At 32.1% G+C, this 72,089-nt stretch overlaps 4 protein-coding genes across 8 annotated transcripts; 2 read left to right on the forward strand and 2 right to left on the reverse strand.

Moving 5' to 3' along the window:
• The first annotated feature begins 13,652 nt into the window (after nt 1–13,652).
• On the forward strand, nt 13,653–17,843 carry LOC111621550 (elongator complex protein 1-like). The gene has a single exon (XM_023363717.1). The coding sequence runs from the start codon at nt 13,808–13,810 to the stop codon at nt 17,600–17,602; it is 3,795 nt and encodes a 1,264-aa protein (XP_023219485.1). The 5' UTR covers nt 13,653–13,807; the 3' UTR covers nt 17,603–17,843.
• A 4,409-nt stretch (nt 17,844–22,252) lies between these two features.
• Nucleotides 22,253–38,141, reverse strand: LOC111621551 (urease accessory protein D-like). 3 transcript variants are annotated; one of them, XM_023363719.1, is made up of 7 exons: nt 37,859–38,141; nt 31,975–32,110; nt 31,744–31,902; nt 31,436–31,656; nt 31,165–31,364; nt 26,787–26,896; nt 22,253–22,403 (listed from the first exon to the last, which is right to left on the reverse strand). In XM_023363719.1, the coding sequence occupies exons 2-7, from the start codon at nt 32,086–32,088 to the stop codon at nt 22,329–22,331; spliced, it is 879 nt and encodes a 292-aa protein (XP_023219487.1). In that variant the 5' UTR covers nt 32,089–32,110; nt 37,859–38,141; the 3' UTR covers nt 22,253–22,328. The 3 variants fall into 3 exon arrangements, with proteins under 3 accessions (XP_023219487.1, XP_023219486.1, XP_023219488.1); XM_023363718.1 differs by lacking the exon at nt 37,859–38,141 and adding an exon at nt 32,183–32,458; XM_023363720.1 differs by lacking the exons at nt 22,253–22,403; nt 26,787–26,896; nt 37,859–38,141 and adding exons at nt 30,751–31,031; nt 32,183–32,460.
• Nucleotides 32,002–56,277, forward strand: LOC111621553 (ankyrin repeat domain-containing protein 49-like). 3 transcript variants are annotated; one of them, XM_023363725.1, is made up of 7 exons: nt 32,002–32,095; nt 32,185–32,218; nt 39,012–39,295; nt 39,378–39,464; nt 40,423–40,524; nt 47,718–47,878; nt 55,620–56,277. In XM_023363725.1, the coding sequence occupies exons 5-7, from the start codon at nt 40,431–40,433 to the stop codon at nt 55,953–55,955; spliced, it is 591 nt and encodes a 196-aa protein (XP_023219493.1). In that variant the 5' UTR covers nt 32,002–32,095; nt 32,185–32,218; nt 39,012–39,295; nt 39,378–39,464; nt 40,423–40,430; the 3' UTR covers nt 55,956–56,277. The 3 variants fall into 3 exon arrangements, with proteins under 3 accessions (XP_023219493.1, XP_023219489.1, XP_023219490.1); XM_023363722.1 differs by lacking the exons at nt 32,002–32,095; nt 32,185–32,218; nt 39,012–39,295; nt 39,378–39,464 and adding an exon at nt 40,086–40,285; XM_023363721.1 differs by lacking the exons at nt 32,002–32,095; nt 32,185–32,218; nt 39,012–39,295; nt 39,378–39,464 and having other exon boundaries at nt 39,875–40,524.
• Nucleotides 56,278–63,735: 7,458 nt separating this feature from the next.
• LOC111621554 (chromatin assembly factor 1 subunit A-like) lies at nt 63,736–66,375 on the reverse strand. The gene has a single exon (XM_023363726.1). The coding sequence runs from the start codon at nt 66,298–66,300 to the stop codon at nt 63,853–63,855; it is 2,448 nt and encodes an 815-aa protein (XP_023219494.1). The 5' UTR covers nt 66,301–66,375; the 3' UTR covers nt 63,736–63,852.
• Between the last annotated feature and the right edge of the window lie 5,714 nt (nt 66,376–72,089).

Genomic DNA, 72,089 nt, shown 5'->3' on the forward strand with positions numbered 1-72,089 from the left:
CGTATGGCAATCATCAAACTATCAACCAAATTAATTGTGCAGAAAATGATTAATTTGGCTGATTGTTAATACATTGGGTTCTTGGAATGTTTAAATGCTTCATATGGAATGGTCACTGAGTTCATCCAACTTGAATCCCTTGTATATGGAACATGCTCAGGTGACATTTATCTTCTCTCTGTGACCCTCCCCAGGATCTTTACAAGCTAAGTACATGTTTGCTCCATGAATGAGCACAAATACCCCAAACTGCCATAAATGATCTTATTCATGGCATGAATTAACTCTAGGGCATGTTTCCAGCAAAGATGATCACATTCCATATCAAAATACTATGTTTTTGTTTACCTCTATTATTTAATTATTGGGCTGCAATTTGAAAAAATTATAGACCTATAAATTCCCACTGTTGTCAGTATATCCATCTTTCCTTGGTCTCTGAGAATAGAGTTAGATAGATGAAAGACAGGACCAGATATTGAAACCTTAGGGGCAGGAGACCCTGATTAACTATGTGCAAACTTCTGATGCAAACTGGAAGTCATGTTATTTTAATTCAAAAATTTTTTCCCTGAAAGGTGTTAGATGGCCAGCACAACTGTATTGTTAAAGGAAAAGTATGATGCACAAGGTCAAAACACTACAGGATAAGTAGTTAAATTAAAAATTGCAGCCCAGCATTGTGATGTCACAATAAATAATTGCTTAATTATTGATCATTTTCTATGCATTTCTCTATGCTAGTGTCTTTCATTACACTCTATTTTCTGTAAAATTTTCATTGTTTTGAATAAATATTTTTCTTTTTATCTGCTTTTTTACTTGTTCTTAACTTTTGGACACAAGTGTACTACATCAAGTGTAAGGTTGTATTTTTCATAATGCATAAAATAAGACTGCAAATTGCATCAATATATCCAATTCCATGTATTGATTTAATTTTTTGTTTTTTTTTCCCTTAGGTCTCATGTGTTGCAAAAAGTCTGTCAGTATTTCACCTATAAAGTTCGCTATACCAACAGTTCTACAGAAATTCCAGAGTTTCCAATTGCTTCTGAGATTGCCTTAGAGTTATTGATAGCAGCCAATTTTCTTGACTGCTGATGATTGCTATTTTAAGTATACGGATGACAGATTGCTCTGTCTTATTTCTGCTAAATTTAGAATGCTTTATCAACACCAGATCTGCAGGGATTCCTGTCTTGCACTGCTACAAAATTTAAAAATAAAAAAATAATGTGCCATTGTTCGATTTGCATATGAAAAAACTTTGTTCTAAATTTTCAGTTTTAATCCCATGTAACTAAATGTATAAAGTGATATTGTTTATAAGATTGTTCTAACATTAGAAAAAAAAAAAAAAGATAAATTTTCAACTGTTTGCAAATGAGAGTGAGTGTATTGTGCCTCTAATGTGTATCTGCTTAAAAATTGAATGTCTAAATATTTATGATATTAAAAACAAATTGCGATAAGTTTATTCATATAAAGTTTTCTTATACGTCAAATTTCTTTATTTGATTTAACTATGCAATTTAGACACTTCCGCCTGTTTGTTTTTACAATGTTGTCGACCATTGTCTGCTCACCCGCAATCTGACTGCAAGAGTTCCAGGCAAAATTATTTGCAATTGCAGATGTAGAATCTGACAGACGAATTTATGTAGATTGGTGTTTGACTTACTGTTATAAAATATAACTTTAATGTCTACCAATTTTGATTTAAATTTTTAATTTCAACAACTGAAATTGGTGGTGTAAAGTTTCAAGTAGAACATTTTTGTTTGTAGGACAGATTGTTTTGAAAAAATTAGTTCATTTGTTGGATATTAGTTGCTTGCCAGACAAACGTTGCTTTATATATTGATGATTAATAATAGTTGACGGGGGTTTTTTAATTTGTACGAGTTGGAACCTTCTCCATCAAACATTCTACCTGTGATAGCACAAAACTAAATTCATCAAATCTTTTAGTGATAATTGTTTTGTTGATGTATAAAAAAAGAAAAAAATATATATTGATGAACATGAAGCTGGTTTTAATTTCCATGTACAAAATCCTTTTGGGTAGATAACTACCATTGTTGTAAAGTATTTTCTCATCTAGCCCTTAAGTTGAAATAAAAAATAAAATAAAAAAAATTGAAGAATGTGGCAATATTTGTACAGCAAAGATTAAATCATTTTTTTGTTGTCCAATATGATTGACTGATATCTTTACATCTGATTGATATATGTAATAGATGAAAGTGGTGTAGTGACTATGAAAAATAAATTATTCTATCACAGTAATTTTTTTCTCATCATTTAGAATTTGTCTAAACATAAAAATTATTGTGTTATGGAAATATAATCTATGAATTGGTACATAAGTTAAATAAATTAATATTCAAATAGTTTGAAGATATTTCAAGAAGAAAAACTTTTATGTAATAAAAGAATCTTTATATTTCTCTTGTTTATATTCTTTTACATCTTGTTGACTTTCTATAATGAAAATGGTGGCCCAATAATGCCCATAACCACATATCTTCTATTCTGAATACCAGTATTTTGAACAATCTCTTACTCACTCATTTAACCTTTACTCTCTGATACTTTTTCAGCCTCACTCGAGGTCTGCTTCAGGTTACAAAAAAAAACCGGTTTCCAATCTTGGGCATTCTCACCTTCAAGAATTGTTCTATGACCTTTTGTGTTCAAAGGTGCATGGTCAACAAATAAAAGTCTTGTATTGTCTTGTAAATAAATTTGATAAATATGAGGGAAACAAGTCAGATCAATGTGCTGCCTACAAGGGACACTATGCTCTAATCATCACATTTTGATATTCTAAAACAGTTTAACTTTTCTCATTCAACTCTTCTTCACAGACCAGTATAATTACAGATAATTTTATGTGGACCATTGATTATATGCCACTATGAATTATGCGTATCTAGTTACTGTACAAAACAAATTACATACGATAACTCCAGATTACTATTTAAATGTCACCCATAATCAGCTACACCAACATCAATGATCAAATATTTTTTTGCAGACCAGCAGTTGAAAAACACTGATATAACAAAGCAATAAAATTTTATGGTTTTATTAATGTAATAGATAAAAAAATTTTTTTAAAAATTTAGAAAGGATAAATATTGAGTATTTTAAAAAACTTTAAATAACAATAAAACATGAAAATAATACACTTAGTGCCAGGGTGGACTGGCAATCAAAAGTGGCCTACAAATCCTTTTTCAAAATGATAACCAAATGTTTTATTTTCTTACTAGTTTTGTCTAAAATTGAAAACCAAAAGAAAATGCATTTGTGAATGCCCTTCCTAGTTTAATTTTGCAAATACTGATCTGCAAGGGATTGGAATCAACAAACACTAGTCTATGAGCATAGTGTTTGAGAAGCAGTGTTCTAAAAAAAATAACTTATTTCTGCTCCTGAACAGAAATTGCTTTCTAGTCTTGTTCATGTTACATTCCTAACTCCAGACTATAAAATCTGAGCAGAATGTCAGAACCTCTGGATTCAGTCCACCATTTCCCAAGTCTGTTAGACTGGGGTCCTAAAACAGAGGGTCAACAGTAATAGGTGAATATAATTTGACATCGTATAATTTCACAAACCAGTGTTTGGTATCATCTTTTGGTGGTGAACCTTAGGATATGTTGATTCTATTGTATTTCACATTAAATAGGGTGACTAAATGAGAAAAGTAGTTTTATGGACTCTGACATTAAAAATAAATAACTTGACCAGTTGAGCATTAAAAATATTAATAACACTGAAATTATTGTTTTGGGACATTATCTAATTACAAATGGATTCTACTGTTTAAAAGTTTAAATTTAAAAATATTTCTTGAATAAGAATTACATACAAGGTATCACAAAAAATGTATATACAAGGTCTGTTCAAAAAGTATCGGACCTTTGGTCGGCAAAAATAAATTTATTGACTTTGAGGTACAAAACCCTAATCCCCTTCAAAGTAGTCTCCTTGGTAATGTATACACTTCACCCAGCGTTCCTGCCATTGCTGGAAACACTGCTGGAACGCATCTTTTGGAATGGCCATCAGCCGGTCTGTCGGATTTTGCACGATGTCTTCTCTCGACTAAATTCAGGTTCCTTTTAGCAGCATTTTCAGCTTGGGAAATAGCCAAAAGTCACACGGAGCCATGTCGGGAGAGTACGGAGCGTGACGAACCACGGGAGTTTTATGTTTGGCGACGAAAGCCCGAATCAGATGCGCAGAATGGGCGGATGCGTTATCACGATGGAGCTGCCAAGTTTTGATCGACCACAGATCCGGTCGTTTGCGTCGCACTGTATCGGAANTCTTAATAAAAATGTGTAATATGTATAAATCAATTTTCTCATTATATAAAAAAAAATGTTTTATTAAAAATTTAAACATTTTCATTTGATAGATCATCTTCAGGTTGCAGAACATGGAAACGTTAACCTTCAAAATAAACGTAGTACAAACATTTGAAAATAATCAAATACTTAGATTGACAAAACAATATACCACAATAACAATTGCATCAACATTCATGTCAGGAACACTGAGCTCAATGGTATTACAGGAATACAGTACTTGGATATAAGAAAGAATTAATCTGTAATCTGGTCCAAGCCTTTCATCCCCACAATCAACACCAATTTTCTAACAACAAAACATACATTCTCCAATACATTGGTAACAATACATATAGTAATGAATTAGCCAGGAAACAAAATGCTATGTTTAAGGAATTATAAACAGGATTCTTCAAAGCACAATAAAACAGGTGTTTAGGATACCTGCTAATATAAGCAACATTAGTGTGAACACAACTACATTGGCAACTACTAAATGGAATTTCACTCAGTGAAAATATGAGCACAAATACAATACCGTAATAAAAGAAACAATACAGCTCTATCAGTTTTGCAAGCATTGAGAATATTGAAATAATATGGAAGAATGCAAAGATAATCAGGAACATCTCTAATATTTCCATTCTTTACACTATGCACCCATCAGGATACACTGGAAAGAATGGAAATATTTAAACATAAGTTAGTAGGTGAATGCTTAAATGGAAGATACTGAATCTGTTTGCCAATGTGTGGAAATATGCATTAATTAACAAGTCCAGAACAGGCATATCAATACAATTTTAATGCAAATATAATCCATTTGGTTATATACTTTTTTTTTATTGTAAAACTGCAAGCAATGGTTTATGCAAAGTGTTGTGGTTGATGTATTTTAGTATTTGATTTTCAAATCTTTGTATTTATTTCAAAGGTTATCGTTTCCATGTTTTACTTAGAACTGTTTTTTTTTATCCTAAAGATAGTCTTTCAGACTGAAAATGTTTGATTTTTGAATAAATTATCTTTGTTTATTCTGTGATTGTTTGCTTAATGGTTAAAGCAGTGTTCATACTGAATTTTAATTACACAAACAACTTTAATAAATGTACACTTATATTATTCATCTAATGATGTGTCAAGGAAAAATTTTTAATTTGGATTACAGCAGATTAAGAAAATATTATTTTTACTGTATAAACTAAACTTGATACAAATATATTAATGCAGGCTTAATTCAGATAGAATATCCTATAAGGAAGTTTAACTTTATGAATAGATAGGTTTTGCATGTTGTCTTTCCATATGAAGTACAGTACACTAAACTCACCATTATGCAATTTTTATAACTTCCATACTTGTCAACCTTTCATTGTGCATAAGGCTACACAATGAAAGGTAGTGAAAATCTTAATACAAATTGTATTCTCTCTCAGTCTTTACATTGAAAAATGAGAAATAACAATTTGTATAAAGATTGTCAATCAAACTTGATGTATTTTTAACCATTTATTCAATCTTCATTCTTTTCTCAGTAACAGATTTATAAAATTGTCTTTTTCTACTAGACAAAGTAAAAAGTAGAATACAAAGTAATAGTACATTATACCATATACACTGCCAGTGCCAGGTTATTTTGCACCCTAGGCAAAGTTTACAAGTGTGCCTCTTATTTCACAAGTTGGATATTTTTTAAAATGAAATTTAAACACAGTATAAAAAATAAATATTATTTTGGCACACTTTATTAATACAGTAATGTACAAAGTAATACAATATGTAATCCTTCTAACAACAGAGCCTTTTTTAATTTTGAAAATTATACAAGGTCTGTTCAAAAAGTATCGGACCTTTGGTCGGTAAAAATAAATTTATTGACTTTTAGGTACAAAACCCTAATCCCCTTGAAAGTAGTCTCCTTGGTAATGTATACACTTCTCCCAGCGTTCCTGCCATTCCTGAAAACACTGCTGGAACGCATCTTTTGGAATGGCCATCAGCCGGTCTGTCGGATTTTGCACGATGTCTTCTCTCGACTAAATTCGGGTTCCTTTTAGCGGCATTTTCAGCTTGGGAAATAGCCAAAGGTCACACGGAGCCATGTGGGGAGAGTACGGAGTGTGACGAACCACAGGAGTGTAATGTTTGGCGACGAAAGCCCGAATCAGATGCGCAGAATGGGCGGATGCATTATCACGATGAAGCTGCCAAGTTTTGATCGACCACAGATCCGATCGTTTGCGTCGCACAGCATCGGAAAGACGACGAAGGACCTCCTGGAAGTACTCTTTTGCGATGATTTGGCCTTGTGGTGCATACTCACCACACACCACCCAACGAGAGTCGAAAGAACTGTCAACATGACTTTTGATATTGCTGCGGACCTGCCGTGCTTTTTTTGGCCTCGAGGATCATCCCCGAAAGCCTGCTGAATCTTGCGAATGGTTTACGCTTGGGTATCGCCAAGGTTTTTGGCAAAATTTGATGTAATATCGCTGCTCACGTTGTTCAGTCATTTTCCAGCTTAGTGAAATCCGACGAGAGCGCACTACATGACCTTACTCATAGGCCGATTGACTGACGCTTCCTGCAGGCGGGAAAAAATTTAGGGCTGTGCATGACTGTCCCCTCTACAACTCCACCGAAAGAGGCCTGTCGCGCATCATTGGTTTACGCGGAAAAAAAAAGGTCCGATACTTTTTGAACAGACCTTGTATATCACTATTTAATTTAATATTTTAGTGAAGTATGAATAAAGCATAGTTTGAATTTTGCGCCCTAAGCGGTTGCCTCGTTTGCAATAAGCGTTTCTCAACCTCTAACGAATCGTCACCCCCTTCAACGTAGTATCGCCCCTTTCAATAAAACCGTTACGTAGTATCGTCCCCTTCACTTCAAAATTCCGATGCCGGGGGCCAAGGCTAACGCCAAATTCGTACTGCATTGAATAGACTAGTGACTAGTATACTGTAATGTTATTTGTTTAATTATTGTACGATATAACGAATAAAATATCTAATTATTCTTAATACAATGTTTTACTATATCGCCAGAAAATTGTTTTTCGCCCCCGAAATGATAAATTGTTACAAATCGCCCCTCAACATGGAAAAACGCCCACATGGGGGCGATATCGCCCCCGTTTAGAAACACTGGCCTAAATGGTAGGACCAGTGCTGCATATACAGAGTGGTTCGTTTTAATAAAACCACTGAAATAACTTGAAAAATATGCATAAAAAATTATAAGTATAATCTCAGGTCAAGATGGCTATGGAGTACTGAGCCTGAAAATGTTGATGTGACGTCCGATGTTTTATTTTCACTTGCATCTAACTCCGTACTCTGTATTTTGTCGCTATTGCTGGAATTGATTCCATTTTCTTGAGATTCCTATAAACGTTTCTTTTTTGTAGCATGCAGAACTAGCTTACTTGGTTTAGGGTTTTTCATGTTCAGATTTAAGTTTAAGTGTAAAATGACTTAATCATTCACTGAGATGAACGTGAATGATTCTTTGCTGTCTTTGCTTGTACAAAAACTGTACAAGCAAAGACGGCTTTAGCCAAAATTTCGCCCGAGGCGGTTTTAAAATGAGGTGGCCTGAGGTTAACCTGAACCACTTTTCAGAATATTCTACGTATTTAAAATATTATGCATTTTATTTTCCAATCCTACGTACAGTGACTTCTTATTTTCAACGATTATTTTTATTATACAAATTTAGCTTTTCCCGCTTTAAAGTAGAATTATAATTAATGAAAAACCAAATTTTTTTTCAAAAGAAATCTATAGCAAAATGTAATCTATGTACTATAGTTTTAAAAGTTATGTATAGTAAACGTACAGTACATTAATTAAAATAATAATAATAATAAGTTATAGGACAAATGTGTCCCAATATAAACCAACAGTCCAAAAGCATATATGTCCCGATATTACAAAAAATATCAATATTAAAAGTATCATGAATACTTTTAAAGTACAGTAAGACCCCACAACGCTGCCTCGATATAACGCGGTCTCCTCGAAGCTAAAAAAAGCTCAAAGTATACGGCGATTCAAATTATCGCGGCATTTTATTGATTCGTATATAATATGATTATTCCTAAACACAAATCAATCAGCAAAAGGTGGCAATTCGTCGTAGCGCTGTACTGCACTTTCCTTAAATCTATGTTTGTTTAGTGCAATTTTGGAAAAAAATATAACATCACGAATGCCATAGGCAATATCGACTTCGCTTGGCATGAATTAACTGATAAATGCATGAACAAAGTGTGGAAGAAGTTATGGCTGAAGGTATCCAAGAATTCTCAGTGAGAAGATCCTATCGCTATATCGTTAGGTTGACAATTTGGTCAACCTAATCGATAAAGCAGGATTAGAAGATATAGACGAGCAGAATATTGAGGAGTTACTGCAGGTTTCTGGTGAGAGCCTTACTAATGACCTTCAAGAACTGGCAGAACAAGGAATTCATGTAGAACTGGAAAATAGCGATTCTGAAAACGAAGAACCCAAAGAATTTCTCTACAGATTTCCTTAGTAAAAGTTTGGTAACGAAAACCGAAATCGTTGATCAAATTGTAGTGAATTATTCAGATTTTGAAAAGAGTGCAAAAGCAAGACGAGGCGTTTCAAATGTGATCTCCTACTGACATTTGCTTAAGGAAAGAAAAAAGAGATAAATGGAAGTACACGACTTTATCACAAAAAATCAAGAATTTCGGAAGAGCCAGGACACTCACAAAAAATAAACTTTACATTTTTGTGTGCATATGTTTATGTATTATTTAAGATACATTATTATGCAAATTAATATAAAAATATCGGTAACTTAAAATTAAAGTAAAATCTGTTTATTTTTGGTCGCGTGTTTCCCTTTCCCTATTTACTCTGTGTTAAAGTGACCTCGTTTAATTAACGCTATTTCGTTTAGCGCTTTGTCGTCTAGGAACGTATCCCCGCGATAAGCGGGGTCTTACTGTATCAGCATCGAGTATCTAAACTGGAAATCTTGACGGCTGTCGCGTCGCCTTCCAGTTGTTTTTACTGCTAAGAACTTTTTGCGAGGTGGATACGTTCCAAAGAACGTCGTGTGAAAAAGAAACCAGCAACGAGTTGCTCAACTTTCCCGGCAGCATTAAAATTTTGGTGGTGCCATTTGTTATCATATTGTAGGAAATCCGATCTGAATTAGCGGATTCCACCCCGTCGGTTCGTCACACAAAACTGAACCAGTCAAATATTTTCACAAAAAAAACTCTAATCTTTTATTCCACTTTTATTCCACCACTTCACCCTTCCTCTCTCCACCGCGTCCCGAGCTAATTCTCCCAGTCCCTCCTCCCGCCTTTTTCTCTCTCCGTTTTATGACCCTTTGTTTAAATTTCTTATTACCCTGTGCAAATGGATTGCACAGGGACCGACAAAACCGCAGTTGAGGGAAGACGAGGAGGTCCGATATCACTACACCCCCGCCACAAGATAAGTGTTTGGGTGTTAACCTGAACACAGATCTGAACTAAACTTCCGAAAAATAAGGTTACGTTAAAACTTAGCTTCTCGAGAATACAAAAGGTTCGTATATACGATATACAACACATCACAATTTTCTTTTTACACAAATTATGTTCATAGTTCTTATCACTACACGTCGAAACAAACGTCACTTTTAATTCAATATGGTTCATATAATAAAATGATTTGGATGATTGCATTATCATATCAAACACTTCCTTTGTACCAAAATTCATCAAAATAAGTGGGGAACAGATTTAATACTTCTTGTAAGTGAATACTCAGCTTTAGATTTTTAAATATCTTTTCTAAGATTTTTAAATATCTTTCTAAGAGGACTTTTATCCTCTTAGAGAGAAAAGATAAGGTTTAGCCAGGCCTACAATGGAGAGATGCAATGGATGGCGAGAGACAAAACATATTCAGATTAAATCATCTATTATAGTGTTCCTCTGTGAACCTCTAACGAATCGTCGCCCCCTTCAGTAAAACAGTTACGTATATTGCCCCCTTCACTACAAAATTCCGATGCCGAGGGCCTAGACTGACGCATTGAATAGAATAGTATAATTTTATTTGTTTAATTATTATACGATATAACGAATAAAATATCTAATTATTCTTAATACAATGTTTTACTATATCGCCAGAAAATTGTTTTTCGCCCCCGAAATGATAAATTGTTACAAATCGCCCCTCAACATGGAAAAACGCCGACATGGGGGCGATATCGCCCCCGTTTAGAAACACTGGTCTAAACGTACGAATTAACAATAGACAATAGACAAAATAGAGAACAATAGACAAAGAGCAGCTCTAATCTGGTTAATATGACTCTGCTTTTACATTAACATATTTTTGGGTTCACCTTGTGTATGGACTACCTATTTCTTCTCTTCATAAAATACGTCTGGGTTTTGGGATTGCACGATTAGGCTACGAGTAGCAAATTGAGATATTTGTAAGGCTCTACGATTCTACTTTTTGGGTCACTAATAATAATTTTGGCAACATTTCGACGAATTGTCTTCTACATTTTGTATAACCTATCTGGCAACCCGCGAGGTTATCACCGGACACGTACTGTAAAGGAAAAGCGACCAATCGGATTCGGGGATCGAGGACAGAAATTACAGTAATAAACCTGGGAATTCAAGGACGCCATCTCTTATTTCAATTAATAATTATTAATTTAGATAAGAGATGGTGCCTAACGTTTACCTCTATTACCGAATTACACAGTTTCTAATTATTAATTATAGCATAATAATAGCCCGATTATTAATGGACATCCTTTGACTTACGAAATATTAATTGAAAGAAAGGTTTCTTTGTAGTGAAAATAACACACGAGAACATTTTTACTAAACTTTTTATTGTTATATCCTACAATTAATTAGACTAAAATAACTTAGACGAGTGAACAACTAACATAAGCAATTACAAATTAGTAATGGCATAATTTCTGAAATCTAATACAAAAGTTTATACTCTGTAATCATTTAAATAACTAATCTATCGAATGAGGAAAATGCATAAAATAATTAATCTAAAGACGAAGAATTATCATTATAAAGAGAAGTATTCTCTTGATGTGTAAAAATCTGGCAAATGGCATAATTACAATCATCAAAGTAGAACGGCAGCAGCAGGTCGTCATCTCCATAAACATCCTGCACGGAAATTAAACGTAACACTGAGAAACGTTGAATTATGTAATAGTGATACAGTATAAATTTTTGTGTGTAGGTGTATTTATTATTTTCTACAATATTAAAAACGCAATACAATGGATAAGACTTTGGTTTACGTGTGGCTCATCATTAAACGAGTGGATAAAATCACTGAACAATGGTAGTTGGTGGTAAGTTCGCACCTGGCCAACACGCTGGTTACGTAGAGATTTCCGGGTATTCTTTACGTTTGTAATATCTAAATAAGGACCACTAAGACTGGCTGGGAGGCATTCTTCCCTTGGCCGATTGCGTTGTTTAAGAACAAACCTACCCACTGGTTCCAACTTATTTGGCTAAAATTTAAGATTCGCTTTCGGAATTATCTACAATTATTATTTGATAATGGCCCTGATAGAAAATAAATTTAGTCCAATGTGGGCAGAATTGGCTCTCAATGAATAATGCCATTGTGAATAACAAATGCCCTTTTTAATCGATTGATATTAATCTTTTTAATCTATCCAATAATCTATCACAAAATCTATCACAGAAGGAATAATAAGAATGTATTTTTATCTGGATCATTTTCATTTATGATTAAATCAAAATCGTGGGTGAACATGTTTGATTAAGTTATATTCAATGTTTTCGTTTACAAAACATTGAATGTAAAGTTATTGNGCGCGGGGTACTATAGTACCCCACTGATTTCCATTGTAAGTCTATGCAAAAAATTTTTTTCGTGCAAATTTGAAATTTTTTCGGTGTGATCTTCACACCATGGAAGGAAGGTAATGAGGGCATCATTTTTCAGCACTAAAAATATTAAAAAATACACGCGTTTAAACACGCCGGGGGTTCAATATCACCCCGCGCGCCTAACCGTATATTTGATATATACTGAGATTTCAAATATAATTACTGTAGTTACTGTATTTTGAATTTCATTTTTCTAATTAAAAAAACAAAATTCGAAGCACCTAATCTTCAACTAATATCCTAAGCCAGGGGTTCCCAACCTGTTCCCAATAAAAATCTGAGATTCCACAATAAAACCCATTGAGTCTAGTAATGTATGAATGTGCCAATGCAGATTTAGGTGGTAAGGTGTAATTGTTCTAGTCTCAGATCGAGTCCTTGTATGACGATACGAGGACTCGATCCGAGACTATACACGTGCTAAAGTTATTTATAGAGCGGCCGGATGGCCGAGCGGTCAAGGTGGCAGCCCACCGCTCTGGGAGACCCGGATTCGAATCCGAACGGGTCGAAAAATCCCCAGGAATTTTTCGGGGATGTTTTACTATATCGCCAGAAAATTGTTTTTCGCCCCCGAAATGATAAATTGTTACAAATCGCCCCTCAACATGGAAAAACGCCGACATGGGGGCGATATCGCCGACATGTCGGCGTTTGGTCTAATACTGTATCTTAGTACTGATTAATTCTTGTAAGTTAGTATTCCTTAGGTAAAATATAGTTCCTAGATTTTTTAGAGCAGCGGTCCCAACCTATTTTATCGTCGCGGACCGGTCAACGTTTGATATTTTACCGCGGCCCACTGAGGGGGGACGTTGATTGTTTATATTTTAGATTGATTTAATTTAATAATTTTAATTTAATTGTAGTTAAACATGCTTTCAAAATAAAATACAGTTATGTCAAAAAATGAATATAATGTGANGACCCGGATTCGAATCCGAACGGGTCGAAAAATCCCCAGGAATTTTTCGGGGGGTGGTCCGTTCGGATATGTTGGGCCCCGTCCCTCACCACCCGGCAGCCCCATTGTGGGCCTGGCCGAACCCATAATGGGCTTGCAATAAGAGGCCCTCTTAGTGCCCACAGGGCGGAAAGAGTTAAAAAAAATACGCAAAACTTATTGGAAAAATTTTGAATATACCTCTGATATCTATGATGTATTTAATATAATTATTTATTTTTATAATCTATTAATAATCTTTTATTACAAATAAAAATAAATTTAAATGAAATGTATTCAAATTTTAAATAACAGCATAAAAATTTATCGAAAAATATACCGTAATTATAAGAAAAAAAATTAAGATTGGCAACCTGCATGTCGTTTCATCTGTGTGAGCACGTGTAGAAGGTTAGAAGGTAAATTGTTTAGACAAGAAATATAACAATTTTTGAATTTGTGGATAAATTAGAATTTAAAAATTTAATATTTAGGTATTAAGTAATGTTAGTGATATAATTTATATTATCAGTAAAAAAAATGCGCAATTTAAAGTTGATGAACGTTCGTCGGATTAACAATCCATGCTTAGAAAAAGCAAAATTTATTTGCCTCGACGATTGTGAAGAATTTGTATACTTTATAGCTGATAGTTCTATATATAAATTAGATTTGCGCAATTCAGAAATTGATTTTTGTACAGAATTAGATGGATTACCTGAGATTATAAAGTGCACATATATTATTGAGAAGCAATCTATCTGCTTAGCTTGTGCCAATGGTGATATATTTATGTATGATATATCTTTCAGTCAAGTAGAATCTGTTGGCTCAATAGCTGATGGGATACAAGATATGGTATGGAGTCCAGATCAAGAATTGATTGTTTTTGTGACAAGAACAGATCTTTTTATCTTGATGTCAAAAGACTTTGATCCAGTTATAGAAGATAATATACATTCAGATGTATTTGGTGAAAATGAACCGATATCTGTTGGATGGGGATCCAAAGAAACTCAGTTTGATATTAAAAAACCATCTAATAAAAACTGCAAAGAAGTTATGTCAACAGAATTTCTTGATAAGTGTCCTTGCATTTGCTGGAGAGGTGATGGTGAATATTTTGTGATATCTGCAACTGATTCATCAAATAATCGAAAGCTTCGAATTTGGAATAGAGAAGGAATTTTACAATTTACCAGTGAGAAAATTGTAGGTTTAGAAAGTACTTTGGATTGGAAACCATCAGGAAATTTGATAGCTTCATCGCAGCACTTTCCTCAAAAGCATGCTGTTGTATTTTTTGAAAAGAATGGATTACAACATGGAGAATTTGAATTACCATATGAACCAAAAACATTTTATGTTAATGGAATTTCTTGGAATATGGATTCTTCAATTCTTGCAATTTGGGGTTATGAAATTGGTTATTCAAACAGTTCTGACAAAACTTACTTTGAACTTTCTTTGTGGACTACAGGCAATTATCATTGGTATTCAAAGTATAATTTCAGAATTAATGATAAAATTAATATTGTACAATGGGATCAACAGAATCCTTATAAATTACATGTTGTATTTGGTAATGGTGATTACATTCAATATTTATGGAGTTGGTCAATAAACAGTAGCTTTGGGCAATCAGAATTGGATTCTGCTTCTGTTGCTGTCATTGATGGTAAAAAATTACTTTTGACACCTTTTAGGCATTTGGTTGTACCACCACCAATGTCTGCATTTTCTATGACTATGCCATATAATATAGAAAATGTTATTTTTGCACCATCACCATACAGTAACAATTTTATTATTTGTCTTAATAATAAAAATATAGCTATTGTAAAATTTGATTCTAATGCGTCATGTTTTGATGATAGATGCAAATTAGAAATCCAAATACCAAATTCACGAGTCCAGATCCCAAGTGTGTGCACTTTACATAAAATAGTTGATCCAGATGATAATGCATTACTTCACTGGACATGGACAATGGAAGATAGATTATTTGTAATTTCTAAATCACAGAAAAATAACTACTTATGTTACATAAAACTAAAAGATGATGAAGATTTAGTAATTGAACACTATCATAAGATTGAAGATGATGTTATTAATATATGCACTAATGATATTGGTGACATATTGGCTATTCAGACACACAGTGGAAGTATATACAAATATGATTGTAAGTCCAATAACTTGGATCTCTGGATTTTTGAAGATAAACATATAAAATTTCCTTATTACTGTCCTAAAATGTCAATTTTTAATAATAATATTATATTTGGGTTAAGTGAAAGATTTCAACTTTATTGTAATGATAAAGAAGTTTCATCTAATTGCATTTCATTTCAAGTTAACAAAGATTTTCTTATATATACAACTTATCAACATTCTTTGCAATGTACATCAATGGAAGGAAACTTTTTGGATATTGTGAAGAACATTTGCAATTCAAAAAACCCTAGAATGATAGAAAAAGGATCAAAATTGATAACTAGAGTTGCTTGTGATACTAAAGTGGTATTACAATTGCCAAGAGGAAATTTAGAAGTTATCCATCCTCGTACTCTAATATATTACATTTTGAGAAAGTTATTGGACAAATTAGAGTTTAAAACTGCTTTTGATTTAATGTGGAAACATAGAATAAACATGAATTTCATTTATGATCATAATCCAACAGCATTTTTAGACAATACTGAGCTGTTTGTTCAACAAATAAATTCTGTATCAAAAATAAACATATTCATTGCTGATATTAGAAATTCAAGTTCTGATCCAAATTCTAAATTAGAAGCTAAAGATGAAAATGACAGAGCTTTAAAATTGAATGCAGTCTACAATGCTTTATTGAATTCAATGAAAAGATTAGATGAAGAAAAATATTTATTACCTATATTAGCTGCACATGCAAGAAAAATTGAACCAGAATTAGATATTGTATTAAAAAAAGTAAAATCGCTTGATAACTCTGGAGCAGCTGATGAAGCCCTCAAATTTATTTTCACAATTATAGATGTTAACAGTTTATATGATGTGGCTTTAGGAACATATGATTTTGATATCATATTAATGATTGCTGAAAAATCAAATAAGGATCCTAAAGAATATTTACCATTTTTAAATTACTTAAATTCTTTAGATTCTAATTATCAAAAGTTTAAAATAGATATGCATCTTAAAAATTATGAAAAAGCATTATATCATATAAGCAAATGTAAAGATCATTTTAATGAGTGTGTATCCTTAATATGTTCTGAGAGACTCTATAAAGAAGCATTACATATATATCCACCTCATTCAGAAGAAAATAAGAAAATATGGGCATTATATGGAGATTATTTAATGTCAAAAAGGCTTTATGAAGAAGCAGGTCTTGTTTATAAGAGATGTGAAAAATTTGATGATGCATTAAATGCATTTCAGCTGTGTGGAAATTGGTGTTTAATGTTTTCAATTGCACTACAGCTTGATTTTGGAAAGGATAAATTAGCTGAATTAGCAACAAATAGTGTTATTTTTCTAAAGAATAATAGAAGATATGCCGAAGCAGCAACACTTTTGGAACAGTTTGCAAATAAATATGAAGAAAGTATTTTAGTTCTTATTGAAGGTCAAGAGTGGGAAGATGCTATTAGATTGATATATAAACATAATTATCTAAATTTACTAGAAACACATTTAAAACCTGCTTTGCTAGATACTTTTACCTGTAATTTTGAAACAATAAAAAGTATACAGTATGATTTTCAAAAGAAAGTGGATAGGTTAAAAGTGGTAAGAGCTATAAAATTAGAAAGGGCAACTTATGATGCAGATGACCAGGAAGACAATTATTCAGATATTAGTTCTGTCAGTGGCAGTTCTCATTCTGTAAAAGGTTCAAAACATAAAGCCAGGTCTATTTCAACAGTAATATCTAAAAGTAAAAAGAGTATGAAAAATTTATATAATTTGAAAGAAGGAAGCCCTTATGAAGATCTTGCTTTAATTGCAAGCCTGAGAGAGCTGATAAGTAACATGGAAATTATAAAAACTGATATGAGAAAACTAATAAAGACATTAATATTTTTTGAGTATGATGATGAAAGTCAAAAACTTCAGGAAGAAGTACATAGCTTAATAGAGTTAATTGAAAAAAACCTTACAAATATTTGGCCTCCAGAAAATTCAAATGAGGACTTGTTGACTTTAGGACCATTATCAACAGCAAATACATTAGCAGCATTACACAGTAGAGTCCATTCAAGGAGTGATGTTGTTCTTGATCCAGAATTAAAATATCCTCCAAAAATGAAAACAGTTGATTGGAAATTACAAATGTTAAAATAACTAACACATTTCAATGTTATCAATGTAAACTTTGTTGTAAAATAGAATTGAATCTTAAATTTTATTAATTGTTTTAATAAATATTTATTTAAATTTTTTTGTTAATTTACTAGTTGAGATACCCAGTTTTGCTCATGAAAATGGTATATTTAAGTAAAGATAATAAATTCAAATAAAAATTCACACACAAATATTATACAGTGGAATTTCTATATTTGTAATACAGTCGACCCCCCTATAAGATATAGATACGTTCCAATTTATTAGGAATCCGATTTCTTACAAGTCGTTCCAATCACAGCCCGACACGTGTCAAGTTTACGGACTACGGCTGATTGAAAGGTTTTCTTCCATAAAATTAATCGATTCTACACTAATCCGACTCAACATTTCCAAAATACGTATATTTTTTCGTAGTTTTATAGGAATCGTAATTATAGGGGGGTCGACTGTATTCGATATTCATGATGTTTTGATGACTTTTTTATTTTTCCATATTCATCAGTAATTATCTGTATTCGTCGTCATTTTCAAACACACAACACTGCACAAGTTCTTTATTAAATCAAGTGCTACTGAATCATTGGCAAAACAGATCCCATGATCATAATTGGAATTGCCAAATGTTTTAATTGATAGGTCTTTTTCTAAACAATAATACTGTTATTCCCCTTCTACCACTATATCTTTATTGTACTAAATAAATACAGTAAAGTTTTACAAACAACATAATTTTTATTCTTGTACCTTTCTTTCAGGATGGGAATAGATTGATTGCATAGTTATTTATTATGAGAAAAACTCTATATTTCATTCTCCATATTTGTTAGGTCCTAGGGAGCAGATTAATGACAAATGTAGAGGTTCCACTGTATATGGAAAAAAAATATGTACTTATCAGATATAATAAACTTTTGGTATAATAGGCCCACTTAAAATAGTTTTACACCAAAAGAAATTTTAAGGACAAGCCTGGTTTTCATGTTATACTACAGGAAGAGAAGCAGTTAAAACTGTTGCAGATAATCTCATTGGAAAATCTGTCCAGTGATTCTCATTGACAATGTTTTGATTTTGTAAATTTTTTCCAGAAATCTTTAGTGCATCATGGTGATTGTCAACAATGGATTCTAATGTTCAGAAAGCACTTTCTGTTTATCATGTTATGTTAACAGTTGCATTAATATATGAATATTGTCAATCCAAAGTGATGTGATTGGTCAAATATTCATTTGCAAATTTTTACTGTGATGAAAAAAACAAAGATGAATTAAAGCAACAGTGTTCTTCTCAATGTGATTCTGCACTAGTGGAAACTGGCCTTCACTAACAGATAAAAATGGTAATACTAATACATTTAATATTGCATACATTTTGCTGAAATCAAAGTTGAACAAATTTTACTGAGGTCCATTTTCAACCATTGATGACCATAACATTGGCCTTTAAATTTCACAGTTCACTTTACATCCATTGGCCTCTGTGCAAAACTTCCTATTCATGCAAAAGACCTATTAAGAACTAGTGTACACTTGTTCCTATCAGGTCTTTCACATATACAGTGGTACCTCAGGATATGAAATTAATCTGTTCCGAAACTGAGATCGTATCATGAAAATGTCATAAGGTGAATCATTTTTCCCCATACGATTACACGTAAAACCAAATAATACGTTCCAACAAGAAAAACACACTCAAATTAAAGCTAAGTAGTACATTGAAAAAAAAAACTATAGTAAGGAAAACACTGAAAAATGCATTTTGTAGTTATAAATGTATAAATAGCCATAATAGAATAATAATTGATAATAAAAAAATGTAGTTTTATTTGCACTTTACCTTTGAGGATAGACGATGGTGGAGGTGTAAACTGGTGGCGGAAGAGAGGGAGAAGGGAAATGATACTAAAACTTAACTTACATAACATAATGTAACAATAACTTAGAAAAGATTTTAAAAAAATTAGTGTTGTTTTATATTTTTTAATTTTTATTCACTGGTTTTTGCTTTCTTTCCTTCACTTCCATCAGCACTTTCACTGGATAGAGGTCGCTTGGTAAAATATCTATCCAAAGAGGCTTTGCCTACTTTTTAAAATGTTTCTAAAATGACTTAGGCAAATATCATTACTCTGAGCAGCAATACGGCCACTGTAAACCTTTACGGGATGTTTCTTTTCAATAAAATCAGTCACTTTCTGATAATACCTCAAGATTTCTTTTATCAGGTGAGATCCTTCCACGACAAAGCAAACACACGGACTGAGACTGATGAACAGAAGTGAATAAAAAATGGCGCTGCGAACTAATGTAACGTTGTATGGTGAGTTTTTGTTTGTATTGTGGAGCAAAAATATGTTCGAATTTCATGTCGTATCCTGAAAATTTTGTATGCTGGGGCGTTTGTATACTGAGGTGACACTGTAGTACATATGTATGCAGTGCATTCAAAAAGTTCTAAAACAAGTGTAAATAAAAATCAGATTTTACAATTTTACAGGAAAGAAAAATTTACTATTTAATATTCAACATACAAGCGTGGTCACACATTCTGTATTTTGCTCGTAAAGTCCAGTGAAAGCTTCAAGTACTCTTCCAAAATTTAATTTAATAGCTTTATCAATCTTGCCTGAATTGCTTCAATACTATCAAATCATTTTCTTTTCATTGCTAATTTCAACTTTGGGAATAGAAAAAATCAGTAGGTGACAAATCAGGTGAGTAAAGAAGGTGCTGAATGACTAACCAATTTTGGTTAAAAGTGACCAATGGACAAATGAGAAAGGACATTGTCATGAACAAAAACCAGTCATTAAAGCAGTACAAATTTGATCTGACCAGTGAATTCTGTTCAAAAGGCAGTCCAAAATATCATGGTATAACTGGCCTTGGAAATAGATTCTTGGTGAATGAGCCGCTATGCATCAAAAAAGGTAACCAGCATGGTTTTGATTTTGTCATCTGAGTTTTGATTGGATGACCCTCTTCTCAGCTTCTCCATTCAGCAATTTGACATTTTATTACAGGATTGTACTTGAAATACCAACTTTTGTGATAACTGATGTCAAAACATTTGGGTTGTCATTGACCCATTCCACAAAATCCTTGACATGCTATTCCTTTTGCTTGGGTATCAGGAAATGAAGCACAAACTTTGTTCATTCAATCCTTGGAAAGAGAAAGATGTGCAAAGTTGTGGACACTTCCAACACTAATATTCAGTTCTTGAGACATTGCACAATTGTTACATGTCAGTCATTGGAGTCATTGCCAAGAAGATTCTGAATTCAAATCAACATTTTCATCAGTGGAAGAGGAGAAGGGGCTTCCTTTCCTTTTGTCATTATCAAGTGATTTGTGACTGTTCTTAAATCTTGAAAATCATTCAAATACTCTAGTATCACTGAAATAATCTCTACCATAAGCAGTTTTCATCATGCAATATATTTCTGAAGGATTTTTGCCAAGTTTGCAACAAAATTTGATTGGAGTTCTCTGTTCCATTAAAAAATCATTACAGAGATGATGAACCATGTGTCATAGTACTATAAGTGTTGGCCTTAGAAAAGTTTTTATACAATAGCAGAAAAATTATGGCAGACCATAGCATGCTGGTAGATAGTTCATTTATAGCTTAAATATTGCCAGAATTGTGTGAATTTTCAATTTATTTTGATTTGTAAATCAAAAGACCTTAATACGAAAACCAAAATATTTTAACTTGTTATATGTAAATGTTAATATGTTTTTAAAAAGAATAACTTTTTAGAAATCTATTAGAATTACTAGGACATTTCGTGACTTTCTCATATTGTGATAGAACTGAGGCAGAACTGGAAAGAAAGGTGTTCCTTGCACTTGTCAACACATAGAGGCAATCCAAGAGCAAAGTAATTAGCATTGATTACTTTGTTCTTGTATTTTGCTCATTTTTTCTCATTCATTTTCCATTAGATGCACATAATGCTTTTTAATATATTTTCCCTCCTAAATTCCATTAGGTGCACTCAGTTATGTCAGGGAGTATGGACATTGTTTTTGAGATACATTGAGGTCAAAGTGATAAAGTCAGAAGAGAACTTCAAAAGTTTTAGAAATTTTTAAAAATTGATTTTAATGCTAATATATAAGTTGATAATAATAATGATTATCTGCTTAAATCATTTATCTCATTCAGACAATGATTTTCTCAAACATAACATTCCCAATGAATTTAAAATTAGTAAAACTCGGAAAATCAAATTTGTTACATTTTTTAGTTAAATGATAAAATGAGTATTCCTTATTGATAGTCAGAAACATTTTTACATAAAAGAATAAAGATGTATTTGGTAAATCTGAATATAATGAGTCAATGTTGTTTCAGTTTATACTATGTAATAATGTTGAATTATGGAATGGCTGAGTTTAAGTAGAAAGTTTTATAAAATAAAAAGTACTGTTTGTTATATTTGTTTAAGTTTCCAAATAAACTAAGTAAATTTTTAAAATACTGTAATTTATATAATTATCTTGCAATCTAACATGACAATCACTAAAATAATTTTATTATAAACTTTTTAAAATTAAAATTATATATATTTCTACATGAATAGAATTATAAATATATTATATATATAATTTGACTGAAAAATGCATTTAAAATCTTGGTAATAAATTTAGTGGAGAACAACAATAAAAACTTTGAGCTTAATATTTTAATTACATTGATTAATAATTAAAATATGTTATTTATCTTCAAATGGATTTCCTCCAATGATATCAAACACAGGAGAAAGGATTTTAAATATTTCTGGATAAGCCTGTAACATTAAACAATCTCATTATTCAAAATAATTAAAATAAATCTAATTTAAAAAAAAATATCTTATAATTGTGTGTATTATAAATACTGTATATTTAGCTGTAAATATTTACTTAAATATCTTATACATATCTGTAAATATTTTACACATTTAAAAAACTTTTAAGATTATCATTAATTTATAGTTTTAGGCAAAATAGATCATTTTTTTTTTTATTAATATATACAATTTTTCAAACTCTTATAATTTTATAAATAGATTCTATACATTAGTATATGGATGAGACCAATATTAATTTCCATACAAAATCATTAGTATATGAAAGGCTTAAAATTCTCAAACAAAAAATCAAAGGAGATTACATTAACTACAGGGATGTGGAATCTTTGGAGAATGTTTGGAAATATGCAATTATATACTAACTTCTGAATTTACTTCTTAATTTTTTAACTTGTATTAATCTTACATTAACTTACTTTAAATGTAAAAATGTACTGCTTTCAAACATTAAGTTAATTGGTGAATAAGTTCTATTTGCTGAACATATTCCATTGGTTTCAATTTAAATATGAATTTAAGTCTGATGATAGCTAGTAAAAGTAGCCAAAAACATTATTAATCTATTAAAGAATTTCAACTACTTAAAGGCAGGTTTTTTTACTAAGATCAAACACTACTACCTTTGTGAAAAACTTTGTGGCAAAATAGCAAGAAAAAAGCAATGCTTAATTCCTACTCAAATGAAAAAGAGATTACAATTTGTAAAAAAAATATGTCAACAAACTACCAGTATTTTGAAAATTCTGATAGTTTATTTACTCTGATGAATTGAAATTTGAACTATTTGGACAAAAAAGAAAAACGTGTGTGTAGAGACCAAATGGATCATGCTTGAAAACATGTTTGAAACCCGCAGTGAAACATGGTGGAGGCTCTGTAATGGTTTGGGGCTGCTTCTCTTACAGCAATGTTGGCAATTTGGAATTTATTATCTCTATAATAAATGCAGTTGCTTATAGAGATATACAGTACTAGATGCCAATTTAACTCAATATGCATCAAGAAAATGGGTCAGATATTTGCATACATTGCAAGGTGATCAGTTATTGGATGCATATCACATGATAGCTAGGTGTACTAGTTTAGAAAAACTACATGAAAATACTTTTGTTGTTTCCTCTATTTCGTTTGAAAAATTTTTGGACCTTATTGGTAATTTACATAATTTTGATTTAATTTTCTTTATTCAGAAGGTTAAAACTATTTTTTAGGTAATTTTACATTTATTTATTTTGTTTCAGTTGTCATTCAAGTACATTGGCGCATGTTTTGATTTGCTTTGTATTTCGGATCATTTGATTTTGCGCAGAGGTGACGTTATTTTTTCCTTTAAATGTGTGTTTGAGTCTAAGAAATATTGGGAGACTATCCACTGTTTTAACGTGATAATTAATTTTTCTTCGGTTTATAGGTGGGTATAGTTATATTTTATACAATTTGTTTCTTATTTTTTATTTTTGGATAGTTCTCCCTACAATTTTGATTTACGTTGATATTTTGTTTAAAATATTATTACTTATTATTTGTTTTGTAAAATTTGTATTATATTTAAGTGTATTCTGTTTTTCTGTAGTAATTCTTGAATTACAGTATTATTATAGTTTGTACTGTTTTTTTAATGATTATTTATATATTTGTATTCCTCACATCATGGGTCAAACCAGTATGCCTAAATAACAGGGCTGTGGAGTTGCGTAAAATCTACCGACTCCGACTTTTCCTTACCATCTGACTCCAACTCCGACCAAGGGAGGACTTGTTACCAAAAGAGACCCAGAAACTCTGATATCATCACGTGACCTCAGAATAAAAGATTCAATAAATAGAGTTCTAATAAAGATAGAACGTAGAAACTTTTTATTCCAAAGCTAAAAGACTCCTCTAAGTAATGACACAGTCAATATATAAATATGTATTTGATAATTTTTATTTTTCTGCCTGTTATATATAACAGAAGGAAAGTGTAGTGCTCGGTCAAATAATGACCCCTCCCAAATTTTTACATTTTTGGACTCAGGACACCTTGAAATTTCGAGATATGCAAAAGATTTGAGTTTTTTTTTTCTATATGTGTAGATATTAGACTGTATGTGTGGGGCATAATTTTGTTTACCCTGTTTGAAGCCTAATAATTTCTGTGGTCAGAGTGGGTCAGAATCGGAGTCAGATGAGGACACGGCAGTTAGTTATTAAGCATCAAAGTGGTTGAACTAAATCTGTGTTTGTTATATCTATGGAGACTCGAGAGACTCTACTATGTCATCCAAACAAAGTAGAACTAATTCTTCTGCATCAAACAGGAAAAGAAAAACTTTATCTTTGGAATGTATAGTTAACATTGGGTATGTACGTAAAGTCAAACGAGTTAAGCGAGAATGAAGTCATCGTTATTCTTATTTCGTTAGACTTTTCGAACGATTCGTTACTAACGCGTTTAACTTGTTTGACTTTACGAACGTACCCATTATTAAAGACTTCGATACAAAAATGAAAATTTGTGAATTGGCAAAGAAGTTTGATCTACTGGAATTGTCGGTCAGAACAATTATAAAAGGCAAAGAAAAAATTCTCGAAGCTGTGAAAAATGTTCAATCTTTAAATTCAAGCATCATTCATAAACATCACAGTATTATCGCTGAGATGGAAACAATGTTAAAATGATGGCGTAATAATCAAGTAAATGTGAAAAATTGTAAAATAATATAGGCCTAATTTGTTATACATATGTATTATCTAAGATTTTATTAAACATTTTTTTCTAAATTATTGTTTTCTTTAGTCTCCGGCCCCAATTAAAAATTATTTGTATGTATTTATATGCGAAGTTATACCCTGACTTACGCAAATTCGACTTACACGGTTACCACTTGGTCCCACCTATCACGTAAGTTCGGGGTATTACTGTATTTATGTTACTATTTTGTACATATATTATATTTTAAAAATTTTCTAGAAGAGGGTTCCAGACACACTTTCTTTGGGATAATCCATAATTCTCAGACCCCTATTTCACTATTTGCTAGTCATCCCTACTATAGTTGGTTTAGCTACTCCTCCTGCTAACAAAACATGTTGTCCCTATAGTACATGAATTCATATATATAGTACATGAATTCATATATAGTACATGAATTCATATAGTCATATGTACATGAATATATATAGTCATGAATATAGTACATGAATTCATATATATAGTACATGAATTCATATATAGTACATGAGCGCTTTGTCGTCTAGGAACGTATCCCCGCTTATCGCGGGGATACGTTCCTAGACGACAAAGCGCTAAACGAAACAGCGTTAATTAAACGAGGTCACTTTAACACAGAGTAAATAGGGAAAGGGAAACACGTGACCAAAAATAAACAGATTTTACTTTAATTTTAAGTTACCGATATTTTTATATTAATTTGCATAATAATATATCTTAAATAATACATAAACATATGCACACAGAAATGTAAAGTTTATTTTTTGTGAGTGTCCTGGCTCTTCCGAAATTCTTGATTTTTTGTGATAAAGTCGTGTACTTCCATTTATCTCTTTTTTCTTTCCTTAAGCAAATGTCAGTAGGAGATCACATTTGAAACGCCTCGTCTTGCTTTTGCACTCTTTTCAAAATCTGAATAATTCACTACAATTTGATCAACGATTTCGGTTATTGTTACCAAACTTTTACTAAGGAAATCTATAGAGAAATTCTTTGTGTTCTTCGTTTTCAGAATTACTATTTTCCAGTTCTACATGAATTCCTTGTTCTGCCAGTTCTCGAAGGTCATTAGTAAGGCTCTCACCAGAAACCTGCAGTAACTCCTCAATATTCTGCTCGTCTACATCTTCTAGTCCTACTCTATCGATTAGGTTGACCAAATTGTCAACCTAGCGATATAGCGATAGGATCTTCTCACTGAGAATTCTTGGATACCTTCAGCCATAACTTCTTCCACACTTTGTTCATGCATTTATCAGTTAATTCATGCCAATCGAAGTCAATATTGCCTATGGTATTCATGATGTTATATTTTTTCTAAAATTGCACTAAACAAACATAGATTTAAGGAAAGTACAGTACAGCACAACGAATTGCCACCTTTTGCTGATTGATTTGTGTTTAGGAATAATCATATTATATACAAATCAATAAAATGCCGCGATAATTTGAATCGGCGTAAATTTTGAGCTGTTTTTTTAGGCTTTGAGGAGACTGTGTTATATCGAATCAGCATTAAGTGGGGTCTTACTGTATTTTGAAAATTTTTGAATATTTTTTTTTTTTCATAGTATGATGCACTACTGAACAGTCTAAGAAATACTCACATTATATGTTGAAGTTGATGCAAAACGTAATATGCAACCTGTAAATGATGTGTTTATAACAGAAGAACAGCGACTAATTCCACAGACAAAATTGGAATGTGAAGTTTTTCCTAAATAAAAATAAGATGATAAATAAATTTCAAGACAATTAACAACTATATCAAAAAGATAAGAATTACAAAATAACAAGATTTTAAATAGTTAATTTTATAATTAAAATATTTCAAGGAATTTCATAGTTAACATCTATCCAAAAATCATTGTTGTCATTAATTACATTTTAAAGAAAAATTAACTTTCTTAATGTAAATAGTATGTGATATTGTTGTCATTAATTACATTTTAAAGAAAAATTAACTTTCTTAATGTAAATAGTATATGATATTGTTGTCATTAATTACATTTTAAAGAAAAATTAACTTTCTTAATGTAAATAGTATGTGATATGGTATATTCCAAAACAAAGGACTGGATCTCTAAATATTACTAAATCATGAAAAACAGTAATAAGTAATATTTTGGAATTATGCAATTATTCATCCTCTAGATTTCTGGAACAAATACATGTATACAGTGCACTTACTAATCCAAATGGTGGGGTTGTTCAGATTTGTGAAATATTCAGATTAATTAAATAACAGAGTTATACATGCAGAAACTAAACAAACATATACTGCATTTTCATGCATATAACCCTTAATTTCATATATTACATAGAAAAGTGCTAGAACAAAACTAAAACCAGCACAGAATCCATCCCACTATATACCTCATGCCTATGAGTAGTTATTGCTCCAAATGTGTGAGTTTATAATTTCAATTTAAAATTGGCATATACTATCACATCACATAACTTGCATCCCTTTCAAATAGTCTTTCAAACACATACTTTCTCATGAGTATAAGATACTGTTGGTTCATATATATTATCTATCTATATATATATATATATATGTTACTGTGAATGACTGATATCTGGCGAATGTCAACATTCACACAGTCGTTTCACGTATGTACGAAATATTTGCTAAATATCATTATTTCTCACTTACACCAGCAAATGTCGACATTCAGCATGCACCGATGGTGAATGTTGAATAAAAATATCTTTATTACGTTAAGACAAAAATGCAACTTTTTTTAATATGTGAAAATAGGAGAAAGCTTAAGTAACAGCACATTTAAAAAAACTGTTGAACCTAAAACAAACAATACATTCTTTATCATTAAAGAAAATAATACAACAATAAACTTACACATAAATTATGTGATTAACGTTATATAATCTTATTTATTGCAACTACTTAAACTGTTATGGCACTTTGGATTGCACAAGAGTCACTTACTTTTACAACTGCATTTATTTGTGGAACACTTCTTTTTGCAATGACAGTGTGCATAGCCTTGCCCTCCACTTTTCGAATTAGCTGCAGCTGCTTCTCTCAGTGATATTTCTTGTGAAGAAATTTCATCTATGGAAAGTAACTTTTCTTTACAAATTACAAACTGATTATGAACTGATCTGTTAATGGTGTCTTTTATTCAGATATCGCCAACACCTTACCGACAACCCCTCTCATCCTCCGCCACTCAACTTGACAAACCGATCCCCACCTCACGGGATCAAAAGACCATGTCCTACCTCCCGCTATCCAAAAAGGATTTGGTGGCATTGGCTTCTCGGGTGTCGTTTCGACCTACACCAAAGCTTATCTGTGCTTGTCAACATACACCGGCAATTGTTCGATCGACGTATTTTGTATGTGTCGGCATTCACTGGAGAATATCGACATTCTCAGTAACATATATACACTATCTGGCCAAAAGTATCCGGACACCCGTAAAGAAGTTGGTCTGGCAGGTGATGGTCGTTGATGCGTAACTGAAACGTATGAAAGTGTTGGTAATGTTTTGTCAGGTCATATTTATCCATTTGTGAGACAATGAGTAAGTCGAAAGAGCTTAGCGAGTTTGATTGTGGCATTATAGTGAGATGCCACCTTTGTGGAAAATCAGTTTGTGAAACTTCAGACATTGTACAGAAGCCAAAATCCACTGTGAGTGATGTAATTGTGAAGTGGAAATGTCAAGGCAGTGAAAGTGGAAGAAAACAATGTGGCAGGCCAAAGAAAGTGAGTGAACGCAGCCGTAGAATCCTGAAAAGGATAGTGAAACAAAGTCGCACATCCTCGTTGGTTGAAATCACTCAGGAGTTCCAAAGGTCATCAGGCATTAGTATTCTAGGACTGTTCGTCGAGAGTTAAAAAACCTGGGATTCCATGGTCATGCGGCCGCTCACAAGCCGAACATCACTCCCCAGAATGCGAAGCGTCGATTACAATGGTGCAATGCTCACTGTCATTGGACTGTGGACATGTGGAAAAGTGTTCTTTGGAGTGATGAATCTCGCTTTACAATCTGGCAGTCCGATGGATGTTCTGGGTTTGGCGGATGCCCGGCAAGCACTGTTTACGTGACTGTATTGTGCCGACTGTAAAGTTTGGTGGTGGCAGCATCATGGTGTGGGGGTGCTTTTCATGGTTTGGCCTGGGTCCCTTAGTTTCTGTGGTTGGAAACATGAACTCTAAGATGTATGTGGACATTCTGGACAATGCTGCTCTTCCAACTCTATGGAACTATTTCGGGGAAGGTCCATTTCTCTTCCAGCAGGATAACTGCTCCATTCAAACATCGAGACTTGCGCAGGCATGGTTTGATAAAATGGGTGTTCAAAAACTGGACTGGCCTTCTCACAGCCCTGATCTAAATCCCATAGAACACCTTTGGGACGAATTAGGACACAGATTACGTAGTTAGCCACATCGACCATCCTCACTGCCAACACTCACTTCAGCTGTGATGGACACCTGGAAGTCAATTCCATTGGCCACCTATCAAAAACTAGTGGAAAGTCTCCCCAGACGTGTACAGCCTGTCATTGATGCAAAAATAGGACCAACATCATATTAATATATGCCTCAGGACTCTCCGAGTCCGTACTACTGGGTGTCCGGATACTTTTGGCCAGATAGTGTATCATATAAAGTAGCATACTGGTTTTGATGCTATGATATATATATTGTGGATACTTGTTTGTGCATAATAAATCACTACAAACAAGGTCACATATAATAAAAGATTAAAATTTATTACATACATGAATTATGGCGGGACTATACAAGTTAAACACGGGAGCAATGATACATGCGTCTGGAGCGAGGTCCGAATCCAAAAGGAATGTGATGTCATAGGTCAGGTTGCCAGGTCTGTTCAGTTCAGGGGTTCCTCCTTGTGGCAACTTTGGGATTTATCACCAAAGCTGTCACCACATATATATATATATATCATAGCATCAAAACCAGTATGCTACTTTGCCACAAGAGTGCACTATACTTTAGGAGTTGGCAGTTTTTAAAAACATAACTATGTTCTCATACATGGCAAGACAGTTTGAAGAAGGTTAATATAGTGTGTTGTAGTTTTTGTGATAGTGTTAAGAGAAATAAAAGGTTGATTATTGTTATGAATTGTGTGATGAATCTCAAATACTCAGATCTCTATATCAAGACTGACATTAGCGATATGAATCTAATTAAAGAAGCTAACAACATATCCATGAAAAATTACCAGGGTTCCTAGAGTTCAGTTTCAGAAAAGAGTTTTCCATAATCCAATTTCAATTCTTAATCCAACTCTGTGGAACTATACAGATATGTTGATGATGTAATTACAGGAAGGGAACAAAGTACAGACAACTTTCAAATATTTTTACATATATTAAGTTCTCCATTGTAGCAAATTATGTCAAGTCACTCTTATTTCTAGATTTGTTTGTAATTAATTCTGGAGATAAACTTTAAAAATAAGTTTATCATAAAAATAATTATTTTACAATCATCATTCAGAAAAGATTCTAATGTGGACATTTCTTACGTATTTCTATTTTTCATTACTTTTGCTTTATTTCTCATTTTTAATGAGTATTCCTTTATTCATCTTTGAGTAAAAACCTATACATTGCTTGCCATGTTAAAAAAGGTAACAATAAATAATGATGTTTTGAATTCCATTTATCAGAATACAAGTAACATAATAAGTGTTCCAAGATGTGTTATTGGGTTGCTATTATGTGATCTTGATTGGTCTGACAAGGCTCTGGAACCAAGAGTGCTAGAAAATTGGTGGTCAACAATGTAATTTCAAACACCACCTTGAAACTATCCAGTTTTGACTGAGAGAACACATCTAAATTTATATCCAAAATAATGTCCAATTACTCAAAAATATATTAAATTTCAAGAATAAGAGCAATCAAAGGGTAAAAAGATAATTTAATTTATAATAAGTATTTTTAATAAATTATTCATTTAAACTTTACCATATGGTTCTCTTAATTGTAATTTTTGTAACAAGTACATTATTAACTTGGAAAATTTCGATCCAATTATGATGCATATTCCAAATAATGCATAGTTTTTGTTGGCATCTCTTTTCAAAAGAAATGGTGTATCTTGAAGACAAATATTTTCTTTCAAAATGATTTTTCCAGCTAATTTAATTATTGTAGTACTTTGATATCTACAATGTTAAACACTTCATTAGACAAAATAGTTAACAGAATAAAATTATGAATTTTAATAGAACTTAACTTTTCGAAGTCCCAATGTTCACCATGAGCTTTTCGACCTGATGTAAACCAGTCCAACAGTACAAGATTTCCATCATAGTCAAGATTTACTTCTTGATATTGTTTATATTTTGCATCTTTAAAGCAAACAACAGGCTCTGGTAAGATGCACAGTAGACTTTCTGAATTTACTGTATATATAATATCTTGTTTACATTCTTTATTCCTTTTGCAGTTATATACCTGTTAAAATTAACATATAAAATATTTAATAACTATGTCCTATATCATATAATTAAACTTTTATTAATAATTGCATAGTTTACCAACTTTAGTGAAAGATTGTGTTGTCCATAAAACAGAACATTTTTCTTTAACAATCACATCAATTTTGAATGAATCTCCGGAAACAAAACCACCACCATAATTTAAAGAATAAATCCATTTGCAACAACCAGTTGCTGCATATTTAGGTATTATTATTTTCAACTGAAAATAAATTCATTATTGTTAATAATGATAGGATGCCGATAATACTTTAACAAAGCAAACTATACTTACAGGATATTTGTAAACACATTGAATGACTTCACTTGGTAAATATGGGCAGTCTTTTAAATGACATTTATTATGGCATGACTCAACAACTACCTGTCCAGACACTACTCTATCCATTTTTAATGTAAGCAATAGGAATCTTTAAAATTATTATAAATTTATTAATTTTTAAGAAATATTATAACTTAAAAAATAAAATAAATATCCATACAGATAAATCTTAGAAGAGTTTATGAAGATGTGAAAGGTACAGGGAATTTTTATACTTTATAATATTAGTTATACTTTAGTTAATAGCTAATTTGAATAATAATGTTAAAGTAGCATTGGAATTGCATTCATCAAAAATATAAAAATTTATAAATAATGGTTTTAATAAATAAATATTTATTTATTAAATACTAGCAGACCCCGCCACACGTTGTGGCTCAAAATGTATCTATTATAAATGTGTAACACTTTCCCCGTGGGGAGGGGAATTTTTCGAAAAATTTCTTCTTAGTGTACATTCTCTTGACGTACCCTATTAAAACGCAATCAAAAACGCATCTAAAATAGTATAATAGAAGCCAAGTTCTTCACGGTAAGCCTTAATCCTAACCATCTCCCTTCAGTGGGGGGAATTTTGACATGTATATTATATAAAAACACGTGCATATTCGAATGCAGCATCGTGTCAAAATTTTAAAGGAATCGGTAAGAACAAACAAACTACATTTTTATTTATATAGATAGATAGAAGATGATCTGCTTTAGTTCATTTTCACAGAAAAGCATAATGCCTCACAGAAAAGCAAAAGCAAACACAGGGCGTCGTACTCGTAGCGCCATCTGTTGGACATAAAAGCCTTAACCTACATTATATCTTTTAATTTATATGAATGTTTAACGGAATAATATACAGCCTATGTCTACCATGAAGTTCCATTCTAAATATTGGTGAAAGAATTTTTGAAATCGGATGAGTAGTTTCGGAGATTACCCGCTACATCCAAACTTACTTAAAACATTACCTCTTTATGATATTAATATAGATGTATATGTGTGTATAAATTTGTAAAACTACTCAAAAATTAGTATGCTATATTAAGGTGACCAATCGTCCTCCTTTTGTAAGTTCTGCCCTCCCTCAAAAAGTGTCCTCCTTTTCATTGTAAAAAAGTTGGTCACCTTACTACAGTATATGTAAAAAATGACTGCAAAGATTATGCTAAATATCTTCAACCATGTTGGTACTGGTACATCTTAAGATTCAGTCAGACAGATGGCAGGGTGGTTAAAATGCCAGTCTATTGCTATGGTGGTCCCAGGATCAAATCTTAGTGGGTTGAAAAATCCCACAAATTTTACGGAGGTTGGTCTTTCTCCATTCCCATTACCCAGCTACCCCATTTCGTGAGCCTGGCTGAGTCTATGATAAGTTTGAAGAAAGCTCTTTTAATGTCTGTAGGAAGGAAAGAGTAAAAAATTAATGGATGAAATTACTTCATTTCAATATTTCAAAGTAAGATCAATACAGTAAGGTCTTGTTTTATGTGGGATTGATTTACTCAGATTCATGTTTTTGCAGATGATGAATTGTTCTTTTAATGCAGTGATTCTCAAACTTTTTCGATCCACCGCCCCCTTTGTTCCATAAAGTTATACCCAATGCCCCCTAACCCATTTTCTCTTGTGTGAAAAAAGGATTGGAAATATTCTTAGGAAAACTTTTCTATGAATCTCACACTTTGTGCCCTTACTGTACATTGTTCTCATCATCTGGAAACCATTAAACGCAATGTTTCCTCTTATCAGCCCCAATTTTGCCTTTGGTCACCGTTCAATACCCTGCCTCTATCATAGATCTATTCATCGCGCCAGAAGGGGGCGTTATTGCTTACTTTGAGAAACGCTGAGCTAAAATAAAAGTCAATGTGTTAGAAATATTCAAGTTGTGACCTTCAATAAAAAATAAAAAATATATAAAATGTCAACATTTTATATATATTCCGTCGAATTTTTATATATAGAATTTGTCTGCCGTCGCCCCTCTATATTTTCTTAACGCCCCCCAATTCTCTTTGAGCCTTCTACTGCCCCCCTGAAAGCCTCCAGCGCCCACAAGGGGGCGTTATCACCCACTTTGAGAAACGCTGGGTTAATGCATTCCTAGTGTTGCTAAATCTTAAGTCAGCAAAATGTGCTTCTCCATCTTCTGACATTTCAAACATAGAGAACAGAACTACTGAATACTAATCACTATGATAAATAATACAATGGCTGATTGCATCTGAGACTACTTTTTTAGAACTCTCCTACTTGTGAGCATTAAAAGGGCTTTTTTATCAAGCAGACAGTAAGTTTGACCAAGACTACAATGGTATGATCAGGTGGTGAGGGATAGGGCTTGACATACCTGAACAAGTGCCTATGTAAAATTCCCAGATTTTTCAACCCATCCTGATTTGTACCTAGGTTCTCTAAAGCAGCACATTGACATCTTAACTGCTCAGCCATAAGGATTCATCTGAGAAGGTAGAGCATAAATTTATGTGGGAGCTTAATGCTGACACGACCCTGAAAACACAACCCCATATTGTATATTCAATCATTACCCATAAAATGTTTGCCTCTAAACATGGACTTTTGACCCTAAGCTAAACCGTATATGAGGTTCTTACTGACCTTACCCTATTTACTAAATAATAATAAATTTAAAGTGAGCCCCCTAAAAAGATAGTTCTTAAAAATCGTAAATGTTCCACATAGTATATTTAGATACATCTTCATTTGTTTCCAATTCACATATCATAGACTATTTATGATTTATTTTTATGAACATTTATTTTTTTTTGTTTTGTTTTTTTTTAACTCTACGCTCTGTGAGCATTAAATGGGCCTCTTTTAGCAAGCCCATTACAGGTTTGGTCAGGCCCACAATGGGGCGGCTGGGTGGTGAGGGATGGGGCCCGACATATCCGAACGGACCACCCCCGAAAAGTTCCTGGGGATTCCTCGACCCGACCGGATTCGATCCCGGGTCCCCCAGAGCGGTAGGCTGCCACCTTGACCGCTCGGCCATCCGGCCTTTTTTTTTTTTTTTTAAATATATTTTTATTTACAGTAGAATATTACATACAGTGTTTCAATCAATTATTATCGTTGATTGATGCATAGTACATAGTTATTTTTTTGTATTATATAATATTTTACATACATATAATTTTTTTCTGATACTGATTTACTATTTTGTTTTCATGATGTACAGTACGATGTGAAAGTGGATTAAACAGACTATATGGAAAGGTTGCGATGCGACATTTCGTCGTTTACAATCTGTAGCGTTATTTGGTTGTTTTCGTTTTTTCCCAGTTGTTGATTTTTTTCGTATTTAGATTCTTTTTGCTATCATTTATCGTTTCCAGTAGTCTTTGTAAATGGAACTTGAATTTCGTGATTGTCGTTATATCGTTTATTTTTCGGAAATACGCTGTGTTTCTGCTTCTCCAGATAGCTTCGAATGCTGTTATTAAGATAGCGTAATTTACCTCTTTGTTCTGTATATTATGAAGCCATTTGAGTTCATTTTCGTTAGATGGTTTTTGAATATTGTTGAATTTTTCTAGGAATATCCATACTTTTTTCGTATGTTCGCATTGGAGGAAGGCATGGTTAAGAGTTTCTGATAATTGGCATACGGGGCATTTATCCGTGGATATTAACTTTTTGTTTTGTTTCCATGTATTTGTAGGGAGACAATTATGATGCATGCGCCAGAAGATTGTTTTCGCATTGTTGTTTATTCTTAGTTTCGATAAGGTTTTTATTATGCTTTTGTTTAGGATGTTGGCTGGTGCTATTCTGTTTTGGGGTTTTGGAACGTAGATATCAACAAGCTTGTTGTATAATTCGTCAGGTTTTGATGACAATATTTCTTCATCAGATAAGTGTTCTTTTAATACTTTGTAGCACCGTATTACCTCCTGTAGGATTGCTGGCGGCTTCGACTGGTCTGTAATTTTCGCTGACGACACTACTATGTTGGGGATGTTGATCTGTAGGTAGGCTTTTGCTAAGCATGCCCATGCAGGATGACTGTGAATATTTTTTATTATATTTATACGGTAGATAAATGCTTTTAAAGATATCTCCTTCAGTCCAATTCCCCCATTCTCAACACTGTTGTATAGCGTGTATCTCCTGATTGGCTCATATTTGGATGACCAAATATATGTTGCTGTTATTCTGTTACCTTGTTGAGTGACTTTTTTTGGGAGTGGTTGTGTATAGAGCAAATACCACATTGGGCTTAGCAGCATGAGATTCGCAATTTTTGCTTTACCCAGTATTGATAGGTTTTGGTTGCTCCACTTGTAGGAGGCTTTAAGGACTTTTTCGATTTTCGTGTCCCACTGATATTTTATGTTTTTTCCGACTTGTACTCCGAGGATTTTGAGGTTTTCTTTCACCCAGTTGAAATTTCCATATTTACTGTGGAAGTTATTCCAAGCACCAATCCAAAGTCCCTTAGATTTATTTTGGTTAATCTTTGTACCGGATGCCTCCGAAAATTTATGTAGGATTTCGGTGATATGATCAATACTTTCGAGGGTGGAGAGAATCAACGTGATATCGTCGGCATATGCCAGATATCTAATTTCAAGTTGCTGTGTAGTTGGTAGCCTGTAACCCTTTAAAACTGGATGCGTATCAATAAAACGGAGGAGCGGCTCGATGCTGATATCAAATAGTAGCATTGAAAGGGGACAGCCCTGCCTCACAGAGCATTTTAGACTGCAGGCTTTCGTAACGCCGTTATTTACGAGTATGTTGCTTTCTGCGTTATTGTAACAAAGTTGGATCCATGCTAGGTATTTTTCTCCTATGTTAATGTGCCGTAATAATGTCCACAAATATTCGTGGCCTATGTTGTCAAAGGCCCTATGAAGGTCAATTTGCAGGAAGCTGCAAGTATCGTCTCGGCCATCCGGCCCGACATATTCGAAACATTATGGTGATGGTCTTGATCTTTTTGAGTTAGTGGCATACTATTACAATTTAAAATTTTTTTGGTGACAAGCTAGTTACTGCCGAACCAAGGAAGCACTTACACAAGTAAATAAGATGCTGATGATTTGCATTTTTAATACGAAAAATTACATATATATATATATAAGTACGTAGTTTAAAATCGTAACACTTTTTTCCCCTTACGAAAAAGAAAAAAAAAAAATTAATAGAAATAGTAACACCTAGAATCGAGGAATCGTAATGAAAGTTTTTGAACATCTGCCAAAGTCCACGGAGCAAGCGAATGAAACGAATAGGGGCGAAGCCTCCGGGTAAATAATAGTAAAAAGTACCGAAGTGATTATCGTTTATGGAGTATTTTATTATTATTTTTTTTTTTTATTTTTTTAAAGTTTGTGGCATATCAATTAAGAATCACTGACGGTCGGATGCCCCGAGTGATTAAGGTAGAACCCTACGGCTCTCAAAGACCCGGAATCGAATCCAAACAAGTTCTAAAACCCAGGAAATTTTTCCAGATATGTCGGGCCCTGTCCCTTAATGTAGGCCTGGCTGAACCCGTAATGGGCTTGCAAAAAAAGGCTTCTCGATGACTATAGCGTGGAAAGAGTTTTAAAAAAGTTCAGAATTGCTGCGTTACGGTCCAATTATAATATTGACAAAATTATTGTAGATTGAATCAAATTACTAAATGAAGAATAAGAACAAATATTTTAAATGATTTACATATGCATTTAAATTTACTCGAATTTAACTTTTACTACAGTTTTTAGAATTTTTGTACGTATCCACGGAAATTTCATAAGCGCATGCTTAATTAAATTATAACGCCAAAGTATAATCATTTTAGATTTTAAAATAATTTTGAACTAACCTTTAAGCTTTCTGTTACTTTTAAATGTTTAACTTATACTTCCAGTTATCAGTTGCTATTTATCTGCAATGACATCAATTAACGATTTCTCGGAGTCACTAACTTCCAGCAAAGGTCATATTTACGTAATGCTAACAGAAATGTAGATGTCATACGGGAAATTATATTAGAATATGATGAATGACTACATCAATCTAATGTCTTTTACATAAAATACTATTTATTTATCATTTTAAGAATGATTGAGTATTTCCAATTAAATCCAAGCAACGCTAATTTTTGAGATAACTTAGCTTTTTTTTTTAGTTTTATTCATTTTGATTACCTGAATGCCTATATGATTTAATAAAAAGTAAAATACATCACAAATGGATACGAGATGATTGTGATTGGACATGGCAAGCAAAATTGGACTCGTATCCATTTGTGATGTATTTTACTTTTTATTAAATTGTAATTCTACCAGCCCTTTTCTACAAGAAATATTATATTTTTAATTGTGTTGGGATTGTCACCTGTGGGCATTTTAAACTGTTTTGCATATTTGTGCAGAGGCATAGCCTCTTAAAAAAGGTTGTCTCTGCAATGGAAATAGTTGTTCCTGGTGATTGGACATGGCAAGCAAAATTGGACTCGTATCCATTTGTGATGTATTTTACTTTTTATTAAATTGTAATTCTACCAGCCCTTTTCTACAAGAAATATTATATTTTTAATTGTGTTGGGATTGTCACCTGTGGACATTTTAAACTGTTTTACATATTTGTGCAGAGGCATAGCCTCTAAAGAAAGGTTGTCTCTGCAATGGAAATAGTTGTTCCTGGTGATTGGACATGGCAAGCAAAATTGGACTCGTATCCATTTGTGATGTATTTTACTTTTTTATTAAATTGTAATTCTGCCAGCCCTTTTCTACAAGTCTATATGATTGTTAAAATATTGAAACATGAAATTGTTGAAGTTCTCTTTTAGTCGTATCCTATAGAACTGATTATTTTGCGTTGTTCTCAATATTTCTAGAAGAAAAACTTTAAATTTCTGAAAATTTTCGTGGCTAATGAATTAAAATTTGTGTTCATTTCTTGACGTTTCTATATTTTTAGTGCAGCAATGAATATAAATTACTTTAAACTAAAAATTTATCTCAATATAGGCAGGCAGACACAGGATGCCCGGGCAAGGTGGCAGCTTACCGCTCTGGAGGACCAGGGATGTCTCCAGATTATAAGTAATTTATGGGATCAGATGGGACGCCAACTTCGGCATCTATGAGTATGAAAGATTCGGAGCGGCGCGCCGCTCCAGATCTTTTACACTCATAGATGGCCGAACTGTATTGTAATATCTGTGGGCAAATCTTGTCACAGCACACGGTAACCATGCTTTCATGCCTGACCGGATCATCGCATATATCCAGGAAAGTGTTAGTCATACAAGGTTTTAAAGATTGCTTTAAATTAGACAGTTGCTTTACAGAAAATTGCTTTGTTATAAAATTGTAATTGTTTATTATATACAGTCAAGTGGCCATACTCAGGACGCAAGCATTATTTGGGACATTTTTCAACTATTTACGTTTCAAGATTGCCATTGTTGTGAGCAGAAAGTAAGTTTATCTGTAAAGTAGACATGTAAGTAGTTAATTAATTGAGTTGCATTAAGATTATTGTCGGAGCGAGGCGAAGCTGAGTGACGCCAAGGCCCATAGTGAAAAACAGAATTTCATGATACGTTGGCATAGCAATTAATTAATGGCTTATCCTGACCTTATATTTGTACCTTTAAATTATACAACAGAAATCAAATATATTGTTGAGAACGAATGATTCTCTCTTTTTTACCTCATAATCTAGAAAATGAAGATGCGAGCAGCCTCGCACCGACTATACGCTGATAAAGCGTTACGTAACTAGTTTTAATTGTGCTTTACAATCCCGTATAGTTTCACAATTTAACACAGCGATGACGAAATATGGCATCTGTACAATTAGTTATAATCTCACTGTTCGACGAGTTATTTAATGTTAATAGATGTAAATGTACTCTTTTGCCAGTGTTTATCCACTAAAGATAATGACATTTAACTAGGATGCAAAAGTATTTTAATACTCGATTAAGCGTAACAAGAGCAGTCATCTAACAAATGTTTAAATTCTTATGTATTTGTTTTTATTATTTAACAGACTGAAAAGTAACATTATCAAAAATTATAAATTTTCACGCGTCCATCCATGAAAGCAGCCATTTTGATAAAACGAAGAAAGCGTCTTCCGAGGCTGCCCGGACACGCAGCAACAATTTCTCTTCAAGTTTCTGCAGCATTGCTGAATTTAGCAACGATCGGTATATTTTTGTCCACTAGAGGGCGAAAAAGAGATTATGTTTGAAAGCTCTCTCTTCTCGTTTGGAAGCGTGCAAAAGCGATAAGTTGGATCTATAAAACACATTTATATTTATTTTCTCTAGAATTTACTCATTTCATTATTTATTTTAAATGCATATTGATCGATTTCAATATACAATGGCTATGTCTAAATAACTATAACCATTTCATTTGTTTCCAGTAATCAGAATGTCAGATGATGATAGTGAAGAGATACTTGTGGATGAAATTGGGAATTTAGATATAGATGGTAAAAACGTTGAAAATGTGATGATAGAATCTGGTAAGATTAATAATATAAAAATATGTGTGTATTTTGTCAATATTTTTATAAAATTTAATATATATCAATTTTCATATTTGCAAGGATCCAAAATGTTTAAGATTAATCCTTAAATTTATTAGAATTTTATATTAAAATTCTAAAAAATATAAGGATTAATCTTAAACATTTAAGATTAACATAATTGCATCAAAAGTCTGGAATTTGAAAATAAAGCAGAAGTAAATGATTGATTTGCAGATGTAAGACACCAGTGTTATGGACTATACAGTTGGTTTCAGTTTTGCCTAAGCCCACTAGTGGCTGAGTGTATAAACCAATAAACACTGGTAGTTGATTTTGGGTTTAAACCTGACCAACAGGCTGGCCATATCAGGCTTCTTCACATGTTTAACTCCTAAATAGGGGCCAATTTTCCATAGTCTTCCTGGGATCAGGATTATCAACTTTCAGAGTAACAAATTCCAAACATAGTGTGAAAAACACTGACTTGAAACAAGTGATGAGCAAAAGAAAACTACAAGCAAACATTTTTTCCTTTCCTTGATGATTAATTCTGATGATGATGATGATGATGAGGCAGTTAAGACATTAGTCTACCACTCTGGGAACCCTGAATCAAATCTGGATAAGCAGCCCCAGAAATTTTTTCATGGCAGTCTGTTTCAGATATGTTAGGCCCATTCTTTACCATCCTGTCATTCCCATTCTGGGCCAAGCCAAACCCATGATGGGTATGATTAAACATGTTCTCTTAGTATCTATAGGTAGAAAACCCCAAAAAAATATTGAAAGTATTGAAAATAATTTGGATTACAATTAGGGGTGACAACTTCTTATGACAAAGGGACAAATTGGGATTTTTTGATACTGCTGATACTGTATTGATACTTTCCTTTGATACTGAGTACTTTTTGCACTTGATACTTTTGGTCTGATACCAATATCAATACTTTACTTTGGGTATCAGATCTGGTATCATTACATTTTCACAGACAGGTAAGATCTGACCAAAACTGAATTTTGCAGCCGAATCAGGAACCAAAATGGAATTTTACACTATTTTCAGTTAAGTTAAACTTATATGGAAAGTAACTTTACTTTATCCAACACTGGAAATATCAATTATGTACAACACCTTGAAGCCTGTTACCAGTGTGCAATTGACTTCAAAAAATGAAAAAGTAAAATTTCACAAACTTCAGATGGTGACAAATTTCCGTTAGAATGTCATTAAATTTTTATATTTAATGACATTCTAACGAAAATTCATTGCTGTCTGAAGAAGAACCGTTAAAGGTTCGAAAACGTTTGTGAAATTTTATTTTTCCAGTTTTTGAAGTCAATTGCACACTGGTAACAAGCTTTGAGGTACATAATTTATATAGAAAGTATTAATGACCAAAAATCAATGAATGTATTACATCAAATTTCATTTCCAAAATCTGTATGTGTTTACAGTTCAGATTACTATTTATAAATAAATATTTAGTTAAACATTATGCAGTTCTTTTGTTTGTTAATCAACTTGGACTTTCAGTGACGTTTAAAATGAGCTACAATTTATATATACTTGTTTGCACTGACATTTGTAAAATTTGAACATACAGTAATAAAGAACTTACAATGACACTGTTTTACCTCTTTCCCAATGATTTCTTATCCACCCCTATCCTGTATAAAGTCAAATTTCCTGAATTGTAGATCCGGGGCTTTTTTGTGTACATAAGACATCATATGAATGTAAACTGAAGTACTGACTGACACACTGACTTCTGAAGCAGTAGCTGGGATTCAATTTCATGCAGTAAGCAACAAAACATTAATTGCTGCTCTGGGGCCCATTCTGCCTTCATTGTAATGAGTACATTACACCTATCCCTTTTTATGCTGCCCATTTTTACATGATTTTGAAATAACATGGATGAAATAACAAAAGAAAACTAATTTGAAAATTTTTAAATTTAACTTTTCATTAAAATTGTTGAAATCAATAGTTAATTTTTTTTTTAAGCACAGTACAGTTCTATATGTACATCAGAGAATGCTGTATGTCAATTTTATGTTTTCTATGCTACCTTGTGTTTACTATACAGTAATACCTTGGTTTTCATCGATTTTTTTCCACAAAAAATTTGTCTTGGATTTTGTCAGTGTGCCTATGTGACCTCACTGCTAATTTTGCAAAAACAAAGGGTGACCCACATGTTTTCATGCTTAGTGTGGCATTGTGTGATCATTACCCCACATGTCTATCCAAACAATTCTATTGCTTTCCATTCCTTCTAGCTTCATCGTGAAAATGATAAAAGTTTCCAAAGCCAGTAGCCCTTCAAAGAAGTCCAGGAACATGATTGATTTGAAGGTAACTATTCAAAAATATGAGAGCGCCATTAAGATTGCTGAAATCGGTCGCATGTATGGAAAGTCATCATCCACAATAAGTTACATTGTGGATGATGACTTTCCATACATGGCGTAAATGTGCTAACAAAATAGAAATTGCAAAGAATTGAAGATGCCGAACAGTTATTATTAATTTGGATCAATCAAAAAGTTATATGGCGATCTGTTTTGGAGGCCATCATATTAATCTTTTATATTAATTTCTTATTGTTTTTACTATTAAACACTATATTTATTCTCTATAAATTGTATTTTGGATTGTCTAGAACAAATTAATTTGATTTACATTGATTCATATGGAAATAATTGCCTTGGTTTTTGTTGGTTTCAGATTTCACCAATTGTTTTTGGATAAATTATCGACAAAAACCAAGGTATCACTGTATTTATGTGCAAATAATGGTAATGATAAATGATGTTAGAATGAAAAAGCTCATGCTTCTTTTGTAAAGGGCTTATTTTTTTTGTTCTGTTGAAGTTGTGGATCCTATCAAATATTTTTCTACAGAATGCATGTACTGTACTTTTTTATGTGACTTTTTTTACACATGGTATTCTTTGGAATGTATTGTCTAAAGAACACCATAAAAAATGGTATAAAAAGTAAGGATAGAGGTGCCTTCTCAGCAGTGAAAACAACTAGAAGGCAGCATGACAGATTGAACGTGAAAGCCGGCAAGATTTCCAGTTTCAATACTCGATGCCAATACTGGCCAGTATTGATACTTTAAGACCGATACTGGTATAGTTACTTTAAAACTACTCATGATACTAATATCGATACTTTTGTGGTATCAAAACATCCCTAGGGACAAGCTAAAAATAAACACAACTCTATTAATTTTTCAAAACATTTCTGAACAGTTTTTATTTTCAGAATAATTTTTTAAGAATAGCTGAAATCCTGAATAGTTGGCAACTGTATGTACCTGAGATGTTTCCTTAGCAAATTGTACTCGTGTTGCATTGCTTTATCCCAACAAACAGTTTTATCCATTTCACTAGTTTGATCTGTGGTGAGGAATGAGCTATGTATTCAGATCAGATTATCTATGAAAAGTTTCTTAAATTCTGATCTGGATCCTTCAGTAAAAGCTGAGTTTGTGCTGCCAATTGCTATATTGATTGCATGGCTCTGTTAAAAAAAAAAAAAAGAGAGAGAGAGAGAAACAGAAGAAACTAAAATTGTTACAATATCTTATACATTTCTTCTATATCATCTTTAATTAGATGTTAGATTTAATATTAAGTTTTAAGAATAATACTTGTATAAAAACTTTTAAAAAACATTACTTATTAAAGGCATTAATTCCTATCTCTAATGAAAATTTTATTGAAATAATTGATTTTATTTATTATAAATACAGAATAAAACTCAGGACAGTAAACAGTAGAACAAAATGTTCTTTAAAATCCATTTGTTCAGTATCTGAATAAAATGTGTTGGTGATCTGGACCTCTAATGCTGCATGATCTAGATTGCTGAGGCCCCATTATGTCAGGTGATCAGGGTCTGCCTGATCACCTGACATAATGTTTTTGAACTTTTCTCTTTGTGGGCATGTCAAGGATCATGTATATGCCACAAAAGTGCCAGATATGAGAGTCTCATGTAGAAGAATCACAGATGGCATTCTTCTAACATGTTTGCTCAGACATGGACCAAAATTGGATATCATACTTGCAATGCCTGGAGCATATGTGGAACTGTACTGATTTAATGTAGTAACTAACTTTTCAGATACACTCCATTACCATTGTCTACAACTCACTCGTGTTTCTTTTCCCAAAATTAATCCAGAAAACTAGGAATGTTTGAAGAAAACACATTTATAAAAAAGTTTTGTTTAAAATTATTCAGATTTTCTCTATTTTTTTTCAATACTTTATATTTAGTTCCGGTGTGAATTGTATATCTTCATAATTTTTATTTTCAAAAAATGTTTTATCACAAAATAATTTAGAATATAAATTAAAAACTTTTATCTATAGTTATAGAAATGTTGAAAATTTTTATCTGTAGTAATAGAAATGCTGATGTTTACACTTACCTTCATTCAAATACAATTTTTCTAAGCTAAATTCAATGTATTTTTATCCTTTTTTTACTGTTGTTTGAATTTTATCTACTCCAGTTCTCATTTTTATATTGTTTTATAGAAGTAAATTTAACGTTATGAAAAATGCAATAAAATTCTGTCATAGTCCAAGTTTTTTGTTGATTTATGAAGTTTAGTAGTTTTTCCTTTTTTGTTCATCATTCAAGTATGGTATACTGTTATATATTTCAAGGACTAGAAATATACACGTTTTTAATCATCATATGATATTGATACTGACAAATATGAAAAATAAGATGATAGTCCATTAGAGCCACATTATTTTTTAAGACTAACCATGTTTTCCATATGCAGTTGACTCTTGTTAACTCAAAGTGAAAGAGAGGAAAAACATTTTTGTGTTAAAATTTCAGTTATGTAAATTACTTTAAATGAGATCATAAATATTATGATGCAAATAATACTATTAGATTAAATATAAGGACCTTGAATAAGTTCTCGCTGTTTTCCAACAGATGGTGTTACCAGAACCACGTGTGTTTATTTTTAGATGGTGACACATCTGTAAGGAAGTACAATAAGCGACCTTGAAATTCAGTATAGGTCATTTCACCAAAGTGTAAACAACTTATTTTTTCATTGTGTTAAACATGTCTAGTTTCGTGCTAAAAAAAGAGTATTTGCGGGGAATTTTATTGCACTATTTTATTCAAAAAAAATCTGCAGCTGAAGCACACAGAATTCTTGTTGAGACTTACGGCGACCATGCTCTGTCGGAAACAACATGCAGAGATTGGTTTAGACGCTTCAAAAATAATGATTTTGATGTTGAAGATAAAGAACGATCTGGTGCACCAAAAAAGTTTGAAGACAAGGAATTAGAGGCATTACTTCATGAAGACTCATGTCAGACGCTAGCTGAACTTGCAGAATCATTAGGAGTTGATCACACAACAGTTTCGAAACGTTTAAAAGGATTAGGAATGATTCAAAAGCAAGGACATTGGGTGCCGTACGAGTTGAAGCCGAGAGATGTCGAACGGCGTCTTTTCACATGTGAACAGCTGCTTCAACGGCAGAAAAGGAAAGGTTTTCTGCATCGTATCGTGACAGGTGACGAAAAATGGATACACTACGATAACCCTAAGCGTAGAAAATCGTGGGGTAAGCCCGGTCATGCATCAACATCGTCAGCAAGGCCGAATATCCATGGTTCGAAGCTTCTGCTCTGCATTTGGTGGGATCAGCTAGGTGTAGTTTATTACGAGCTGCTCAAACCAAACGAAACTATCACGGGAGATCGCTATCGACTACAATTGATGCGTTTGAGCCAAGCATTGAAGGAAAAACGGCCGCTATATGAGCAGAGACACGACAAAGTGATTTTGCAACATGACAATGCTCGGCCACATGTTGCACAACCGGTGAAAACGTACTTGGAAACGCTTAAATGGGAAGTCCTACCCCACCCGCCATATTCACCAGACATCGCCCCTTCCGATTATCACTTGTTCTGATCGATGTCACGTGGCCTGGCTGAGCAGCACTTTCGTTCTTATGAAGATGCCAAAAAATGGGTTGATTCTTGGATAGCCTCAAAAAACGTGTTGTTTTTCCGACATGGAATTCAAATGCTGCTAGAATGATAGGAGAAAGTAGTGGCTAGTGACGGACAATACTTTCAGTGACGTGTTTATTACGACTTTTTTTAAATAAAGTGTTAATTTTCACAAAAAAACAGCGAGAACTTATTCAAGGTCCTTATATATTATAGTTTTATTATTTCTTAGGTACAGTACATACATATACAAAATATTCACATCATTAATTAAAGAAGTTTTTTATGTGTTTGACATTAGTGATTCATTGCTTTCTGCTTGATAATGTCTGATTTGACTTGATTGTTTCAAAAATAGCTTGTTCCATGCCACTTCTGGAAAGTCTGTTTAAAAAACAATTTAAATAGAGAACCTATCTATAAAATTTGATTGGCCAATTTATGTTTAAAAATAAAGTTACTTTAGGCATGAAACATTTTTTCTTAACTTTTATGCTGTTGCTTTGTAAATTTACTAACATGTCAAGTCATTTTATGCATATCATCAAGAGTACAGACTTAAATGTTTGTTTTTATTTCAAGTTTGTTTTAATTAATGTGGGGTGTCACTTTGAGAGTATAATAGAAAGCATACAATATTATACATGAAATAAATTCAAATGAATAACTATTAGGCAAGAACTTGACCAATTAATTATAGTGTAGATATTATGTAATTTGGACTTAAGGTAAGTGATTATTGCTCCATTTGGTATTAAATTTTAATAATTAGCCTGATAATTAATCTGGCTCAATCATTTGATTATTGGTATAATTTTGTTTTCTATGTATATTAAAAATAAGTTTACCAGAACTGTAGAGTTTGAGCTAGCAAAATATGCCCTTGAAACCATTTTGACTTATAAATACACAAAGTGTATTGAGTTATGACAGTTTTATTGGAACAAAAATAAGATTTGAATTAACAAAATTTGATATATTAAGTGACAATTGTACACACACAGCCATTATAGTTACATAAACAGAACTAACAATAAGATATGATTTTACATGAAAATACATGAAGTTCTGATAATCACTTACAAATAAATATTCTGAGCAATCTAATGTTAAAAATTAAAGGTTATGCTCTTTTGAAGAATCTTATAATTTTTAATTCTTAATATTAGGTGATCCTGAGAAAGATGTTCTACAAGCTGCAGAAAATAATGAAGTGGAGGTGTTAAGAGCTTTGCTGGAAAATGATCCAAATCTGGTTAATGTTAAAGATGAAGATTCATATACTCCTTTACATAGAGCATGTTATAATAATAATGTAGAAGTTATAAGGGTAATTTTTTAATATTTTAAAATATATAGGTATCCTTTGTATAACACAGTAGTGATGTTCCGAAAAAGTACTGTGTTGTGAATCATGTTTTGCGAAGTCCTTTGTTTTGTATAGCAAAACAAAGGACTACTGCAAAACATAGAGTTAGGTTCCAGAAGTTAACAAAAGTATAGTCTTATTTCTCTTAGTAATGAAAAAGATGATTATTAAAGCAATCAATAATTTATTTCCTATCAATAATTAACTAACGATCACAATTAAAAGTACTGTATAATATGTTAATATTAATTTTAGTTAAGCAAGGGTGTTTTTTTACAAACTATCATAATCTTCTGTGCTTTTTTTGTTCATCTTGATCAGAAATATCAGCAACGTCTTCATTTTTTATATTTTTGCCATAAAATTTTTTTATGTATGTTATTAATTGTTTAAACAAAATAAAAATATGTTATTAATTGAAAATTTGTTCTAGCAGTTCATGTTTGCTCAATTGAGGACTGAGCAATTTAGTTTCCAGAATTTGTATTCAAATATGGAGTTGTTTAGTACCAAGACATTGCTGTATTTCATTTGTTTCTCATTTTTATGAATAATTACTTACCTAGAGTTAAAAAACAGTTTAATAACACTTATCTAAAAATGTTTAAATAAACTTTACTAAATATGAAGATTAATGTATGAAAACAAAACACAGTGACGGTCTTAAGGACTAAAGTCTGAAAGCAACAATGCTACCCAGTTGATAAGAAAGCTAGGACAAGGAAGAAATAAATTGCACTGTCATTTTTCATTAAAGTAAAACTGACAAAAGGCATAAAACAAATTGAAAATTTCAATATTCTAAAATCCATGAGTAACTTTCAGACATCATGCATGCATGTTTACTTGAATAAAAAAAAATATAGAATAACAGAGTTTGTACTTAAAAGTTTTGAAATTTTGTACAGAGGATTTCTCAAATCCTCAAACCATGTTAGAGTGAAACTGGGAACCGTGTTGCACAAGGATAACCCCCAATTTTCAAACCATGTTGTATGAAGGATACCTGTATATTTTTTCTTATAAATGCTAGATTGTAAGTTTGATAATTAATTAGCTAAATTATGTGTTAATTATTAAATTGGTTTTAATTGAACATTATCTTTTTGACTTCCGAATTCAAAAAATCAATAACCAACATACAGGGGTGCAAAATATTTTCAGGGCCAAAAATTCCCTGAAAATTATTACACATTAGCATGCAAAATAAAATAATATTTTATGAGCAAATTAATACCTATCAGAAGAAAAAAAAAAGAAAAAAACAGCATTACAAAGTTTTAGGAGTCAAAACTTTATTGGAAAAATGTCTTTTCAAGATCAGTATGTTCCATCATCAATCCCAAATGTAGGTGTTTCCCTACTTAAAAACATTCAACTTACAAACTTTCAGGCTTATGAACAATTTGACCATACATCAAATGTTAATATGTAACAACTGTATAACAACTGAAGAGGGACTATATGAGTCCAAAATGCATTTTGTTAAAGGTACTTAAAAAGAATAAAAAGAGAAAGTTATAACACACAAAAGTCATTGTGATAAGTTTGGGTAAAAACAGCACTATTTAGGTTGCTGAAATAATAATTTAATTTCACCATATATTTAAAATCTCATGCAATTTTGAAGTTCTCTTGCTGCTTATGGGGTGATGTTAAAGTCAATCTTTGACCAATAATAAAGAATTAATGTGGGCTTTCTTTTGCATATCATCATTTTTTGTTTTTGTGCAATTCTGAGGTTCCATGAAGTAGTGTTGAGATTGGTACAACATTGGAGTAATGGATTTTTTGCCAGTATTTGTAACTTTTGTAAACTGTTATGATTAGTACTTCAAAAATGTGTATAATACTAAATCTAGCAGTGGAGATAAATGCAAGAAGTGTCATTTTATTACCATTGAAATTAAGCTGGACATTATAAAACTAAGTGTGTTTGGTGAAAAAATATGTTTGGAACACTTGTTTACTTGCTTGAATAGAACACAGAATAAGGGCTATTTCACACTATGACTGACTGGTCCAACTCCAAGTCGTATTGCCATGGCAACAGCAGTCAGCCAACTGACTGGTCATTCCAGTCAGATAGATTTAAAAAGTTAAATATTTGTAATTGAGTCGGAGTAGTTGGTGAGCTACAGCCAATGAGAGCTTCGAAACTACAACCAACCAGACTTTGCATAACATAATGTTACTATTTCTATATGAAAACTATCGAATCACTCAAACTCTTTACATTATATATATTTCTAATTTATTTAAATTTTCTCTTGTACCTTATTTCTTTCATAACTGCTTAAATTTTATATGGGAACACAAATGACTTTAATATATATATTAAAAAATATTATCGACGTAATGAGAAAAGATTGTATTACAGTATTTAGACTTTTCGGAAGAATTTATAAATGAAGTAAGATAATTTCCACAAAGTTTAACCAAGTAGATTACAAAAATATTTTTAAAAATTAGAAAAACTTAACAATTTCTAACACCCATTCTGATTGGTCCTTACAAATCGGTCACCGACATATATTCGTAGTCAATGTGAATGCTTCCTACAACTAGTCTGTCTGATTGTAGGATTGGACGGGTCGGACCAATCGGTCCAGTCATAGTGTGAAACAGCCCTAATTCTTGTTTACTTGCTCACTACTGCTACTAAGCAGCAGTGAGCAAGTAAACAAGTGTAATTCTGTGTTCTGTTAAGTGCATTGAAGGATCAAACATTAATAATAAGTGCTTATTCTATGTACAAATGTAATTTATAAGTTAGTTTTTGACTTACAACAAAACCTGGGGAACCTAACCTAACTAAGTAGAGGAGCTGAAAAAAGGAAATTTGAACAAGAACATTGTATTTTCATTGAGCATCTTTAGGAAGTTCAAATATGTGAACAATTTTAAATAAATCAGAACTTTTTGATTTAAATAACTATGTGTAAAATTAATGGTTTTAACATGTAAACATCAAGTATACAAACTAAATGATTAACACAGTGATAAAAGCAATGAGAGAATAAAATATTATAAAATACAGAAAAAGAAACTATGAAACAAATAGATTATGACAGTTTTGAAATGTTTTAGTCTAAAGTATCCTTATCATTTTTTGACCTCTTATCAAAGTCTGGACAGGATGATAGTATTTTTTATTTATTTATTTTTGATGACTTAAAAATTGAGTTAAGTTCATTACAGAGAAGCATTTATGTCTGAAAACACAAGTGAAGTGATGAAAGCAACCATACCTACATCTAATTTATTGCTTCCTCCATTTATTTAGCAAAAATCATGTCCAGTTCTTCAGCCATTTTCAAAGGGAAAAATTTTGTATCTGTTGGAATAATCTCTGCTTCCTCCCAGCAGGAAGTTGACTGTTGGTTGATTGATTAAAAATATATATACTTGTGAGCACTATGTTGGCCTCTTTATTCCTAGACTTATTACACCATCACTGGACACAAGATCGGCCTTAGAAAATCACTTTATTTTCTAAGGCCAATCTTGTGTCCAGTGATGATGTAATAAGTGTAGGAATAAAGAGGCTAACTTAGTGCTCACAAGTATATATCAAGACTAGACAAGAAGCATATTATAGGATTAAAAATGTGATTGGCCAGAGCTGTCATTACCCGTCCGTTCCTCAAATCATCTTGGCATTCTTTCAGCAAATGCTTCCTATGTAATATAGATCATGTTTCTGCCATCTTTGACCAGAACCTTGTATACACTTTGGTGTTCTTTAGAAAAAGACTGTCATGCTTTATGATGTAGTGAGTAGCTTGATGTTGATATGTTGACCTTTTTAATTCTGAATTGTTTAGATAGGATCCTAGCTGTCTGTACTCCTGTAATGTTGAGATTAACTGTCCAGTTGTCTCCAGTACATGTGTTCTCTAGTATGGAAAAGCCAGGCCCTTATATTATTGGACAGGTTGCAGATGAGCCAATGGGGAAAGCCATAAATCTCTGCTGTTTGATGATTCTTCTGATTTTGGCATTCAGTGTGTCTGACTGCTGTAATCTAGTGTTTCTTTCTTTATGTATCTACTGTGTAACTTGTTACTTCCCATATCAAATCTCCCATAACAAAGTTTGATATAATTAAATCCTGTAATTAAATTTACAAATTGAACTAATCTAAATCACTATCAACCTGTTATTAATTTTTTATATTCTTATTAAAATTTAAAATAAATTTTGTTATGAACCTCTATTTTTCACATTTTGTTTTTGTTCATACATAGTTGAAAAAAGTTTACAAATGTATAAAAAGATGATCTCTCTGCATTTTTAAAGTGGTCCTTTTTAGTAAGTTAGTAAAAGAAAACAAACATGAAAAAGTTTACAGAGTCATGTAAACTTTATTTCATTTACTAAATGGTCAAACATAGAAATGGATTTTTTTATCTCATTTTTAGCATTAAATGCCAATGCTCAAGTGGTATAATTCCTTAACATATATAAAAACTATAATTCTGGGAAATCCCGGAATCACAGGATAAAGGCATATTTCAACTTATAATCCTGAGATTGATAAAAATAACTCAAAACAATCCTTAATATATCATTTTCCCAAGCAAAGCCATCCTTGCTAATTCCATCTAATTATTATCTCCAATAAAGTAATGAAGCTATTGAGAAAATATACTTCTTTCTACACATTATTCATTTTTAACTGTTTTCTATTATATGAGTTGTATACCCAGGTAACATATCTTCTTAATATAATAGTCAAATCTTCAATTAATTTCTTCAGATTGAGTCATGCAATGTATATTGTGGCATATGCTGATTAGTTTAATATACAGGTAACCCCTGTATAACACGGCACTTCTATAGCACAGATTCACTCTAACACGGTTTGAGAATTGAGTAAAACCCTCATACAACATGAAATGTAATAAATTTTCAATACCTAAGTACTAATAGTTCACGAAAATAATAATTTTCATCAACTATTAGTACTTATGTATGTAAATTTTCTTTTCCTGCCTTCTGTCAATACATGTGGTCCTTCTCAAAACTTGTTTGTGTTGCCAGATCTCGATGCTTCTGATTTTGTGTTGCCAGATGTTTTTCTCTTATTCCATACTTGCTTTATTCTTAAGTGCTTAGCACCATATAAGGAAATTTATAAAGATCTTTTAACTAAAAGCAAGCAATCTAAAATAACATTTTTTTGCAAAAGGTAGAGCATGGACATGAAGATAATGCAGATAAATGCTCAGAGGATAAGGATATCTTGCCAAAAAGAAAACTCCCTCAGTTAATAGTGCTTTGTGATGACAAAGAAAACATTGTTCAATTTATATTAATATGCATCACTTAAGAAAATTTTAATAACGATATTTATTTTAATTATGAAAATATAATAGCATGTTTTAATTTTTGGAACCTAACCCCCATTTTCGTACTAGTTCTTTGTTTCATATAACACGGATTCGCATAACACGGCAATTTTTTGGAACATAACTCCCATGTTATACGAGAGTTACCTGTATAGTAATATGCATTAATGAAGATATTTATCTTAATTATGAAAATATAATAGCATGTTTTAATTTTTGGAACCTAACCCCCCTTTCTGTACTAGTTCTTTGTTTCATATAACACGGATTTGCATAACACGGCAATTTTTTGGAACATAACTCCCGTGTTATATGGGGGGTTACATGTACTTGAATAAACACGGTAAAGATTTATACATTAACTTATTAAAAATCAAAAATATATTTGCTTGCTATGGTTCATTGTTATATTCATATATGGACCATTTATTTTGAAAGTGGTGTAAGTCCATTTTTGGAAAAATGGACTTACACCACTTTCAAAATAACAATATAATTGCTATTTTGTTGTTAATTCGATACAGTATAATTGAAAATTTATCGGTAAATGATATTGCATAACCATTGATTTTGAAAGTGGTGTAAGTTCATTTTCTACAGTCTAAGCACTTGGGCTGTCCATAAATTACATGTGTATTTTTCTTGATATTTTTACTTCCCCCTCTTGTCTCAGTTTGTCCAAGTTTTTGTAACCCCTTTTCCTCTATGGATGTCCAACATAACTCTATCCCCGTTAAAACCTTCATTACTTTATGAATGATAGATACCATAAGTAGAAATGAAACATACAAGAAACTTTGAAATAAATATAATAAAATGCATACTGTATAAAATTTAATGAAATAAATGGATGTCCACTAATACTCAACCCCCCTTGTCCGAGTTGTCTTAACCCCTTCCTCCTTTCAGTGTGGACATCATTTAAAGACAGCCCCTTACAACAGAGGAGTAAAACTATAAATATTACCAACAAATGTACAATTTGATGGACTAGAAAAAAATCCATGTAATGAATCTAAATGAAAAGCAGTGTCTAATGGTAAGCTCATAATAATGATAAATTTATCATAAAATAGTTTAACAATAAGTAAATATTTTTAATGTTCAGAATAAACAATACTATTTTATTTCTTGTTATTATATATGAACAAAATCAGAATAAAACGCAATGTGTTTCAAGTGACATTGAGTTTTACATAATAGAAATTTAATGAATTTTACAGTTTAGTAATTATGAAAGTGGTGTAAGTCCATTTATGGCCCAGAAAGAATATATTAGTTTGGATAAATTNGGCTCACCAGTGGCCGAGCGGTCTTCGTACCCTAAACACTGGGAGTTCGGTCGTGGGTTCGCGCCGCGATCGGACAGGCTGGCTGCTTGGAGTTTTCCGGGTTTTCTCCTTGCCGATAACGACTAAATAGGAGGCCAGTTCCCCATAAAAGTCCTCCCGGAAGGCATTCTTTCCCCTCGCGTAACATCGCGCCGCAGAGAAGTCCACGAAAAACCACTCTGGGTACTAACCTTCTCTAGTAACACCTTGTCGTATTATTAACTACTTACTAATCTGCGCTGGGTGTCGCCGACATCAGAAATCTGATATGGCATGAAAAAGATCTTCTAAAAAAAAAAAAAAAAAAAGAAAGTTTAGTTAAATTCACATAAAAGTCTTTACGCAATCAACTTACATATTTTTAAAGTCAAAAACATTGTCAAACTTAGTACACTTTATTTATATTTTTGAATCAACTAAAATGCAAATGTTTAAATATTTCGAAAGAAGAAAAAATGGACTTACATCACTTTCAAAATAAACAGTCCATATTGTGTTTGATGATGAATCCTACTGTATTTCCAAACGTGTAAGAACATATTTTTATTAGTGAAAATAATTTGTTTTTGCATTCTTGAAACTCAAACATATATCACATATAATATCTCTTGTGTGTACAGCTTGTTTTGACTTATTAAGAGCATTTCACTACTGTTCAATGACATCTTTGTGATAACCATTATTAAAAATAAAAAGTCAAAATGAAAAAATACTTTGCAGAATATAGTGCTGATTTTGTCCCTTATAAAAGCATGCTCATACAGTATACTTGGATATACATGTGGAGAAATATGGTACTTTCAATTTTTAAGGTACATATTCAACTTTGTATTTTTTAATTATTTAAACTTTGTCTGCTAAACACTTGTGACAAATTACAGATAAACTATTATTTTATTTCTTATTCTTTTTTGTTTTCTTTTTGTTCTTAAAACACAACTCTTTTTTATGTTAATTTATAATTTTTGAAAATAGCTAAAATGTTTATTGATTAATGATTAATTTCTTATATCACAGATTCTTCTTTCATACAAAGCAAACATAGCAGCAAAGACAGAAGACAACTGGGAACCATTACATTGTGCATGCAAGTGGGACAGCGTCGAAGCCACCTCGGTTCTCCTCCAAAATGGTGCAAATGTAAATGCCACTTCCAAAGGTGGCCTAACTCCTTTACATCTGGCTGCTTCAAATAATGGAGGCAGGCGTACATTGGAATTATTGTTGTGGCATCCTTACATAGATGCTACCATAAAAAATGAAGCAGGCGAGACAGCTTATGAGATAGCTTATCGTAGCGGGCCTTTCTCTAAATTATTTGAAATTTTAGACGATTCTATCAATGTCTACTAAGTATTTATTTCCATTAAGATGTTAGAAATTACATTTATTTATTTAAAACATAAATTCCTTTAAACACTGAGCAAATTTGATTCTGAAAATTACCAAAATAGCCAGCAATTCAAATGATGTCAATGCTCAAACTGCTCAAAAAATATCAAAATAAGAGCTACAAACTTCAACTGTATAATGTAAAAGGTGTACTAAATAAGATTTCACAATGTTTTTATAAATTATAGCTTGTACATATTACATGTTTTCTTTTTAATTTTTATTAAATAAGATATGCATATACATACATATTAAATTATATCTGCAATTTTACAATAAATGTTCTGCAAATGATTTGTTGTTCATTATTCAAAATTTTTCATATTTTCTTTGTTTAATGTTATCAATACTTTAAAGCTCGCTCATTATTTTCAGACTATTATAGTATTTCACTGTGTAATTTTTGTAGCAGTTTACACATTGAAAGTTTATATCATAAGATGCATTTTACAAATTTATTAACATATTTAGGAAAAATAAAAGCTCAAAAATACTCAAATTAACGACAAGGTCTGTTAAATTGCTACATAATTTACTTCTAGTTTGTCATAAAACAAATGAAGGTACTTTTCAGGTAATAGATTTGAACTATAATCTGGTTAGTCAGTAGCTTGTGCTGTGTCAAGGATGAATGTATTTAATGAATCCATTGTCATTGACATTTTTATCATCATAAAACAAATTTATGGCACAGTTGTCTCAATGTATGAGGCACCTGCAGACATATGTGTTTGGAATTGTGGTAGTGTTTAATTTAATCTTTTCTTTCAACTTATTTCTTGAAAACTTATCTTTCTTTTTATTTATATACTTTCCTACAATCATGTTCCATTGTACAGGTATACCTCGACTTACATCGTTCCTGATTATACATCGTTTGTCAAAAAAGTATATAGAAAAATAAAAATCAAGTTTAACTCATTTTATTCGATTTTACGTCTGTCTGCCACAAATATTGAAGTCGTAATATCACTAGAAAAGCGTTTAAAGCACATAAAATCATATTAAAATATATACATTTACAAGTATGTACTGTATTTACAGTACATGCATTCGTAAATTTAGATTACTTTTTTCTGTACTATATTAAAAACTAAAATTTATTTGTTTGTAAGCTTAAAATAGATCCTTATTAACCATATATTATTAAAAATGCATTAATAAATAAAATACAGAACCGGGAATGGTAATTTATGGTTTAACCTAGTGACAAGTAGATTCAGAGACAAGTAAATTCAACTTACATCACCTCTCCTGGAACCAATTACCAATGTAAGGCGAGGTATACCTGTATTTTGCAATTTTTTTTTTATTATAAAAGTCCACAAATTTCTTTTAAATAAGCATAAAATTTTGTCAAACAATTCTGTGATGTCACTATCTACAGACCACTCCACCACTAAAAACATAATTAACTGAATGTGAAGTTATCATTTTGTAAGTAGTGAAGTAATAAAACAAGTTAATTATTAAGAATAAAAAAATCCGAAGATAAAAGTATACAAAATGATTATAAAACCAGCTGCTATCTAAGGTTTATCCAAAAAGTTTAGGTAATTAGTTTTTTTTGTGAAAAATTTATTTAAATATAAATGTTTTTAATACATCAATTAATAATAATTATTATTTAAAAGAACTTTAACAATAATTTGTTTTAAAATTAAAAAATATAAAACAATATGTATCAAAAAAGTTTAGGTAATTTTACAAAACAATATTTATTTAAACATAAAATGTTTTAATTAACTTTCCTTTACGTGAAATTAACTCAAAAACTTTATTTTCCATTGTTAATATAAGATTTTTATGGTTTCATCTGGTAAATTATTCCAACACTTCAGATTTTAGATATGGTTGAAAACTGCTTGCAATTGGCATATACTGTACTGTACCTGTCTAGATACAATGCTCAAAGATTTTCAGTAGAGTTCAGGTCTGGGCTTCTAGCTGGCCACTTTAAGAGATTAACATTATTTTTTATAAACCAGGTTTGAGTTGAAGGGGACATATGAATAGTATTATCTTGCTGAAATATCCAGTTATTTCCAGCAATTTGTTCTCAAAAAGTAAAAGATTCTATTGAAAAAGTTATTGATAAAATTCTGAGTTTTGTTGTCCAGAAATAAATGCAATTGAAATTTTCTCACTATATCCAAATCTTGTCCAAACCGTAATACTTCCTCCTCCTCTATTGAAATATGTTTTAGATTTTTTCTAAGATCATGTCAATAGAAGGACCACCCATCAGAGCCATCTAAATTCCATTTTTTTTTTTTATCACTAAACACTACACCTTTTCATTGTTCTTTCCACAATATGTGCTTTCTTACCCAGTCTAACCTTGCCCCAATATGTTGTGGTTTTAAAGGAGATTGATTGGCCATTCTTATGTAAATTATTGGTGATGATTTTAATACATTATGAATAGTGCTTTTACTCCATGATCCAAATCTACTGCAATTTTTCAAACAGATGATGTAGAATTTGAAGCAAGCTTTAAAATTTTCCTTTCATCATGTTCTGGAAGACCAAAAGTAATTACTGATCTTTTGTTTAGGTTTCCAATTTTCACCTTTTTCAATAACTTTATATATTCCTGAGGTAGACTTATGAATTTCTTTAGCAATTTGATTAACTGTAGCACCTTCTGCTTTTCTTTTCCAAATGTAGAGCACATTATTTTCAGTGAATTGTTTGTTTCTTAGTATGGTTAATATTACAGATAAAGCATTTGTTGAAACTTAAAATAATACACTCTTGTGATATTTTAAAGAATTGAATGAAATTACTTAAACTTTTTGGACACACATTATTCAATTTATTCGAATTTTTACGTTAAATTATTGGTTAAAGTTCTTCTAAATAATAAGAATTATTAATTGAAGCAATAAAAATAACAATATTTATATTTAAATAAACTTTTCTTACAAAAAAAAAAAACTAAATTATTTGGATAGACCTTATATTAGCCATGTCTCTACCCAAGCAATCAGAACAGACTACAGTACATGCATTTGAAAACCAAGTTTTAAGAAATATATTTAGCCAAAAAACTATAATCACAAGAGATTGGAGAATCCTGTAGAATGATGGTCTAAGAGAAAAATACAATGACAGCAAAATCTAGTGTTTCTCAAACTTACTGCTCATGCAACCCAATATATTTGTAATAGTTGCACAACCTATGTGTTAATAATATAAAAATTTTTTAAACCTGGTAAACTGGAGTCGCTCTATACTATGTAAGAGTAACAAAATAAAATTATTCACAATAACTTCAACATGTGAAATGCGGCAGTGAGTAAATTTCTATTAAGAGTGGTTCGGGCCAATTTCAACTTGTAACAAATAATTTACTTTAAATTTCAGTTTTTATTATTGAAATTTAACTATCAGTTGACCCTCCTATAACACTGTTGATTTTTCTGTTTTATATGAATTCCATGTTGTACGAGTCACTTAGATTTTACAAATATGTGCCGGGCTGTGAACAGCTCACGTATTTGTAAAATCTAAGTGACTTGTACAATATGGAATTCATATAAAACGGAAAAATCAAGTGTTATAGGGGGGTCGACTGTATTAAAAAATGCAAGACCGACAACTTTAAATAAAACACTTTCAAAATTATTCAGGAGCCTATTTTACTTTGAAAAATATTAAAGTATTTTTTTTTTAACAAACTTAATGAACCCTTTTTCAGATTGTAAGATTTTGTCAATTTCATTTTGTATCTTGTATAAACACACACACACAAAAATTCCTTAAAATTTATTTATTGATCTAGTACCAAAATTCACTGTTATTCACTTTTCATAATTTATTGATGTCTGACAATAAACCTAAAAGTTTGAATACACATGGAAATATTTTCAAAACCATTGCAATTTAAATGGCTTTATGACTACAACCTTATATAAAATATCTATTTTGATGTTATTCCAAATACAAGAGAGAAATCAATTTTATATACATTCTCCTCTGCACACTCTTGCTTAGTTACCTTATCTTATGATCGAACTCATACACGAGGAACACTTTCCATTTTAAATTAAAATTTTATTATTAAATGACAATAATAGTTATAAGAAAAAAAATTGTTAAAAGTTTTCAGTATTTAATAGATACATCATCTGTTAAGTGCTGAAAACTTTTTAACAACTTTTGTTGCATCTATTGTCCCTAGTTCTTACAGAATATTTTAATAATACAAGTATTTCTGCAGAAGGTGGTATCATTTTGTGACACATTAAAATTTTAACATGACTCATAGTTTGAGAAACACTGATCTAGAAAATTAAGATATCTCAGACAGGCTAATTACTGAATACTTATAGAAGCATATCCCAATCTGGAGTATGCAAAGTGCTTTCAGGAGAAACATGAAGAAAGTCCAAAATTAACAGGAAACTGTTGATTGATTTTTGATAACAAGGCATTAATCCTAGTGAAATCCATTACAGGATGTATGCACAATAAAGAGAATCATGCATGTTGCTACAAAAAACTTGGGTTCAACATTGACATGGCTCATCATCTGTTTGATCTTGAACTTTTCACAATGACATGTATGACACTATGGGTACGTTCGTAAAGTCGAACGAGTTAAACGAGAATGACGTCATCGTTATTCTTATTTCGTTAGACTTTTCGAACGATTCGTTTAGAACTAAATGGCTATTTCTAAAATCGAAGATACAAATGTTGCTAGTACAGCCTTATCCGAAATATTTTTCATAGATTGCTTCGGGTGGACAGTTACTCCAATCATTTCATCTTTTAATTCACAATTTAAACACTCAAGTAGATTTAGAAACATCCATATCGTCGGGCGCCATTTTCTTAATGAAGTAAACTAACTCTTTCCTTCGTGAACTTCGTTAGAGTTTCGTTCGAAATGTCATCACCGCAGAGCATGCGCACTGAGCGAGACTACTACTATTCGAATGATTCGTTACTAACTCGTTTAACTTTACGAACATACCCTATATTGTGCATATATACAAGTTAATGATCTCACTAACTTGTATGCCTTTGGCTGTCAAAAATAGAACATAGAATAACAGCTCACTGAGTCTGGTGCAATTAGATATGGATGACTATTTTATAAACTGCATAGTGATTGCAAACGTCACCCAGCAGGGATGACTATTGGTGCAGAACTACATTACTGTACACTCTTTCATTATTATTAATCTCAAATTCTTCTTCAACCATTATTTTTCCTTAATAGCACTACCAACGTTATTCATCCAATCTGTCTTATACAAAATTTATTGAATTTCTCTACATATGGGTGTATTTTATAGAGTAGAAGCTAACAGAATCTGTAAATAAATTAGATAATTATAGATTACTTAAAAAAAGCAACAAATACAGTAACTTCTCATTTGTTTCTCTTATTTAAGTAACATTTGGTTATGAGATGTTTTTCACTGGTCCTGGCTAAAGCCTAGGGGAAATATGTTTCAAATCTCTCATTTGAACAACTCTCTCAATTCTATGCCCTTACAAATGGTTCAGACTAATGCATTTTCCCCTCAATTTACCATTGTGATTATCAATCACAAAAACCAAATGGGGTCACTCTGCAGTAGGTCAGATAGAGGTGCCCAGGAAGATAAAGCAGAGAGGATTATCATACTGGACATCACATTTGTTTTTAGAAAGAGAATGTTTGTGGTTATATGTTTAGATAAAACAGGATGGAGGTAAGTGAAGTAAGGAGTAGTTAATTATTCTTAACAAAAAATAATGATGGTTCCAAAAAATTTGATCCATTCTGTTTATGGAAAGAATTAACTTGAGTGTGTCATGCATGATGTCATTTCAGTTAAACCAATCAGCACATTCCCTAATGATATCAGAATTTTTCACTTAATATCAGGCAATATATGAATTTTACTTTATTTTCTCTCACTAGATGGCAGAATGACTTTTCCATTAATTATTTAATATTTTATAGCATTCATTAACTGTAAAGAATCATGTGCTTAACTACTACTATAGCAAACTTCCTCATTCCAATACCAGAACCTGAAGCTTTCATAACACTGTTTATAATGGTGGTGATGTGTTAAAAAATGAGGAAGAAACCGGAAGTAACTTGCCACAACTTAGCATTCAATGGCAGATGCTTATTAGTTAATATCCAAGTTGATTCTTTTCGTAGACAGACTATAGTAATTCAAAAATAAAAAAACCCACATTGTTTTAAAAACATCAGAAAGTTGCCTTGTAATTATGAAAATTCAAAAAACGTGGATGAATTCACAGATTTTTACCGACTTTCTAAAGAAATGTGACAGGCACTACAAAAGAAAAATTGAATCAGTGTCCAGCACATCCACAAGACCTGCCCTTTCTCCAGTACATCATAGTGATTTTTGTGGGAGACACATCACCTGGTGACAGAAAAACCTTTTCTCGGGCAATCAAATCATTTTAACTTTTGGGAGACAAAAAGTCCTTCATTGATAGCTGTAACCAATGAGTGTGCATAGATTTATCATGTGAGTACAACTCTTGTTTACAGCACAAAAATAAAAGTGGAGGACAGTCATTCATCGACAGTTGATAGGACACGACTTTTAATTTCATTAATTCAACTGTAAGAAACAATTTACAGTATAACCTCACTATTAAAGAATAAGATGACAAGGTACTCAAAGATATATAATTTTGCACTGTTAGTGAAAATTTATGGTTATAAATTTTCACTAACAGTGCAAAATTATATATCTTTGTTATTAAATTATATATATCTGGTTAGTGAAAATTTATGGTTATAAATTTTCACTAACCAGATAGAAACGTCAGTCTTATGACTCCATGTGTCCAGACATCACCAAAACACAACAGGTTTTTTTTGTTCAAAGACATGTCTCCAAGATGAGAAATTGCTTAGTGTGTCACTGCGTAAAAAGGATTAAGAAATGAAACATTAAGGCTTTCCTAAAATACAGTACAAGGATAACCTTCCTGTGCACTTCTGAGCTATTTGCTATTCAGATCAATTTAAAAGAATTCAAAACTAATCTTGCATATGAATGGATAGCTGAAAAATCCTTATTGATATTTATTCTTAAAATGCTTTCATGGAGTAAACACATTCATTTTAGTTTAGTTTGGAGTTTTTATAATTAAATATAGCTTTGGTTAGTTAGATGGGGTCATTCTGATTTTGTAAAAACTACTCTGAAAAGATCATCTTAAAAATTTAAATCAATTTATTTATGACAACTATTGTTTGCATCCTTTACATTCTTTAGAAGAAAATATTTTATTTAAAAAATATATATATTTNTTGTAAAAATTATTGTGAAAAGAGCATCTTAAAAATTTAAATCAATTTATTTAGACAACTATTGTTTGTATCCTTTACATTCTTTAGAAGAAAATATTTTATTTAAAATATATATATTTTTTAAATAAAATATAACTCTATACACAAATATTTATTTATTATCGGAAGATAATAAAAAGTTGTTATTATTAAAAACATAAATGTAAATTACATTGCTTCAAAATTAAACCCAAATTTACCAATATTTACAATTAAGATTTATCTCAATTAAGATTCTGATCCTTTCTATGTAAGGAGAATGTAAATATTTAAACTGTTGAACAAAATAAATTTTATGCAAAAAAATTCTTTCAAGATTCCTTTTTACAGTAAAAATATTTTTTAAATACATAAACCAATGATCTTTCAGTTTAGAAAAATTTTTCTTTATATGATCATTTGTATAAATATCACTAACAAACTAATTTCTTTTTTTATCCACCTAGCTATAAAAGCTCCTTGTGAATTACAATAGATATAAACACAATATTTAAACTAAACCAATATATCATTTTAATTACTAAGAGTAATGATTTTTGCAAACTTTTTAATAGACGGCGTATCTTTATTTGTGATACTCGAGCGTTTCAATTCTTTCGGTGGAGTTACGTACTGCCAATTATTAGGCACTGGAAGATCTGTCAGATTGTACTGTTGCAGAACTTCCTCGTGAACCCACCAGCAATGTTTATTCAGAGTGAGATTTTTACACCACTCGGCTATCTTCTGAAGAGTGACATCTACCTGCCTTTTCGATATGCGACCAATTTTTAAATTTGGCGGCTGTGGACAGTTCGCGTTTTGACCGATATTTTCAGATAAAGCTGGAACACTTACTTGTAGTGAAGATTCTGCATCTGACTTATCTGAACAGTGTTGTTGCCAAAATTTTTGAAATTCTTTAATTACGGTCTGACGACCAAATGTATTTGCATGAACGAGTTTAATTAGATGTGGCATGGCTTCTTCTGGAACAAATTGTTTTGAGCTAGATTTTTGAAGTTCACACAAACAGGACGATGATAAATTAGCGGTATCTACACGTGAATCTTGAGAGGATTTACATGATATCTGTGTCGTCATTATTGGACACGATGTTAGAAAAACAGGAGAATATAACTTTAACGTATCCTCCAACTTGGCTGTCCATTCAATTTTTCCGTTCCCTTTAAATGTTGCAATAATTTCAGGCTTTAATTCCGAGCACTTTTTATTTCTTTCATCTTGAAATTCTCTCTCTCTCATTTTTAAAAGAGCCCTCTTAGATTCCAGACTAAGATTTTCATCTCCGTCTTCGTCTTCCGATAAATATCCGTGAGGCACGAAAAAATCGTTATCCACTTCGTAATCGTCTTCGCTTTCTTTTTCGTCTTCGGTACCCGATAAGCTCTCCCCCGGACCCCCCTCTTCCCATTCTTCATCACTATCTATGTCATAATCGAAACAATTTGAATCTTTTTGTAAAGGTTTCCTAGCAGAAATTTTAATACTTTTTTTCCTCCAAGTCCCCCAATACGGTGGTCTAACATTTTCACAAAATTGTAATAATTTAGGTTTTAATTTCTTCTTCATTTCACATTCTTTGCTATCTATAACAATAACATCATCATCTATTTCGTCAACGTCACTTCTGAACTCTTTACAAAACTTATACGGCTTACGTGCTCCAATTTTAAGTTCGTTTGTATATAATACATTTTCATTTTGAGCACTTACTAAGCTTTCAAAGTTTTCTTGATTAAACTTTTCAAAAGCAATTGAAGGCACAGGAGGAGCAACTTTCATATGTTTTGTAATTTCAAATGGAAGAAATAAACTTTCTTGATAATCAATCATAGGTAACAGTGTAGGTTCTGTTTTTACAAAAAAGCTAACAAAAGCAGCCTTTTCTCTTTCCTTCTTCTTCTCTTCTTCTGCCTTTCTCTTCTCGTCCAGCATTTTTTGCATTTCTTCAGCTTTTCGTTTCTCTTCTAATTTCTTTTGTTTCTCTTCTTCGGCCCTTTTCTTCTCTTCTAACTTCTTTTGCCTCTCTTCTTCTCGTTTTTTCTTTTCCAGTAATTTAGACTCCAATAACAACTGTTTCTGCTGACGCCTTTCTTCTTTCTGTTTCAGTCTTTCGAGACGTTCCTTTTCTTCTCTTTCCTTTTTCTTCTTTAACTTCTCGTTTCTTTCTCTTTCTTTCTTAGCTTTGGCTTCCAATCTCTCTCTTTCTTTACGTTCCTTCGTTTCCAATCTTATTCTCTGTCTTTCCCGTTTAATTTTTTCTTTCTGAATCTTAGTTAATTTCATTTTATTAACATTTGCAGTTTTAATTCCTGGACTATTATCATCGTCGTCACCGTCCCCAATATCAATTATCAAGGGACTGTTATTATTTAAACTTTCATCGGTAGGAGAATCTGCAGTCGAAGAAGCATTGCCACCACTCACGGAATTACCTACAAATTCAACATTGGAATTATTCCGAGAACTGTCGACTCTCGCAGTATCATTGTAAGATTCGTCCAAGAACGAATTAATTGCAGATGGTTCACCTTTGTTGTTTTCTTCCACCAATGCACTGGAATCTAATCCAGAATCATTAAAGGTTTCTATATTTTTATTAGTTTTGGACGTACAAGTGCTCGATTCGAGAAATTCTGCTCGTTTAAGTGGGGATAATGTCATTGCTTCGGTGCAATTCTGCGAAAGTCGTTTAGTTTGCTTAGTAATTTTGGGACTAGACGTAACGTTTGGTCTATTTTCGATCTCGACATTTGCCTCGACTTTATCAAAATTGGAGAGTGATAACGTTTCGCTACCTTTTTTACACTTAGCCACATCGTTGTTGTCATCACAATCAGATAACTTTCGTTTTCGCACGTTTTCGATAGGATGCGCATCGGATTTAGCATCCAACATTTTAAAAGGAAGACGAGTCTGCTTCAGAGAAACATTTCCACTGTCCATTTCTTCGACCATTTCCAACCTAACAATTCAATGCGCAGACATAACACACGGCATTGACTTTTGTCCTCGGTCTTAATTTTGGCGCGCAACATAGACGCCCTCTTGCGGTTTGTTTCGAGTAAATAGATTTGAAATGTTATTTTGATCACGAAAAAATAAAATATGTTAAAATTTATTCTAAATTAGTTTACGACTGTATAAATATTTAACAAATTAATAGTTTGTGAAAATATTTTGATTAATTATTGTAATAAAAGGTATATTTAGAACTCCTTCGCTAATAACTGTGTTATTATTATTATTTTTTAAACTCTTTCCGCCCTGTGGGCACTAAGAGGACCTCTTTATGCAAGCCCATTATGGGTTCGGGCAGGACCACAATGGGACGGCTGGGTGGTGATGGACGGGACCCGACATATCCGGACTGACCCAAGGACTATATACTACAAGGATAGCCAGATCCCTATTCTACAATGTTAGCCAGGAATGCCAAGTTAGTGACGTCAGCACGAGTCCTGACCTCTCTGTTTACATAGAGCAGGGTGTGCACGTGTTTAGTTTTCGCTTTTAATATTCGTCCAATTTTGTGATTAACGAAGTGATTTATTTTAATATTTTTGTAATTGTTTTATTTGACTAAGTTTTTTATAAGNTGTTTCGAGTAAATAGATTTGAAATGTTATTTTGATCACGAAAAAATAAAATATGTTAAAATTTATTCTAAATTAGTTTACGACTGTATAAATATTTAACAAATTAATAGTTTGTGAAAATATTTGATTAATTATTGTAATAAAAGGAATATTTAGAACTCCTTCGCTAATAACTGTGTTAGTGGAGAGCGAAAAATTGTTGTTTAATTTCCATTAAGGTGAAAATAATAATAATTAGATATAATAATGTAGATGATATAGTTATTATTGAGTTGGCTTTTCCTGTTTATACTTTAGAACATTGAGTGTAAAATTATCATTCTGCATTTGATTTTTTATGTATGGCAATAGCGTAATTTTAGGGGAGGGCGGTTCGCTCCGAGAGGTACTTTTGTCTAGAATTTTGTTATTTCTGCTTAACAAAAAGTAAAATTCTTTTTCGTCGGAATAGATTCAAGAAGGCAGACACAATTGTATTTTTTCCACGAAAATGCTGTTTGTTGTTGGAAATTTCCAAAAAACACTTTTTAACTTTTTGTTTATGTTTGAAATGTACAGTAGTGATGATTTTTTCGTGGAGGCTGTAATTTTAAAGACCGCCCCGAATGGCGGAATTTTTAAGTATAAGATTACCAAGTGTTTGGTATTTTCCGAAATGAATGGAATTTCAATTATCTTTTAAAAAATTGTCTTTTTACCTCGGGAGCAGTTGGGGCTACTAATTATAATTTGAGTTATTTTTATTCCCATTAGTTTGTGGATTTTTCTATTTTTGTCTTTTTCCGATCTGTGAACACTAAGAACGTCTAATTGTAAAAGCCTTACTGTCCTTAAATTTTAATGTTATTGTTAATTGTCTACTTGGACTTTACTTATTAATAGGACTTAATACTGGTGTTTAAAGATTGAACAGAAATTATTACTACAGGTGATATAATAAAGAAATTTTGTTCTTTCCTGAACTAACTCTCATTGCTGTGCCAATCTTTAAACACCAGTATTAAGTCCTATTAATAAGTAAAGTCCAAGTAGACAATTAACAATAACTAAGAACGTCTATTTAATCATACTCAATTCGCTAAGCCCACAATGGCTGCGCAAAGTGGTGAGGGACCGGTCTCAACATATCTGTAATGGATTGTTCATGAAAAATGTTCGGAGTTTTTCAATCCGTTTGGATTTGTTTCTGGATCTCTCTGATCTGTATGCTGACACCATAACGTCTTTCTGTGTCAGCATACAGATCAGCCCACCCCGAAATGGGGATATGTCGAACCCCGTCTCTCACCACCCGGCCGCCCCATTGTGGGCGGCCGGGTGGTGAGAGACGGGTACATAATGTGCTTGCAAAAAACACCCTCTTAATGCCCACAGGGTGGAAAGAGTTAATATATAATACAGATGAGTAGTTCTGGCTCTGAACCGTTCTGGACTTGGAACTACTAGGAACAATTCCTCAACGGTGTTGAGATAGTTTCCGTCGAAACTACCAAATGCATTCTTCACTTCGTTTTGTTTGTTAAGTTATGACAACGCAACACTTGGGTGATCTGCCTAGGGGATGCCTTCCGGGAGGTACATTTTAAGGGAAACTGGCCCTTATTTAGGCGTTACAGACGTGGAGAAAACACTGAAAACTCCACGTGGCTAGCATGTCCGAGCTAGGACGAACCCACGACCAAACTCTCAGTGTTCAGGGTACGAAGACAGCTTGGCCACTGGTGGGCACTCTTAATTTCGTACTTCTACAAATACAGCTTTTCCCGGAACAGTGACCTCTTTATCTGGATTTGAACTTGAACTTTAAATTGAAATGTTCCACAAAGTTTTAGGAATAATGAAATTACAGTAGTTTTGAATATTTTAAATTTATATTTTTATTAGAGTTCGTAATTATTAGATTTTATCAGTAACTAGCAGATGTCCGGCATTGACAGGCCAAAACGTAAGAAGGCTAAACGTTAAAATAAAAAGACATATTAAAAGTTAGGTTATTTTAGTCTACCGATTTATCACGAAATTAAGGAAATCAAATCAGGAGAAATCTACATTTTTTTCAGGGTCCCAGAGAATAAATAAGAAGAATTTGATGCTGATCGGGCAATAGGTTGAGTTAATAAGCGGGGATGAAATCAGGGGAGAGGTCGATGTCCAGATTTTATAGTAGTCTGCAGTTTTTTCAGAGTCCTAGAGAATAAGTGTAAAAATTTAGTTGAGATCGGGAAAAAAGCTAAGAACCAGAGCGTCGCAAACATTTTATTATCTACATACGTATATATATAACTGACGAGGAACGGTCAACCGTCTAGTCCAGCGGCGCCAACCTTTCTGATCTCAGGGACCACTAAATTCACAATTTTGAATCCCGCGGACCTGTATCATGAATTTTTTTAAACGATACAAACGTCTATAAAATAATGATCATAAATGTTCAATTTTACTTTATTAATATGAAATTCACTTGTTTAATTATAAGAAATTTGTTGCTGCTTGTTTGAAACAAGTTTATGGATTCTTGGCTTTTTTAGGAAGGACGACAATCTCATTCACATTATTTTTTGTTGATTATTTATTAATTTATTGACATTGTTATTTATTAATAATAGGCATTTCGTGTTCGGTTTTAGATTCGAATAAAAATCCTCAATGAGTGAGAAGAAGCAACCAAGCATTTTGCATTTTTTTTCCGTAATACTTCACGTAACCTTGAGTTGATCGATGTCAAAATTTCTCCACGGACCACCAAAATTTTCTTGCGGACCATCAATGGTCCACCGGTTGACGACCGCTAGTCTAGTCCAATGATTCTCAAATGTTTTTGGGCTACCGCCTCCTTGGTTTCATAAACTTATACCCAACGCCTCCCAGCCAATGCCCAAAGTTCCCTAACCCATTTTCTGTTGTGAGAGAAAGGCATGGAAATATTCTTAGAAAACTTTTCTATGAACCTAACATTTACCGTACATTGTTCTCCACATATGGAAACCATTAAACTCAATGTTTCTTCATACCCATTTTAATAGAGGAAAGGTTGTAAGTGACCTCAACCCTCGCTTATGGTTACCATTCAGCGCAAACTCCCTTCATTTTGCTCTCTTAGATTTATTTACCGCTCATTTTGAGAACCATTAGTCTAGTCTAACATTTCCGATAGAACATAACGGTACCGAGGAACCATCTAGTCCAACTGTTCCGATGAAACCGTTCTGCATTCGGATCAGTTTCAACAGTTTCAGTTCCAGAATCGGAACTGCAGTTCCCACCTCTAACGTACAGCAATACGGAGGAAGTTTTGTAGTACAGTAATTACACTAGAGCATTTTTTCCCATCCGTTCTTCCTTCCTTTATACTGAGTTCAACTTTTCCATAAACCAATCTGAACACTGCTCAGGGCTCCTTCAGTCGAGTCGTCGACAGAACTAGCTTGCAGACACGTGTTTCTGTCATATTGTTGTGTTTTGAGCGTGTCCAGGCGGTTCTGTAATAAGAGATTTTGTTTCTTGTGATTATTGAAAACAAAATTGCATTAGTGATGTTTGGAAAAATTTTTTAGTTCTATTATCTCTGTTATCTATTTCTATGATAATAAAACACTTAAGTTTTCATCTAAACTGTGTATATAATGAAAAGCCGGTATATGTTATTAGAAAGCTTTGAATTCAACAAGGAAGGGACTCGTTAGGAGAAGTAGGTCCCTCGCAGAGAAACAAAGCGCAGTTTGAATCTGTGAATGATGCAGCTGATCTAGGAGGAATCGTCAAAGCAGAGTGAAGATAAACAACAATTTCCGTCCTGTATTCTATTTTGTATGAAAATTTATATTTTTAATTATTATAAAATGGCGAAAAACTTAATTTTGAAGTAGAGATGGGTTTTATATTTTTAAAAAATTGTAAATACTAATAACGAATAAAATCGTCGTTAAGTCCGATCTACTCGAGATATAACACGACTCACCTCTATCTCCCCACCTATAATTATTAACCATCAAAATTTAATAGTATCAACCCTCTAATATTCGAACCTCCCTGCAAAATTTCAGACATTTCGGACAAAAACACAAGAATTATTAAGAGGTGAACAAAATTGTGCCCCATACATACACTAACATCAACTGAATAACTGAATTTTTTGCATTTCTCGACGTTTCAAGGTCTCCTAATCCAAAAATGTTAAAATTTTGGGGGGTCATTTTTTACCGATCGTCATACTTTCCCTCTGTTATATATAACAAAGCTGGGAAAGTAAAATTAATGTGCCAATAATGTGTGAATAAAATGAATTTTTTTCCATGTGTTTAAATTATAATTGATATGATGTGTGGAAATAGGTTTTCTCACATCTGGTCCCTTTTGAAAATTGTCACCTCATGCCGCTGCACCAGAGTCTACAGATATCTACGGACTCTAATTATACTAAACAAAACAAGTGATTACATTTGTAATTTGATTATTACATACAACCTTATTATCATAATCATTGTATGCAGTCTTTAAATAATGTATTTCTAGAGTGAAACGAATTGTTTAGAATTCAAATCTAGTCGAATTTAATAGTTTCGTAGAGGATTACAAATCCTGTATAACAATTGCATTTTGTAAATAGATTTTATGGCCTGCTTACACAACATTAATAACCAGAATATTGTGTATCCAGAATACTCTTTATTTAGGTTTAACGCCTTGTTGGACAATAGAAATGTTAGAGAATGAATTGTACAACAATTAAATGTCAGAGATATGAAATGGTACATACAGAAATAAAATAAAATATTCGTTATTTTTCTTTGTTTTATTCTAGTTTTGTCCATCGCACCTTATTTTCGTGGCATTTATGTACAGTATAAACGTAACTTTTATTCATTAAGAGTAAATAATAATAGATGGCAAAAACACTCAAAAATGGTATCGGAATATCTCCGAAAGTCAGCTAATTGTGTTTGGTTTCGTGTGTTCCAGCTTCTTCAGTCATATTTTGACTGAAACAAAAATACGTCCAGGCATTTTTTATATTTTGATTTAATTTTTTTTTGTATATTTTGATTTAAATTCTTAGTTTTTGAAGCGATTTTTTCGTTTGTAGTTAAAGTCGATTATTTTTAAATGATGAAAAATGTCGAAGGTATTAAATTACTGCCTTCATTAATA

This window comes from Centruroides sculpturatus, unplaced genomic scaffold, assembly GCF_000671375.1.
Source record: "Centruroides sculpturatus isolate CEXI.00-Female unplaced genomic scaffold, Cexi_2.0 scaffold299, whole genome shotgun sequence".
Taxonomy (NCBI): Eukaryota; Metazoa; Arthropoda; class Arachnida; order Scorpiones; family Buthidae; genus Centruroides; species Centruroides sculpturatus.

What these genes read in the sequence shown, in the direction of transcription:
- LOC111621550 (XM_023363717.1), top strand. Translation starts at nt 13,808, where the DNA reads ATGCGCAATTTAAAGTTGATGAACGTTCGTCGGATTAACAATCCATGC.
- LOC111621551 (XM_023363719.1), bottom strand. Translation starts at nt 32,088, where the DNA reads ATGGATAGAGTAGTGTCTGGACAGGTAGTTGTTGAGTCATGCCATAAT. An exon ending in AATGTGTTTACAAATATCCT is followed by an intron (nt 31,903 to 31,974) that starts GTAAGTATAGTT and finishes ATTTATTTTCAG; the next exon opens with TTGAAAATAATAATACCTAA. An exon ending in GAACATTGGGACTTCGAAAA is followed by an intron (nt 31,365 to 31,435) that starts GTTAAGTTCTAT and finishes TTAACATTGTAG; the next exon opens with ATATCAAAGTACTACAATAA.
- LOC111621553 (XM_023363725.1), top strand. Translation starts at nt 40,431, where the DNA reads ATGTCAGATGATGATAGTGAAGAGATACTTGTGGATGAAATTGGGAAT. An exon ending in AAATGTGATGATAGAATCTG is followed by an intron (nt 40,525 to 47,717) that starts GTAAGATTAATA and finishes TCTTAATATTAG; the next exon opens with GTGATCCTGAGAAAGATGTT. An exon ending in ATAATGTAGAAGTTATAAGG is followed by an intron (nt 47,879 to 55,619) that starts GTAATTTTTTAA and finishes CTTATATCACAG; the next exon opens with ATTCTTCTTTCATACAAAGC.
- LOC111621554 (XM_023363726.1), bottom strand. Translation starts at nt 66,300, where the DNA reads ATGGTCGAAGAAATGGACAGTGGAAATGTTTCTCTGAAGCAGACTCGT.